Below are 72089 nucleotides of genomic sequence, written 5' to 3' on the forward strand. Positions count from 1 at the left end.
CTATCCCTACAAAATCATTTAGTCTTGTCATGCTCTATCTTCTTAACACAAAGTATTTATCATGCACAACGCCGATGACAAGCCGAGCAATTGGTTCATACTTTTTAACGCGCTTCAGCCTTTTCAACCCTAAAACAATACATGAGTGCAAGCCATGGATATAGCACTGCGGGTGGAATATAGTATGATGATAGGGGTAAATATAGAGAAGACAAAGAAGTAAGAAAGTCTCACATCGACGCGGCTAACCAACGGGCTATGGAGATGCCCATCGATTGATATCAATGCGAGGAGTAGGGATTTCCATGCAACGAATGCACTAAGATCTATAAGTGTATGAAACCTCAAAATGAAAACTAAGTGGGTGTGCATCTAACTCTATAATGAAAAATTCCCACTAGTATATGAAAGTGACAACATAGGAGACTCTCTATATGAAAAACATGGTGCTACTTTGAAGCACAAGTGTGGAATTAGCATGCCCCTTCTCTCTTTGTCTTTTTTTCTTTTCTTTTCTTTTCTTTTCCCTTTTTTCTTTTTCTTTTTCTCTCTCTTTGTCCAGAGTCTCATCCCGACTTGTGGGGGTGAAAGTGCGTTATATCGACTAGAGGGGGGGTGAATAGGCGATTTTTATGGAAGTCTTCAGAACATGGGAGTTTTGAAGACAAACGATAAAATTAAACCTATTACCATGCAGCGGAAGGTAGGCTACACTAGGCAAACCATAGTCAAGTATTCAATGGAGTGAAAGCACAAAGACTAATAGCAACTAGGTAGTAAGGATCGGGTAGGAAGATATTGTGAAGCCAAACAGAACACGCAGTCACTCAGTGAAGACAAATGATAGAGCAAACATAGAATGACTTCACAAGGAGTAAACGTAAGTAAAGTGAAGTAAAGATGAAACCAGTGACTCGTTGAAGACAATGATTTGTTGGACCAGTTCCAGTTGTTGTGACAACTGTACGTCTGGTTGGAGCGGCTAGGTATTTAAACCTTAGGACACACAGTCCCGGACACCCAGTCCTGAACACGCAGCTCGGGACACCCAGTCCTCACCGTATTCTCCTTGAGCTAAGGTCACATAGACCTCGCTCAATCACTCTGGTAAGTCTTCAAGGTAGACTCCCAAACCTTCACAGACTTCGTTCACCGGCAATCCACAATGTCTCTTGGATCCTCAGAACACGACGCCTAACCGGCTGGAGGATGCACAGTCCTCAAGTGTAATAAGTCTTCAGATCACACAGACAAGAAGACTTAAGTGATGCCCAATTCTCTTTGGCTCTGGTGGTTAGGGCTTTTTCCTCGCAGGGAATTCTCTCTCAAAGGCTTCGAGGTGGGTTGCTCTCAAACGACAAAAGCCATACTCTCAATCTGAGCAGCCAACCGTTTATGGTTGTAGGGGGTGGGCTATTTATAGCCACTTGGCAACCCGACCTGATTTGTCCGAACTGACCCTGGGTCACTAAGGAACTGACACGTGTCCCAACGGTTAGATTTCAAACTCACACGGCAACTTTACTTGGGCTACAAGCAAAGCTGACTTGTCTGGCTCTGGACAAGATTCACTCTCATAGTCTTCACTCGAAGACATAGGTTTTTGGTTTAGGCATCACTTCAGTCATTCTGACTGGTTCTCTTGGACCCCACTTAACAGTACGGTGGTTCCTATGACTCAACACAAAAGAAAAAGAACTACGAAGGATCTAAGTCTTCGAGCTCCATAGGCTTCATATCGTGTCTTCTCTTGTCATAGTCTTCAATGTGAATATCTTCATATACCACCTTTGACTTCAATGTCTTCATAAAGTTTTAGGGGTCATCTCTGGTAGTAAAACCGAATCAATGAGGGACTTCTACCTGTGTTATCCTGTAATTCTCACAAACACATTAGTCCCTCAACTAGGTTTGTCGTCAATACTCCAAAACCAACTAGGGGTGGCACTAGATGCACTTACAGGGGGAATCATAGTATCCATCATCCTTTCCTCACCGGGTCAATGCTCTAATAATGAATAATGACGATCATCACACTTCTATTTACTTATAACTCAAAAGAAATAAAAACTACAACTCGATACCTAGAACAAAGTATGACTCTATATGAATGCCTATGGCAGTGTACTAGGATGTGTAATTATCTAGCATAACAATGATATTAAAAAATAGAAAAACCATGGAAATATCATGCTAGCTATCTTACGATCATGCAAAGCAATATGACAATGAATGCTCAAGTCATCAAAACGGAAGCGGTGGAAGTTGCATGGCAATATATCTCGGAATGGCTATGGAAGGGCCATAATAGGTAGGTATGGTGGTTGTTTTGAGGAAGATATAATAAGGCTTATGTGTGATAGAGTGTATCATATCACGGGGTTTGGATGCACCGGCAAAGTTTGCACCGACTCTCAATGTGATAAAGGACAATGCACGGTATCGTAGAGGCTAGCAAATTGCAGAAAGTTAAGAGTGCATATAATACATGGACTCAGATTAGTCATAAATAACTCATATACTTATTGCAAAATTTTATTATCCCTCGAAGCAAAGTACTACTATGCATGCCCCTAGGGGAATGGATTGGTAGGAAAAGGCCATCGCTCGTCCCCGACCGTCACTCATAAGGAAGACAATCAAATAAATCATGCTCCAACTTCATAGCATAACGAGAGACTATATGTGCATGCTTCGGGAATCACAAACCTTAACACCAATATTCTTACTAACCACAACCATTTACTAGTACCTCCCACATATTCCATCTCTATATCGCAAAACTATTGCAAGGAATCAAGCATATCATATTCAGTGATCCACAAGTTTTATGTAGGATTTTATGACTAACCATGCAAATGACCAATTCTTGTTGACTCTCTAAATAGATATAAGTGAAGCATGAGAGTTTAATTATTTCTACAAAATACCACGCTCTAATAAATATAAGTGAAGCAAAAGAGCATTCTACAAATAACGGTTTTCTGTGTGAGGAGAAACAGGCAATCCAAACTTCAAATGATGTAAGTGAAGCACATGAAGCATTCTATAAAGCCATACTCAAAAGATATAACTGAGGTGCAATGAGACTTCTATAAATAAACCATGGACTATCTCATACCAGCATGGTGCATAAAACAAAAATGAAAACTAAACACAAAAGACGCTCCAAGATTTACACATATCACATGAACGAAACCAAAAGAAAAACATACTGATACTTGCTGATGAAAGATCGGATGCCTTCCGAGGCATCCCCAAGCTTAGATGCTTGAGCCTCCTTGAATAGTTACTTGGGGTGCCTTGGGCATCCCCAAGCTTGAACTTTTGTCTCTCCTCCTTCTCCTCATATCGAGACCTCCTCGATCTTTGATCGCTTTATCCACACAAAACTTAACAGAAAACTCGGTGAGATCCGTTAGTATAATAATGCAAATCACTACTCTAAGTACTATTGCAAACCCATTCATATTTTGTTTTTGCATTGTAGCTACTGTATTATAACTTCTCCATGGCTTATACCACCGATAGAATCGGTAGTTTCATCAAAACAAGCAAATCATTGCATCAAAAACAAAATATGTCTTAAACAGGATAGTCTATAGCAATCTGAACATCTACCATACTTCTGTAATTCCAAAAATTCTGAAAAATTAGGACAAAATAAACAATTTTTATAGAAATATTGTATAAAAAGTTTCAGAAACTTTCAACGTTCCAGTAAAAAATGTCAAATTGCGCACTACAACCAAAGTTTCTGTTTTTGCACCACGCATACCAACAAGCAATCTAATCATCCTAAAGACAAATCTTGGCACATTACTTTTATAATACAATGGATTTGTACAAGGGTATAATTATTTTTGTGAGAAACTTCCATGAAAAAAATACATTGTTTCCATGAGCATGAACACAAGTGTTCAAGGTCGACCCTCACTTCTCCAATGCATCACCTTTCAATCGCTTCTCTTTTTGAAAAAGTTTTTAGGTTCCCCTCTATATTTTTTGTTTTTAAACTTTATAAAAGCACTCAATAGAAAAAATGACTCTCTAAAACTTCCGACTTGTCTCCTTGGCAGCGCTTTCTTTAAAGCCATTAATCTAGGCATAAAGTGCTTAACTAATGGATCCACCCAGATCCCAAGGTATATCGAAGCCAATTTTAATTAACAGTGATTTATAATTTAGTAGTGAGCACAAAGCAACATATATCATGCAATGACGAAGTCTAACTCTCTTCCTATGCATCAGCATGTTATACAAGAACAATTTATGCACATCAAGTAAAGGCCAATGCATAGTATAAGCAATTTCTTGCAATTCTATCGTGTTGGAAACATAGAGAGGCGGGGATGTAGTTCCTATCTCATAATAATTGCAAGTAGGAGCAGCAAGCACATGCATATTATATTCATCAAAATCATCATGTGCAACGGTAAAAGGCAACCCATCAATATAATCCTTAATAAGTGCAAACTTCTCCGACATAGTGTAGTTTGGAGAATTCAAAAAGATAATAGGACTATCATGTGTGGGTGCAATAGCAACAATTTCATTCTTAACATAAGGAACTATAGCAAGTTCATCTCCATAAGCATAATTCATATTGGCATCATGGCCACAAGCATAGCAAGCATCAATTTCATCAAAAAAAATGATAGTTCAAATGAATCAACGGGATCATAGCAATTATCATAGCATTCATCCTTCGGTAAGAATGAAGGGGCATTAAACAATGTATGAGTTGAAGAGTTACACTCATTAGAAGGTGGGCATGGGTAGCTAATCTGCTCTTCCTCCTTTTGTTCTTCGTTATCCTCATCATCTTTTTATCCAATGAGCTCACAGTTTCATCAATTTCTTATTCCATAGACTCCTACAAAATATTAGTCTCTTCTTGGATAGCGGGGACTTTCTTAATAAACTCATATAAGCATTAGAAGCATAGTTTTCATAACAATATTTAAGTATGGAAAAATTTTCAGATACGTAAAGAGTAGTATCATACTTTTGAATCAAAGAAGCAATTTCATAAGCACCCTTAAAAGCAACAAATTCTCCAATTTGTTCAACGGCATAGTAATATAAACACCCTTAGCATAAGAAGATAGAATTCCATTATCTCTAAACTCACATTGATAAGGAAGGTGTTTCTTAGTCTTCAGAACAACAAGTAAAATCATGTATTTCACATATATTCCAAGCATAGCATTGCATAGTATTAATTTGATGCTGTAAAAGTTTCCCTTTTTGAGATAAACGGTGTCGCACAAAACAAGCATGCTCATCTAATGATTTTCCCTCAACTAATCTAGTTGGGTTTTCAGCACGAGCACAAATGGATCGAAGATGATCCAAGTAGAAAGCTTCAGTAGTATGATAGATTTTAGGTGGTTCTTCAATCATTGGTTTAGCAGGTACAACTAACTTTTTTGGTATTTTGCGTTTCCTACCCATAGCTAAAGATAGAAAACAAGAGCACAAAATAAAAACTACTTAGTGATAAAGCAAACAAGCACACACGAGAATATTCACCCCACGCTATTGCTCCCCGGCAATGGTGCCAGAAAAAGGTGTTGATAACCCACAAGTATAGGGGATTGTTTGTAGCCTTCTTCGATAAATAAGAGTGTCGAACCCAACGAGGAGCTAAAGGTAGAACAAATATTCCCTCAAGTTCTATCGACTACGAATACAACTCTATGCACGCTTAACATTTGCTTCACCTAGAACAAGAATAAAACTAGAAGTACTTTGTAGGTGTGATGGGTTTGCAAGATAATAAAGAATGTGAAAATAAAAGTTAGGTGATATTTAGATAAAGAAACAATTAGGTTTAGTAAAATGAGTGTGGATTAGTGGTGGTAGGATTTGCAAAATTGTCCCTTAGCAATTGACTATGTTACTAGACCGGTAGCAAGTTCTTATGTGGGAGAGGCCACTTCTAGCATGTCATCCCTTACTTGGAATTCTATGCACTTATGATTGAAACTATTAGCAAGCATCCACAACTACTAATGTTCATTAAGGTAAAAACATCCAAAATAGCATTAAGATATATATTGGCCCCCCTTCAACCCCGTATGTATCAATTTCTATGTTTAGGCTGAAGCTGCTGTCACCCTTGCCCTCCAATGCATAGTCCTAGCTGTCAACATACTATTAACCCTATGGTGTGATCCACACGCGTGCTCATACGATGAGCACCAAAGGATAGCAACATAACCACAAGCAAATTAAACCAACCAGAGCAATTCACCAATTACCGATAGGACAACAAAAGTCTACTCAAACATCATAGGATGGCAACATATCATTGGGTAATAGTATGAAGCATAAAGCACCATGTTCAAGTAGAGGGTATATCGGGTTGCGGGGGAGTGAACCACTGAATATAGATGGGGGAAGGTGATGAAGATGTTGGTGAAGATGACAGAGTTGTTGGAGTAGATCACCGTCACACTATGATTGCCCCGGCGGCGTTCCGGCGCCACCGGGAGAGAGGGGGAAAGAGCCCCCCTCCTTCTGCTTCTTCTTCCTTGGCCTCCCCCCTAGATGGGAGGAGGGTTCCCCCTTTGGTCCATGGCCTCCATGGCGGCGGAGGAGCGAGATCCCCTACAACATTGGATATGTCTCTCTGTTCTCCTCTGTTTCGCGTTCCTGTTTTCTGGCCGAAACCATTTCTTATATTTTCGGAGATCTGTAACTCCGATTGCGCTGAGATTTTAACACGATTTTTTTCCCGGATATAAGCTTCCTTGCGCCCGAAGTAGAGCTCCAACCGACGTATGAGGTGAACACAACCCACCACCGCGCGCCTTGCCCCTGGGGCGCGCCCTGGTGTATCTTTGGGGTTGTGGGCCTCGTTTTCATTGATTCCAAGTCCAAAAAATCACATATATTCCAAAATAATTCTTCGTAAATTTTTATCGTGTTTGGACTTCGTTTGATATGGATATTCTGCGAAACAAAAAACATGCAAAAAAACAGAAACTGACACTGGGCACTAGATCAATAGGTTAGTTCAATAAATCATATAAATAGTTGCCAAAAGTATGTGAAAGTTGCATAATATTGGCATGAAACAATCAAAAATTATAGATACGACGGAGACGTATCAGTGCGCGAAACGTCGGGCACCATAGGACATCACCATAATAACATATCAACGATATAGCATGTCACATTCAACCCATAGGGCAAAAAGAAACTACTTAGACATAATAGAAATGCAACACATCACTGGATAATATTATATAGCATTAAACACCATGTTCGACTAGAGATTACAGTAGGCTAAGAGAGAGTACACCGTTGTACATGGAGGGAGAAAGATGTTGATGGCGGCGGCAAAGTTGATGGAGATGATCGTCATCACGATGGTTCCCCTAGCGGTGCTTCAGCACCACTAGGAGAGGGGGGAGAGAGGCCCCCTCCTCCTTCTTGCTTGGCCTTCCCACTAGATGGGGAAAGGGTTGCCCCTCTGGTCCTTGGCCTCCATAGCTTCCGGAGGGCATGAGCCCCTCCGAGATTGGACCTTTCCTTCTCTGTTTCTCTCTGTTTTCGGTCTTGTTTTCTAGCCGACCATCGTTTCTTTTTAACCAGAGATCCATAGCTCTGATCGGGCTAAAGTTTTGAGAGGATTTTTCCCACTAAATTTGCTACCTTGCGGCGAAAGAAGAGCTCCAACTGACTTAAGGAACCACCACATGACCTCCCGGCATGCCCTACCCCCCAGGGAGGGCCACCTGGCCGTGTGGATCCCTCGGGCATCATATTGTGTTGATTCCTTCGCCCAAAAATCACGTATATTCCAGGAAAAAAATATTAAATCGTCATGGTATTTTGACTCTGCTAGATACCGATTTTCTATAAAACCTAAAATAATAGAAAACAGGAACTGGCACTGGGCACTAGATTAATATGTTAGTCCAGAAAAATAATATAAATTTATGCAAAAAATATGTAAAAATGATATGATAATAGCATGGAACAATCAGAAATTATAAATATGTTGGATGTATCAATGTGCCATAAACATTCAACTTGTTCTAGCCCACTGGCGATTTAGTCTACTAACCTGATGGTGTTCCAAAGGTCTGAGTCGTGTCCTTGTTCTGCTTCCTCTTGTGTGCAAACCCATTAACGTATGTGATCACCATCTTCCCTTGTCCAATCGCGCAAGAGGGAGTCAATGTAGCTGCATAGGAAAAGTTTGGAAGCTTCCGCTGGTGGCGGTTGCTTGTGGTGTGTGATCTTGTTTCTCACATGCCATATCCTCCAAAGCGTCATCGTCGAGGGGAGGCGCCCGTGTTCATCGTTGTTGGACATAAGTTGGACTGCCAATTCACCCCTTTATCGACCACCTCTTCGATAACCGGCTCCGATGTATAGAGAGGGCATCACCGTTTGAAAGGGAACCATAGGCCGTTTGAAAGGGAACCATAGAAACGATGGAACCCACTATTTTTTAGTATTATTAGAATGAATTTGTTATTTCGCATAGAAATAACTGAACGGAGTGGAATAAAAAATCATAGCTAGAAAGGTTACTATAGCCAACGAATTTATTGCAAGTTTCCAAGCAAGAACATGTACCTTCCAAGGAGCAGGGCACCCCCACACTGTCTTCTAGACGGCGTGGTTGACGTATGGTGCCTTGCTCATGGCGCACATAGTTGTGCGGGCTTGCTCGTCGAGAGCGAGACAGTAGGATGACCACACACTAGCGATGTCGCGCAGGTCAGGTGCCTAGGCAAGGGCGTCGTCAAGGCGTGGGGTGGAAGGGGGACACCTCGATCTTTAAGATCTTCATGATGTCCATGGCCATGGACATGGCCATGAAGGGAGACACTTATTTTCGGATGAAGGGACTATGTTTGTAATCATTTGGTTAATGTATTGGCTGAGGCTACGTGAGTCACTTGAATGAAGGCACTCCACGCTAACTGTGTATTGACTTTGATGGAGAAGCCTCTCGTCTACGGTAAGCACAAGGGAACAAGATTCGATGGCAAAGTCAATGTGCGATTCAAACCTTATCTTTTCCTTTTCACTACAGTTTTGACGTCTGGTTTATCCTATGATTTAACCTTTTGATCACTCTAGGCAACACAGTACACCTTGGACGATGACTTATCTGCCTGCTTCATCGGCAACAGCCATGATAACGAGGATGTATTTATTTATTTTTTTGAAAGGAATGTTGTGTGGCTCTTTATTAAGCAGATGGGACTGTTACATCGCTAATTACAGTAGGCATTATAAAATTCGGAGGATCATCATCCCAGCAAAAGCTAGAGTTTGACAAAAGCATGCCTAGCTATAATGTGAGCCACCTTATTAGCATCCCTTGAGCAGTGTTTGAGAGAAACATGATCCAGCCGGTGCGTAATCGCAAAGCACTCAGCCATAATTGCCGTCTATGGGCTCGGAACTTCTGTCATACCTTTCCAGAGCTGGACAAGTTCCAGAGAATCAGATTCGACGGTAACCAGGGAGTAGCCCAACTGTTCAACAAGGACCAACCCTTTTAACAGAGCCATTGCCTCCGCTGAAGCTGGACTCAACACATTGGCAATTCCCTCACCCCCTCCAGCCACAGCTTCTCCCCTATCATTGCGGACAACAGCACCCATTGCACCCGAACCATTGTCAAAGAAGCCATGATAACGAGGATGTTTGTGACCTTTGAAGGATCTGTTTACCAAGTACAGGCACGGTCCGTCAGTGTTCTACTCACTGCAAGACTGTCGTACAAAACCGCCACTCTTCCATACAGTGGCTTCTACGTGCTAGATGAGCAGCTCAGATTAGTTTAGTTAGAAATTAGAACCTTATTTTGTACTCCCTCTGTACAAATATAAGATGTTCTAACTTTTTTGTGAATTAGATGCATATAGACATATTTTAAGTGTGTTTGTCCACTCGTGTATGTAGACTATATTGAAATATCCAAGACATCTTATATTTGTGAACAGAGGGAGAATCTTCTTAGTGGATTTTGTATAGCTAACTTGTGGTGTGAGGCGACAGCGGAACTGCTTAGGTAAGATCATTACGGAGAGGTAGAACCATGATTTTACGCTAGTGCAACTTTTTAACCTTGTGATGCCATTAAGAACAGTAGCGAACAACTGATCACTAAGATTCAGAATACCAAATACAATTGCAAATCAGCACGATGCCGCAAGATAAAACAGGCTTACATTGCCCAAATGTATATATAGTATAGTATGATATGCTTCACAAAAGGGAAATCATACAAACTACTAGCCTATAGTTGTAATACAAAGGAGCGACGCAGTGCAAAGGTCAGATACAATAATCTCCAGTAAGTGTTTTGTCTTGTCTTCCGATGTAAAAGTGTAGAAGATGCTAAAACAGGTGGCACGACGCCTCCTTCAGATACAGACGAGCTTTGCTTGCTACGGCTACAGCGGCACAACCTAGGAGTATTGTTCCACAATCACCTGCACACGTACTTTATTCAAATCCACATGTTTTCCAACCAAGTTGATCACAGTAACTCAATTAGTGGTTCAGTTGATGTAGAAAAATAGCAGATCATTGAGCCCATGGAAGTTGCATGCCATCAATCCTAGCTAATTTCCCATAGAGCACGCTTTTATTAAACAAATATTTATTATGAGCAAACTAGAGGACTAAAATTAATTGCTCGTTTTTTGCCGAATACGGAGAACCCGCTCAGATTAATTTCATAGAGAAATGTTGGTTCAGCGTTTAATCGCTGATGTTTGATCCCATCTTTCCTGAAACATGCACTTTTTACTTCCTAGAGATCATCAAAATATAGAAACTTGGAGAGTTCAGATTGAAGTTCCGGAAACAGTAAAACACCCAAATGGTGTGAGTACTTCTGTAAAAAAATGGCTTTTGAGCCCTACTATCGGTCCTACCTCACAAATAATATGAACAAGTCTTCATCTGTTATTGCTCCAAGCTCCATTCTTCTCTCCAAAGCAGTCAGGCCCCCGCCATCTTTAATTGTTGTTCTTGCACCCCTGTGAAAAAGGGAGCCCAATTAAAACAAAATTACTGAAACAAAATGGACTCAGAATTTATCATTTTCATGGTCTCCAAAGGCAAATGAGAGGATGTTGACAGGACATCATAGTAATAATAAGAAAAAACAAAATAGAATGTGTTCTGCATACTGCTTCCACAATTTGTACTAGTCTGTTGAAATTTATCATATGTGATCTGGAACAGACACCAATTAAAACCACACAAGCAAGTGAAACCACTATACACATCACTGTCGCCTGATCTACTGGAGGCAGAGCGCTATGGTGGCCACTATATTGATGTGATTGACCATATTGTTGACTGGAGATGGCATATGAAGTCTTTCAACTAAAATGATAAAAACTTTCATGGTTGCTTTTTTACAGTGATCGGTGAACCTGGACACAGGATGATAGAAACTTCAATGATTCCAAGTATTCCCTCTGTAAACTAATACAAGACGTTTTAGATCACTATTTTAGTGATCTAAAATGTCTTATACTCCCTCCGTCCCAAAGTAAGTGTCCCAACTTTGTACTAAAGTTGAGACAGTTATTTTGGGACAAAGGGAGTACTAGTTTACGGAGGTAGTATCTTACAAGACACCAGTCACATTTGTTTTAAATATTTGTTAAAATGAAAAAATCTAGCAAACACGTTCTCAAAATCCCCAAAAGAAGTATCATATCTGCGTCTAAATTTCTCAATGCCTAGTTATTATGGTGAATGAAATGAAAAAGACAACCAATCTTTTTTGAGAGAGAAAAGTACGGTCTTCTTGTAAAGAAATCAGTGTACTTCAATGCTGAAACATTATGTATTCAAGTGGAAACATGGAGCTCTTGGCATGAGCAATCATTACATGTCCAAGCACTGAAAATATATTGGAATATAATTAACAGATGACTATACAGCAGGAATGCAACCTTACCTCTTCAGTAGATGCTTGGTAAGGGCATCATTACTCTTTTGGACACAATGGTGCAATGGTGTCCGTCCATGGAAATCCCGCTTATTAATATCCGCGCCCATAAGTAGCAGAAGCTCCACTAGTACAGGATGACCATGTTGACATGCCAAGTGCAATAAGGAGCAGCCTTGCAGACAACCTTCCGGTCTCCCGGAATCCTCTATTTTCTCACAAGAGGCTGGATCAAATAATTTCCTGTCTGTTACTGGTAGAACATGATTAACGTCGTTGTTCAACTCATCGTATGTCATGTTAGGGCTTGCATCAGCCAACACAAGAATGCGATACACTGCTCTCACATCATTTGTCCTTATAGCTTCCAGTATACCAATGGTAATTTGATTGGCGTCTTTGGCAATAAGAAGTTTGTCCACGTACTGCACAGATCATTTATGAGAAAGAATTATGGAATAACGTACAGAAGTTGATCGGTAGAATAGTGAAAACTGCTGGAGGAACAGCAGTATAGTCAATATCATAATTCATACATGAAGCTAAATATTATTAATCCCCAAAAGTCCAAAGTATCTGCAGGGAAATGACAGCATTACTTCATTGGATACAGACTCAACATGAAAGCTTGAAGTTTCTAGTCAGCCATTACATTAATTGTGATGTAATTTGTCGATTTCAACTCAAATATTATAGTCAAACAGCCATTTTGTGGATACTAATTCCAGAAATCTTATGCTAGCACATCAGGCTGCCAGGCTCCTCTAACAATATATTGGATGATTGGCTCACTAAAGCCCAGAAGTTTTACAAACTAAAATAACCGACACTACAGCAGAATAACCACTAGTACAATGTTCATAAACACAGAAAGATTGCCTTTTGGAAACTTCAATCAGCAAATGCCCGACTCGCCATATATTAGCTACTGAGTGTTAGAGTTATATTTATGGTGGCCTTTGGCCTTTTGCATTCTGGCCTTTGGCCTCCTGATAATACCAAGTTGCATATTTCCCTAACATGGTATTAGAGCTCTAGGTATTTTTTCGCACGCGCAACTCGTGCTTCTGATCCATCTCACGCTCGCTGTTGCTCTCGGCGTCGCTCATCCTTCCCTGTGATCCGTCTCGATCCAGTTGCCACTCCCGATCTGCCCCGATTCCTTCTGATCTTGGCTGCTGGACTACTCCCTTCGATCGGCTGCTCCTCTCCCGTGAAGACTTGCTGCGGCCGCGTCATGATTTGGCCGTCCGTCCTGCAGATCTTCGCCCAACCGCCAGATTCCGTGCGCCAGCCGCCGGATCCTGCTAGCCAGCCGCCGGATCCCTGTTTCCCTGCTGACCCACGCGCGCTCCTCTGTGCCGCCCACCCCGTTGCACCGGCCGCCGTGCTGATCTGCCGCTGCTAACTCCGCCGTTGGCGGCCCAACTTCCCGATCTCCTCAACCTGCAGCTGCCCTTCCGGCCGTGCCCGATCTCTGCCCGCTGCCTTGTTCGCTGGCCGCGCCCGACCTCTGCCCTGCTCCGCCCGCTGCATCGTGCGAGTGGACGTGCGGCCTCTGCCCTGCTCTGCCTGCTGCATCGTACGCGTGATCGTGCGTTCTTTTTTGAGCCTGCTTGTGCTGCTCTGTTCGGCTGGGCTCAGTTCACGTGGGCTGAGCTGCTTGGTCTAATTGCCTTCTCCCACAAAATAAAAAAATATGTCGTTGCCATCCGGTGTTCCCTATGTTGATCCCGTCTCGCACACGCGCCGTCTCCCAGTCCTTGGTGCTCGTCCACATGTGACGTTGTCCCCTCCGGCTTTTTCAGCAAGGTGTGGTGGGCTCTCTACGTCGACTCCTCCCATGGCTTCCGCGCGCGGCGGTGACCGCTCTACATCGACTCCTCCCGCGGCTTCCGCGCGTGGCGGTGACCACTCTATGTTAACTCTTCCAGCGGCTTCCACGCGCGGGGGTGATCGCTCTACGCGGACACCTCCCGCGGCTTCCGCGCGCGGCGGTGATCGCTCTACACCGACTCCTCCCGCGGATTCCACACGCAGCGGTGATCGCTCTATGTCGACTCCCCCAGTGGCTTCCACATGTGGCTCTATGTCGACTTGCTACTCTCGGTCGACTCTACACGCCACTTCCACGGGTGGTGGCGACTGCTCACCATCAGCAGGTGTTTCTACCTCGACCTCCTCTGTTGTGTCCTTATCTGCGCGTGAGATTGCGCAGCTGCGACGCCTGCTTGCTGCTTGGGATTCTTCACCGACAGGTTCTGCAGTTCCCATGACCAACTCTTCTGGCATTGAGAAACCACCTTCTACTTATTCATGTTCTTACGGCTGATGGCACTCCCCTCCCTGTAGCTAGTCGATGCACTCTTAGCACTTCTTCATTTCATGTTCCCTCTGTCGCTCATGTTCCTCGACTTACCATGCAGCTCATATCTAGAGGTCAGATTGTTGACTCTAGTTGTAGGGTCACTCTCGACTTTGATCCGTGTTCTGTACAGGATCGTCGCACAGGCGCTCTGCTTGGTGCTGGCCCTCAACGCCCTGATGGTCTCTGGGAGCTTGATTGGCTTCGTCTTCCCTCCACTGCCACCGGCGCCAGTGTCGCAGCCCCTGTTGCTGCATCTACTAGTTCTTTTCAACAGTGGCATCATCGTCTTGGCCATCTGTGTGGTTCTCGTCTCTCGTCTTTGGTTCATCGCGGTGTTCTGGGGTCTGTCTCCGGTAACGCTTTGTTGGATTATCTGGGTTGTAGGCTCGGTAAGCAGATTCAGCTACCCTATCCTCACAGTGAGTCGGTGTCCAAGCGCCCTTTTGATCTCATTAACTCCGATGTTTGGGGTCCGGCTCCCTTCGCTTCGAAAGGGGGTCATCGCTACTATATTATCTTTATAAATGATTTTTCTTGGTACACTTGGATTTATTTCATGTCATCTCGTAGTGAGGTCTTATCTATATACAAAAAATTTGCTGCCATGGTTCATACACAGCTTTTCGCTCCTATTCATGTTTTTCGCGCAGATTCAGCTCGTGAGTATATCTCCCATGCACTGCGAGATTTCCTTGCTGAGCAGGGTACTCTTACTCAGTTCTCTTTCCCTGGTGCTCATACTCAAAATGGTGTGGCTGAGCGCAAGCATCGTCACCTTCTTGAGACGGTGCGTGCAATGATGATCGCCGCCTCTTCCGCCTCACTTCTGGGCTGAGGCTATTACCACTTCCACCTATCTCATCCATATTCAGCCATCTGCTGCTCTACATGGTGGTATTCCTCTCGAGCGTCTTTCTGGTCGTTCTCCTGATTATTCGGCGCTTCATTTGTTTGGTTGGGTTTGCTATGCTTTGCTTGCCCCTCGTGAACGCACCAAACTGACCGCTCGGTCTATTGAGTGTGTCTTTCTTGGATATAGTGATGAGCATAAGGGCTATCGGTGTTGGGATCCTATCGGTCGTCGAATGCTTATTTCCTGGGATGTGGCCTTTGATGAGTCTCGTCCATGGTTTTTGAGTCGCTGATTAGTCGCTGTATAGTCGCCGACTAATCGCCAAGTCGTTTTCCAAAAATCAGGACGACTCGCGACTATACAGCGACTTTCGTCGACTATACGCCGAGCCGCAGGGCTCGCGGCAACTCGCCAAGTCGCGACTCAAAAACCTTGGTCTCGTCCCTTCTACCCGCGTCCATCCTCTCCTACCTTTTCCACGGAGGACATCTCTTTTCTTACTCCTCGCCCATTATTCCTACTCCTCGTCCCGCTGTTGCAGATCGGACGCCATCCTCTTCTATGGGTTCTTCTTCGCCCTCCTCGCATGACTCTCCACCTTCATCATCGACACCTTTCACTTCTCCACCTTCATCACTGATACCTTCCACTTCTCCACCTTCATCACCGATACATTCCCCGTCTCCACCTCCAGTGGTTCCACCTCTTCCCTCCTTTCCTTTTCATTATACTCGTCGTCCACGTGTTGTGGGTGAGTCTATTTCTGGTGCGTCTTCCTCCTCTCAGTCGACTTATGGTCTTCGCTCTTGGCCTTGTCCCCCCCCCCCCTAACCGATATTCTCCTTCTCACTATGGTCTTTCGACCGTCCTTGAGCCGACTTCTTATCGAGATGTTGTCGTTCATCCTGAATGGCAGCTTGCGATGGCAGAGGAGATTGCCGCCCTTGAGCGCACTGGCACGTGGGATCTGGTTTCTCTTCCTCCCCGTGTTCGTCCCATCACTTGTAAGTGGGTCTATAAGATTAAGACTCGCTCTGATGGTTCTCTTTAGCGTTATAAAGCTCATCTTGTGGCTCGTGGTTTTCAGCAGGAGCATGGTCGTGATTACGATTAGATTTTTGCTTCTGTGACCCATATGACCACTGTTCGCACACTTCTCGCCGTGGCCTCTGTTCGCCATTGGTCTGTCTCAGCTTGATGTGAAGAATGCCTTTCTAAATGGTGAGTTGCGTGAGGAAGTTTATATGCAACCACCACCTGGGTATTCAGTTCTTGATGGCATGGTTTGTCGTCTTCGTCGCTCTCTCTATGGCCTTAAGCAAGCCCCCCTGCTTGGTTTGAGCGCTTCGCCTCTGTGGTGACTGCCGCTGGTTTTTCGCCCAGTGTTCATGATCCAGCGTTGTTTGTCCACCCTTCTCCTCGTGGTAGGACTCTTCTTCTATATGTTGATGACATGATCATCACTGGTGATGACTCTGAGTACATTGCCTTTGTCAAGGCACGTCTTAGTGAGCAGTTTCGTATGTCGGATCTTGGTCCTTTTTGCTACTTTCTTGGGATTGAGGTTTCTTCTACCTCTGATGGCTTCTTTATTTCCCAAGAAAAGTATATCCAAGATCTTCTCACTCATGCGGCTCTTAGTGATGAGCGCACCGCTGATACTCCTATGGAGCTCAATGTTCACCTTCGTGCTTCTGATGGTGAGCCCTTGTCTGATCTGACACGTTATCGTCATCTTGTTGGGAGTCTTGTCTATCTCGCTGTCACTCGTCCGGATATCTCCTATCCTGCCCATAGAATAGTCAGTTTGTTTCTGCTCCCACTTTGGTTCACTATAGTCATCTTCTTTGTGTTCTACGATATCTTCGTGGCACGATCTCTCATCGTCTCTTCTTTCCCAGTTCTAGCTCGCTACAGCTCCAAGCCTATTCGGATGCTACATGGGCTAGTGATCCCTCGGATCGCCGTTCACTATCTGCTTACTATGTTTTTCTTGGTGGTTCTCTCATTGCCTGGAAGACAAAGAAACAGACTACAGTTTTCCGTTTGAGTGCAGAGGCTGAGTTGCGAGCTATGGCTTGACGGCAGAGGTGACTTGGTTACGATGGTCGCTTGAGGATTTTGGTGTTTCTGTTACTACACCTACTACCCTCTTGTCAGACAGTACAGGTGCTATCAGTATTGCGCAGGATCCTGTGAAGCATGAGCTTACCAAGCATTATTGGGGTTGATGCTTTCTTTGTGCGCGCTGTTGTTCAGGATCATTATTGCTCTTCAGTATGTGCCTTCCGAATTGCAGTTGGCGGACTTATTCACGAAGGCCCAGAATAGAGTGCAACATGGTTTTTACCTCTCCAAACTCAGTGTTGTGGATCCACCATGAGTTTGAGGGGGGGTGTTAAGAGTTATATTTATGGTGGCCTTTGGCCTTTTGCATTCTGGCCTTTGGCCTCCCACTTGTACATGTATATATGATGGCTTTAGCCTCCTGATAATACCAAGTTGCATATTTTCCTAACACTGAGAACGTGCTACTAGGCTTAGTCGCACAGACAGCACAGAAGAGCTTACCTTTGATTGTATGAACCTTTCCTTTATTGAGAATGCATCAGTAGGTTTAGGCTTTTCCATGAACAGGATAGCGCTATTTGACTCATCCATTCTGCATGGAATTAAATAATATTACACAATAAGTCACTGTCGAGAAATTAATTAGATAGGAGACAAGAGCAAAGTTTGCCCCGTATGTGGTAGTCCATTTGAAATCTCTAAAAAGACAAATATTTAGGAACGGAGGGAGTACTAAATACTCGTAGTGTCATTATGGAAGTTAATTGCGCTGCTACGGGAGTTAATTGCTCATGCATTGCTAAGAAGCTTATTTTTAAGGCCCCTCTTCAAGCCTCTTTACTTGCTTGGCTAGACTCCCTTCAATAAGTGTGGCCATTTTGGGCTTGTAATCTAGTGTACATATGGGCTAATTGCTCATGTAACCCTGTTAATATGTCTCCCTTTATTTATAAAAAATATACATAGGAGTTACTCTACTGTTTTACTGTAGAAAACGTTTTATTTTTACTGCATGAATTGTTTAAACGGTTGTATCATCATAGTACCTAGTCTTTTGCAATTGAAAAATATATCAAAATATACATAAATGTTATCAACCATGATACATCTGTGTACTATATATAATGTATAATAATTGTGGCAATTAAGTTCTTGGCAACGTAAGGTAGTCTCTGAGGGTGAAGACCGCCACCAACTCCGATCTTTATAAGAGTATAAATATATGGTCAATGCGGTATCAAATTGAAAGATTATCTTCTGGCTACTTGGTAGAAGATAAGAATAATAAAGTCAATAAGACTAGACTCAAACCCACAGATGAGGACCCGAAGTAATATCATTGCCCTAGTAAATAAGTATTATTAGCATTAGCATTTACAAAGTAGAAAGCACCTTCGCTTCCACTATCCCCATCTTATCCCTCCTCCACACACACACCCAGATCTGGTTGGTGGCCACACCACGCCTGCTTCGCAAAGCACCAGCATCTCTGGAACTCTACCCCACTGTTGGCCTCGATCAACAAGAACACAACTGATCCCTCAAATCAATGGCTTTTCGCTCACCCAATGAGAGGGAGATGGCATATCAGAGTGTGTAGTGGAGTATTGACGGAGTATCAGCAAGTATCTTTTCTTTGCCAAAAGAAAACTATTCCTATAACTATGTTTTCGAAAAGAATTATTCCAATACTTCTCTATACATATCAGGGTGTATCAGTACTGGATACGTATCAGGAAGCTGACACTGCGACTCCCCAAGATATCAGGGTAACCTAGCTAATTCATTGAGCACCCTGTCACATAATGAATTTCAGTACACACTGAAAATTGATTGGAAATTCAATCCTAAGTTCACTCTATAAATAAACGAATTCCAGACTTCCAGAGAGCTCAAATAATTGTAAACGGTACATGTATAAGTACAAACAATCTGTACAGGTACACATGATCCGTTTAGCCCAAATTTGTTAACAGTCATCTCCCACAGCTTATCGATGTTTAGAAGAGGGAGTAGCTAGGACGAGAAATGTTTAAAACTTGAGTAGAAGAACTAGTTAACACGATACGTATATTGCTTGAACATACCCTTGATCTTCTTTTGGAAGCAAAGCTTCCCAAATGGAATTATTGTAATCATTTCCAAGTGCACGAAACAAATCAATAATTACTGGCTCCCATATTTTCACATCCAATCTCAAGGATCGAACCTACATCAAATAAGAACATCAGCTGCACTGTTGAAATAGTGACCTTGATATGGTATAATGTCTAAATCAAAAGACTATTAAAACCCTATATATCACAAGCCCGCAAAATATCATATACAGCAAAGATTGGCGTATTCACATAGTTATGAACATCTTATACTCATTAACAAATACTCCCTCTGTTCCACATTACTTGAAGTTCTAGTTTTGTCCTAAGTCAAACTATATTAAGTTTGACCGAGTATACAGAAATATATGCTAATATCTACAATATATAATATACATGGTATGAAAACATATTCCTAAGTCGGAGTTGGACTAAGTGGTAAGTACAATTCATTATTACGTCAGTACCAGCAAAGGGAAATATAATAGCTACATGTATTACAACAAGGTATGTGAACCTTTTCTGGCAAAGACATGGCAGTTTCAGAATTCGAAATTGGACTGCAACTGCGGGAAGGTAATGTCGATTGAGAAGACAGATCAATCGAGGAAAAAAGGACAGATCTTCTGGTGAACCAAAAGAATCTAGATCCTTCAGTTCATAAAGATACTTTGACAGGATACCAAGTACTAACATTGCAGAAAAAGGCAGCCCATAGTTCGCATTGAGTTCTGTCAACCATCTTCAATAGTGATCGGCGGCAGTGGACAGTATTACGCTGCTATTTTACAGCTTTACGCTAGTGCTATCACTAAGTTAATAACTCCAATCATTTCAAGTACAAAATCTTTCTGGGGATGACAGGGCCAACCCAATGTATACTGATCAAGTTGTAACGTAAATAAGGTGCCAAAAAAAGTAAATGTGCTAAAAATAAAGATTGGATATTGCACCTTTGAAATATGGACTCCAAGATTCCTGTGAGCCCCTGAGCACTCGATGCAAATAAGAATACCCAAGTTTAGAGATGCCCAATCAGGATCTGGAGAACGACATTCTGCACAACTGTCGTTTCCAGGGATATTCCTGAGATGGTTTATTGCATCACTGTGTGCTTCTGAACTTTTGCTCTCTTCAAGAGATGCAGCAGAATCAAGAGAACTTGCAGAACCATGACTTTCTGCTGCTAGATTCCCATATGGCGGCTGAAATAAGATGAAATCAGGATAAAATCAGTATAGTACTAACTTGAAGATAGCGAACTACATAAAACCACTACACTTGGGACAGCCTTCAAACATAACCACCACTTTTGGAACCAGGAGCCGATGCGATGCCAGCAATGCATGGGAACCCCACAGATGGCTAAAATGAGACCAGGAGTCGATGTGATGTCAGTCATGCACAGGAGCAAGGCTACAACTGTTGAATCACTAAACTGAAAGAGAGAGATTGTGTATGGGAATCGTCCTAATACACACCAGAGAAGGAGATCATGGTGTGGATGCCACGGTCAGAGTTTGGAACGAGAAGGCAAATTCCAACGATGGAGACAGGCTTCAAATTTGGCTGATGTCACTTCCTCTTGGTTTTGTGGTGGAGCTCCTGTGTTATGTGGAGTGGCTCAGCATGGCCGGAATGCCAGTGATGATGGCGCTCACTCAAGAGAGGGCAGAGGCTCAGAAGCGGGATGGAGAAGAGGCTGGGAAGAAGATGAGAGCTAACAAGTTGGCCCCACATCCACCTCAACATAGCGTTTTCGTAAGCTAAGCCACGTCAGCTCTTACATGCAGGCCCAGCATGCCGGATTTGCTCTCGAAACCACTGAACCCGATCATCAGTGTAAGTTTTCACTTCCTGCCCCAGAAGTAGTGCTTTTAGCAAATTTTCCCAAAAGTGGTGGTTATGTTTGAAGGCTGCCCCACATGTGGTGGTTTTATGTAATATATACTCACTTGAAGAGGAACTGTTTTTCGCATGTATGCAATTGCACTAAAATGGAGCCAATCTTAAGGCAGGTCAAGCACTAGTAAAATGATTATGAAAAGCAAATGCTGCAATAAGATATCTGAAGTTTGCTACCAAACAGTTAAGCAGGTTTTTTAGATAGATTTTGATACAGCTAACCAAGTGTTTCTGTAGAATGCAACAAAAGAGAAGACCGGAGCAAACCTGATGCGAAAATGGTGAATTCAGCAGTGATGCAATAACTCCTGTTATTTTTTCGATCCAGTCCTTTTGGTCAGCCTCTGTCTCCGCCTGCCATCAACAAAGCGAAAATTGGATCTCAGGAAACATATGGCATCACTTCTCGAAAAATGAATATCATAAGTTCATAACAATGTGTTTTTCTTCTGACATCTCAAAACACTGTTTTTCTTCAAACCCTAAAATTTGTGCTATATACAGAACGCTCAACGTTTAAGGGGTAACAGTTACAATTACCTGTAAAGTGTATGCCTTCATGGGAGTGATTACTCTGAAGCAAAATCTTAAATCATTTTCTTCAGCATCCATCTTAATTGTTGAAGTTCTGAGATTAATTGTACGACATGAAAGAGAATCATCCCCCTGAGATGAAGCTTTTGGATTTAAGAATCTGAAGCGACTAAATACACCAGTCGGTTCAGCAGTTTGCTGTGATGCCACTCCTTGCTTCCAAAGAACAAAACAAGGTAAGTATACAATAAATAACAAATAACAGCTGCTTATGGTGAATTATATAACACATTTACGGCATAACTTCTCAAACGCCGCACTTAAACAATCTATCATATCCCCACTCTAATCACCAATTGCGCAGAAACTTTGTAGAGCACAAATTACACTGTAGTGACATAGCCCTTAGAAAATTAATCCACTTTTTTTTAGCCAAAAGACAGTGGGGAAGATCCCCGCTGTAACTCATTTTTAAAATTAATCCACTTGATGGGGAAAATGTGCATCAGTCTGATACCTTCCACACAGAGAATGATTAATCACCAACCTTCCACACAGAGAATGATTAATCACCAAACATAAACAATACTAGATCATATTCTAATTGAAAGAGGAAAATGGCACAGTAAGTAAGAGTCATAAAAACCATGATCAAGGATTAGATACTAGAAAACATAATGTTTATCACAAATATAGCTGATTTACAACGAAAAAATCAATTATAACTATGAATAAGACGAAACATATATTTCTACAAAACATAAGTTTACCAACTCACGCAAGCAAAAGGTGAGAGCTCAGGATACTTAGTGTGCCAAGTTTTAAATAGACAGCCATGATCAAATTGCTAACCATACCGATTGTTTATTTCCCTTGTTCCCGTAGTAGTACAGAGTCCCATGGCTGTCAAGAACAAAATACCTCCTCTTCCATTCTCCTCGTAGATTTTCAGAACGCTTAAAGAGATAACCTTGTTTAATTATTTCAACCTGGTAAAAGAAAAATATTCAGGAAAAGCAACAGACTCCAGAAAATAATTACGAATGGAAAATATAATGAACATGTAGCTGATTTAATTATAATAAGAGGATAAAAGAAGAGTAGAGTACTAGATTTTGAGCCAAACAGTCATTATGTGGGGAACAGGTGCCTAAACAAATCAAGCACCAGTAGAAAAAAAAAAGTTCATCGGCACTAGGCATGTGTATTATCTCTGGGCTAAATGTTCTCTCCAAACCATTATGTGGGGAAGCAATGCAGCATCCATATAATTTCTAGTATTTTAGCCTATTATTTATGATTCTTTACTCGACAATGGATAATTAACTACCTGGCCATTGGCAGTTGACTGCATTAAGGCTTCAATCTTTTTATAGGATTGAAGACCAACAACATGTATGCCATCACCACTCGTAGATGTGTTTACATTACTAGCCATTCTCAAGTTTGCTATTTCTTCTTGAGTTCTGAACTCTTGAATTCTCTTTGCAAGTTTATCTTGCTCATTCATAGCCATTTCTTTTGATTGCTGCGCATATGTTAGAACCTGCATTAAGACATTGCAGTTAGCAAATTCATCGATAAGTTATGGTCAACGCATTCCTGGTTATCATAATTATCAGTTAAAACCAATATGCCAAAGGAGTGATTATTAAACCTGGTGAATGAACGGTTCCATTTGGCTCAGTAGCTCGAATCCCTAGAACAAAGAAAAAAAAATCAAGGTCTCAACCAACAATACAACAAAGATCGCTTAAACTGTCGAGAGTATCCATGCCTGCTTAAAATATCTTAGATGGGCATCCATCACCGCGCTTATTGATTCCAAGAACTCGTACTTCTTCTTTGCTTCAATGTTTGCAAGGGCATGAACCTGAATTCCTTACATTGCAGGAGAATCATTGGCATGGTTACATAATATACATAACAATGCTATATGAAGAAAAAATGGTGATACATACTAAGTTAAAGCGGGATCTCTCGAAAGCTGACTTGCCATTGTGTAGATCCTGTAAAACGGGATTAGGAAGGTAGCGTGCACACTAAATTACATCCACTACGGAAAAGTTGTCACAGTTTACCTCCTCAAGTCCGGTCACTACTTCTGCTCTAGTCCCTTTCCGCACTGACACAAATTTTTCACGGGCCTGAGAAGCAAGATAGCAATAGGAAGAAATATTAAAAAATATATTCAAACCACATGGTATTCAGAAAAAGGTCAGATAATTCATTTATTCATGGTGCACCACAGGGCAACATGAAGAAATAAACAACAAAAATAGATAATGACATACTCCCTCCGATCTGAATTAATGGACGCATCCTCTATACAACATTGTATAGAGGTTGCGTCAATTAATTCGGATCGGAGGTATTAGTAGAAGTTAAGACATTACCTGATCATAGCTCATTGTAGCCCTATCCAAACGCTGTCGACAATCCTATATATTGGGCCAAATGTTAGCGCAATAGTAACAAACCAATGTGTTAAAATTCTCCACATCGAAATCAAGACAGTAGGCCAAGTGTAGTTAAGAGAACATCAATTATAAGTGTGGAATTAATTTTAAGACCATCTCAGTTTACTTAATTAAGTTTGAGCCCAACAAGCATAAAACTTGTTAAGACATGTGTGTGTGGGGGGGGGGGGGGGGGGGGGGGGGGGTCACCTTTGCATCATGCAGATCCTCGTTAATGAATTGCGTCAAACGTTCACTAAGCATATGCTCGACCTGTTTGAAGGGACAGACTGATTAGAATGTTATAGTCACTTGTAATGATATTTTACTAGGAAAAAAGAACAGAGCGCCATACATCATGACCAAATGAAATGTAACAACTTTCCAGGAATCCATACATAAAGATTTTGTGATACGCAAATGAAGACCTCGTTACATAACACATAAATATCCTCTTTCAACACATGATTCAGGTTCTGGATATATGCTGGTGCAGTCAAGCTAAGTAAATCAAAATGTTTTCCTTTCTTAACAGTTTTTTCCAGCTCAAAGACCACTTTGGCATTTCCTTCCAATCAGTTCTGTTCCTTGCAATATAAATAAGGATGTACAAGCCTTCACAAATTGGGGTATGCATGGCTCATAATTGCATTTTTGTGGTTTTGCAAATTCCCACCTTTATGTTAAAAGTGTAACATTTGACCACCTCTACTTTCAATCTGCCCCACATGTAGTGAAACTTACCACTAATCCAATTTGTAGGTGGTAAAATATACTGAGTATGCTACAGTCTAAACATTGAAGCTACAGTTGTCAAATTGCCATGGTTCCAAACTGCAGGTTTGAATCTGAAAACAGAAGAAGGAAAGCACAGGTACTGCTGATGCAAATGCTATAAATTGAAATGGTACAGATCATGCCATTACTCGCAAGGGATAAATTCAAGGCGTGCAACCTCAAAACTCAAAGGACAGTCCCAGTTCTAGAAGCTCCCACACCAGGTGGGGTCTGGGGATGGATTATACGAGGCAAGCCTTACCCCTGCACAGTGCAATGCAGAGAGGCTGCGTCGAACCCAGGACCTCTTGGCACACTACTGCGCCAGGCCTGTCCTTCAAACTCAAAACTTAGCAATGTTCAAAAAGAAAACTCAAAACTTAGCAAGAAAGATATTATTTTCTACTAAATTATTCTCACAGGTGAAGTAAACTACCAAGAAAGGTTGAGGCCAATGGTACATGATAGGTAGTACCTGGGAACGAAGGAGCTCCTTGTACGTTCCAAGCTCCCTAAAAGCAGTAGTGAACTTGGACATTACAGGCCCTGCAACATAATAAGGAATTTGAAAGTTCAGGTTTCTCCCAAATTTAAACGGCTACATGGAATCATATTTTACTGAAGAAACTTGTATAATCTAGTTCCAGTAAGATGGCATGGTGCAAATCATGTCGACTGTTGCAAAGAACTGTGGTCTATTAAGTAAATGTGGGAACATGAAGAACCAAGATTTAACAAAAATTACGGGGCACAAGATATTCAAATGAGAAGGATAATGGCTTCAGTAAGTATAGATGAGAAACCAGGACAAAAGTAAGCAAAAGAAACATCAGAGATTTTTGTGAAATAACCTCCAATGGCAACGCTAACAGGGTCATCTCGACCAGCACCAAAAGCTTCTAGGGCGTCAGCAAATAATAGATCTCCTGCATATCCTTCATCAAGAGATCCCCTGAAACTAAGGATATTAGCCAAACTATAACAAGCTTGAACATCAACCATAAGGTTTATTATTGTTTTAGTCCATAAAATTACAAAAGTACATAGTTACATGCAATATAATAGTAAAAATGGTTAGAAGCAGTAAGGAAAGGAGCATGTAAAATTATCCTTCACAGGCATCCATAGAATATATGCTATAGACATCCAAATTAATATTGGACCATAACACAATAATACAGGACCAAATTAATAATTTGCTTTCATCTAAAAACGTTTACAACTAGCTTTAGCATTCCAGTGAGGTTGTATGCCTTACGGAGGATTCATATGTTATGGATGCAGGGACTGGTTTAAGAATTAAGTACAGATAGGATATTATAGGGTTAGAAAAGAGATGACTTCAATTAAAAATTTACAGATGCATATAAGCTTTCTTGGGAGATGGAGTTTGAGTCTTAAGGATCTAGTCAGCCATCATATATATAAAGGACTAGCGTATGACCTTTTGGGGCATGCAATGAAACAGTCTCGAAAGGTTACTTGCTAGCCCTTTATATATAAGAAGACTAATATGATCCATGAAACTCTAACTCTGTCTCTAATTTCCTAACAAAGCACCTCTCTATCTTTATATTCCTAACTGAATGTATCGCCTTCCTATTTTTATTTTCTTCTTTCCTAATATAATCCCTGCCTTGATTGTGTATGCCGGCCGTAGGGCCTTGATCCACGCACATAACATGGTTTGTTATGTGAACCTTGGTTAACATTAGGATTAATATCATGCAGAGGTGGCATGGCTTCAACATTGAACGAAATAACTCGTTTTGTGGTTCCTTTTACAGGGAGTAGTGATTTCAATAGTTTCTCTATTACACAACATAAATCAGCACCACATCTAATCTAAGGCCACAGAAACTAAATATTTACTTGCCTTCAAATAGACTTAGGTAGTGAAAAGAGTTAATGTATTACATGAAATAAATAATATATGAGAAACCCATATAGTACTATGTATCTATAGCATCCGCAACGATGTGCATGCTGCCAGGTTGCTTTACGTTTCCACAACAAATCTTTACAGCTAAGGAACAGGAGTTAGGAGAAAAATATACATGAATTTTTTGCATCCTTTATGAAGGTTTGAACACCGCTGTTTCAGTTCATCGGTAAGTTGTTCCAAAGAATTGACCTGTGGATCAATTGAAATAAGTCAGAAACAACTTAAATGCATGTATAAGTTCAATTACAGTTTAAACTGGAAAGAAAGGTCTGTTGGCCAAAAAAGAGAGAGAAGTTGAAGGGAAATTTCATGCTCCATCTTGTGAAATTATTGAGACCAGTGTCCAAACAGTCATGTGTCAAGATCACTACTATTTCAGCGAAATGATCATTATGCCCGAATACCAGCCATCTAGAGAATAATCTTTGGATTTCTTTCATTGCTAAATTACAACAGAATTCAATCTTGAGTAAGGTTAGTCACGGAATACATATAAAATCCAAAAAACTGCAACCGAGGATCTTCTCATTTACAGATGAAGCCTATATGTCAGTTCAATATGTCAAAATTTCAATTTGCCATGCTGGTCCAACAAGGTGTTCCAATAATTCACAGAGCACCAATGTCGCTGCAAGGGCACAGTGCACATTTTTCCCTCCTCCTTTACCCCAAGGCTCATTTTGGAGCCCCTGGGACGAAGGGGGTTGACGTGGAACAGATGGTAATTTCGTGTGGGCAGGCAGCTAGTCCCTGTATGAGTTAGCAGCCATGTCAATGCCTATTTGTCCCACCACGTCAATATGCGCCATTGATGACCCAATTTTATGTGTAACAGGACTAGTGTATTATACTGAAAGTATGGGATCAAAATGGGGCCTAGGCCATACATGACAAGGACCAAATACTGCCTACACAAACTGAAAACTGTAATGAGCACCAAACGACTTTTTGCGGTTTTAAACGATTAAATGACACCAAAACAGCATACACTATATTATAAGACGACTGTGCTTTGTATTGTTGCAAAAGTAAGTGAGTTGCGCATTATTGTCTTATAGTGGTATTTTTATGCCTTTAGGTGCAGTGGCTTTTTGTTTATCAAATAGTAGTAGTTATATAGTGCACATTTTATCAACATTTCCAATGTAACTTTTAAGCAACAGAATAACATTTACTCTTTATAAAACAGTAACAGTGCTATATTTTGGATATGCTCAAATAATTTACTTGTTTTAGCACTAACAGCAAATAACATAATTTAAAAGGTGAAATAAATCATTGTAATTAAAAAGGTGGCTCAATAACATTTCAGACGCATAATTGCAAATCAACAAGAGGCATTGGCGACAAAACTAGCAAATTTCACGGACTGAATGGCCGGATTCAGAATTTGGCCAGCAAGCTTCCCAATTCACTGAATCCACAAGTGACAAGTTCGTCCTTACGTGGTCTAACCATTGTGTTCCAAGTGTGCGGCAAGCAGCAAAAATGATCTAAACACAAGAAGGCACCACTGCAACCGGAAAAGCCTCAGCCGTCAGCCCTCCAACTAATCACTATCTGGCACCAAAAAAGCCAAAAGGTAACAGGAATGCAGAGACCTACCCGGTAAGCAGACACAATGTGAGCCACTCATGCGGCCAGATTAGCACCAACCTACTCGATTCGCCCAATACAATCCAACACGGAATTTTATCGAGAAAAACTCCAACCACTCAAAGAGCTCTCGCATTTCCAATCAAAACCGACCGACAACCAGGAAAGCACACGATCAAGTCGAGATCTCGCGACACAAAACGGTGCCGAATCCCCAAATTCGCCTCGGCTCTGTCATTACAACCATCAAAACCCTAAATACAGCTCAAAACCCACCATGCGCCTGATGCGAGCCCGCCAAGAACGCCAAGCAAAAACGCAGAACAAACCGGAGATCTCTTCAATCCACGGGATCCCAAATATGCTAACCCGGAGGGACCCCGATGATCGTGTACGCCTCGCGGGCAGGGAGAGAAGGGAAGCACCTGCTTGCGGAACATGGGGGAGTCCTCGAGCTTGGTGAAGGCCGCCATGTCTGTCCTCGAGTGGGGGCGAGGCTGCTCTCTGGAAGCTCCGGGAGATCTGGGCGTGGGCGGGAGGTGGAAGAGGAGTGCGGTCGGGCAGTTGCTGTCTCTCTGTCGCGTGGAGCTGTTCTCTTTCGTGGGTCGGTGAAGGAGGCCACTCAGGGCTCCGTCCGTTCCGTCGCCACCGGGTTTGCATGCGTTCGGCTGATTTTTGGGCCTAACTAGCAACTGGTTGATGGGCTTTCAGGTTGGTTAGTGGGCTGGGCCGAATTTGTTGGTAGTGCATCAGATTAGAATGCTCGCCGAGCCTTCGGGCGAAATCACTAATTAAGGAGTACTTGTTGCAAAAAACACTCCACTTCTCCAGATCACGACAAGTGGCGCATATGCAAGGCGCCACTTGTCGCAACCTGATAGTTTTCTTTTTTTCATAGATATATTTATTCAAAATGTTTTATCTTTTAAACCGTGCGTCCAAATCTCAAACCGTTTTCATCATTGGATTTCTCGCGTCGAGATCTTCAAAACTAGATCCCATGTTCATAGATTTTGATGAACTTTTTTTTCATGAAGACAAACGAACGAAAAAACTAGGCGAAAAAACCGAACCAGAAGCATGGTTTTTTTTCCTTTTCGAAAGAGGCATGCACGTGCCTCTCGCGAAATCACACCCGTGCCTCTCATGGAAGCAAAACTGTGACTCTCGTGGAAGGAAAAAAAATAGAAAACGTGTTTTTTTTCGTTTTCAAGAGACACAGCCGTGACTCTTGCGAAAGCACATCCGTGCCTCTCGCAGAAGCAAAACTGTGACTCGCGAAAAAAACAGAAAACGCGTATTTTTTCCCTTTCTGAGAGGCACGGCCATGACTCTTGCGAAAGCACAACCGTGGCTCTCATGGAAGCAGAACCGTGACTCTCGCGAAAGGAAAAAAACATAAAATGTGTTTTTTTCCTTCTGAGAGGCACGGACGTGACTCTCGCGAAAGCAAAATCGTGACTCTCGCGGAAGCAAAAACGTGACTCTCGCGAAAAAAAATAGAAAACGCATTTTTTTCATTTTCGAAAGGCACGGCCGTGACTCTCGCTAAAGCACAACCGTGTCTCTCGCGAAAGAAAAAAAAAGAAAACGCATATTTTTCGCGCAAAAAAATTGATCGAAATGCTAAGGAAGACCGGGAGAAAACCAAAATGTCAAAAAAAAACAAAAAAAGTTTAAAAAGCCGAAAACGCGTGCGAAAAAAAACAAAAATCGAAGGGAGCGTCTAGACCACGACACGTGGCGAATGACTGTGAACGCGCCAAATGGCGCTGATCGTTGCGAGACTCCCGAAGGAGCGCTCGTTAACTAGCTGCTTCCGCCTTCGGGACCCGCAAAGGATATATCACGACGACTATTTGTCGGGAGTAAAGCTATCTACAGCCAGATCCTACATGAGATCAACATTCATCGTCAGGAGTTTGAAGAAGTTTGGATTATTCATGAATGCAGAATGTCCAATATGAAGGCTCATAATTTTGTAAAGTCGTTGTGTCTTTAGCTCATGGTCGATATAATTGGTCGCTGCAGCCGAATGACACTACAATTGTACCATATTATCATGCAATAAAGAGACCAAGATTTTCCTTAAAAAAGACTATTTGTCGGGAGCAACTAGTTGACGAGTGATTCATTAGAAACCTTGCAACGATCGCTTGCAGGTAGGCTGAAAGCACGCCACTTGGAGGCCACCGCAACGTGTCGCGCTCCGGGTTTTCTATCGGTCTTTCTTAGCTTTTGGACAAAAAATTGAGAAAAAAAAGTTCCACACGAAAAAACGTGTTCTTTTTGCATCCGCGAGAGGCACAGTTTTGCTTTCGCGAGAGACATGGTCGCGCCTCTCGAAAAGAAAAAAAAAGTGTTTTCTGGGTTTTTTTTCCGCGAGAGGCATGGCCGTGCCTCTCGAAAACGAAAAAAATGTGTTTTCTATTTTTTTCTTCCGCAAGAGGCACGGTTGTGCTTTGGAAAGAGGCACGGCCGTGCCATTCGGAAACGGAAAAAAACGCGTTTTTCATATTTTTTTTCTTTCCGCGAGATGCATGGTTTTGTTCGCGCGAGAGGCACGGTTGTGCTCGGAAACGAAAAAATGTGTTTTTTCCCTTCCGCAAGAGGCACGATTTTGCTCGCGCAAAAGGCACGGTCTTGCGAAAAGGGGGAAAAGCATGTTCCCGGTTTGGTTTTTTTGTCTTGTTTTTTGTCCGGTTTTTTTGAGAAAAAAAATATTTCTCAAAACCTATCAACATTGAATCAAGTTGAAGATATCGACGCGGGAAATCCAACGGTGAAAACAGTTCGAGATTTGAACGCACGATTTAAGCGATAAAAACGCTTTGAATAAATGGATCTATGAAAAAAAGCTCTCATATTGCAAGAAATGATGCACATACAGCGCGCCACATATCGCAACCTAGGAAGGTGAGAGTGATCTTTACAAGGAGTACTCCTCAATTAGTAATTTCGCTATTTGTCGCATTAAGCAAGCCCGATGAATTTTCGCGCGTAGAGCGGGAACAGTATAGGATCGGTCCATACAATGCGCAGATACTCCAAAAAAGGGGAAGCAAGAAGAAATGAGGGCTTTGAGGGATCGAACCATGGTCTATCGGATGCCGACCAGCGCTACTAACCTAGTTGGGTGCCTCCTTCTTTAGGCGAACCGACGTGTTTTTTTTATTATTTTTCTGGGTTTTTTTTTTCATTTTTATTGGTTTTCTTCCTTCCTTATCCGGTTTTCACCGGTTTTATTGTTTTTCCTTTGTTTTTCTCCATTTTTTTCTTTGATTTCTTTTTTCTTCTCCATTTTTTTGTCTGGTTTTCTATTTTCTTATTCATTTTTTTCCTTTGTTTCTTCTTATTTTTGTTTTCGTTTTCACTCTACATTTTCGTACATGTCAAAAACATTTTTTGTAACAAGTGATCAACATTTTTTGTGTACAATTTCAGCATTCTCTGACCGTTGTTTCAACATTTTAAAAACTTGTTCAACATTTTCATAGTTATTCAAAAAAATACTTGATCAACATTTTTAATACCTATTAAAAAACAAATACTTTCTCAACATTTTTCATATACTTGTTCAATATTTTTAATACCTATTCAATATTTTTTAAATATTTGTTCAACATTTTGATACTTATTCAATATTTACAAATACTTGTTCAGCATTTTTCAAATTCTTATTCAACATTTTAAAATATATGTTCAACTTTTTTTAATACCTATTCAACATTTTTCAAATACTTGTTCAAGATTTTTAATACTTACTCAATATTTTTCAAATTCTTGTTCAACATTTTTCATATTCTTGTTCGACATTTTTTAATACTTATTCAACATTTTTTCAAATGTGTTTTTGAAGAGTGTTTTCGTAATATATATATTTACAATATTTTAAAATTGTTGACGCTCAAAAATGGCATGATCGCAAAGAGTAACTTGAGGCTATAATGAGATGATGTCAAATTCATGATTGCATGTCATCATTGGATGACTCTCTTCAAGCCGATGGGAGTAAATATATAGATGGTCCAAAACGGAGCTCGAATGCAAAAGTTATGACAATCTTAGAGATATTCGTATTGACACCAGATTATAAAATGGCATGAAACCTAACCAAGATGGCCTCTGATGGAAAAAGTTACAACTGCAAAGTTCTTCGTCTCGTCGAAACGGACGATTTTGATATAAAAATCGTCCTCATCCAAGATCGTATGCAAAAGTTATAGACAAAACAATGGGCTGCAACAGTATTTGGCCGGATCATCTGGGCCGGGATCCGGACCATCCGGCCTTCGGCCGGATGAATGACCCAAACATCCGGGTAAATCAACGGAACCATAAATTTCGGGCCCCGTGAAGCCAGATCATCCGGATGGCACCCAGATTATCCGGGTAAAGCCCGAATAATCCGGACATGAATCCGGACATCCGGATAAGTTTTTCTGCTCCAGACTTTAGAAAACGACCTGAAACACCCTCAAGATGGCCTCAGACCGAAACGTGTTCAACATGAAAGTTGTGCGCCTCGTCAAGGAGGTTGGTTTGGATATAAAAAAGTCCAAATCCAAGGTCGTATGTGGATTCTAGAGGCAAAACAGTAAGCTGTTGTCAAAAAACTGTGCTAGGCCGGATCATCCGGACCTAGAGCCGGACATCCGGGCCGGAAGTCGTGAGAAGTCCAAATTTGGCTAGATTTTGATGATTTGGACGACAAGGCAAGTCATTTTCTTGTACGGGAAGTCCATCCGCCTCTTATATAGACGAGAGGTGACGGTCGATTGAACAACAACACAAAATCGCAAAACACATCTATTGTTTACCCTAATTTTACATCCCTCCTTTGTTATTTCTTTCTCGTTCTTCGTTCGTTCTTCGTGTTGAAGGGCAGCGATCCTCGAGGCTCTAGGGGCGTGTGAACCAACCTAGGGCAGCCCATAGCCGCCGCGCGTCCAGACGGGGTCCCTCCCGGGCGCGTGGGGTTTCGGGTCCTGAAAAGCACCCGCCGGATTGCCTGCGTACCGCGCTTCCAGACGGGCTCCTTCGACATGAGCTGCGGTGCATCACCCTCGGCGTTGGAGGTACACGGTGACGTGTTCGTGTGCAAACACACTTTTTGGCGACTCCGTTGGGGACGAAGCTTTGAACGGTCTCCAGTCCGTTCTTGCTACGAAGAGATCGTCATCTAGGGTTTGCAATCTACAAAGGTAATATGAATACCCAATTCACATATGTAGATGCAAATAATGCATATATTGTTGCTAGATCATCTAATGAGCATAATGTATCGGCTAGCCCTAGCTTTATCAATCATGGGTCTAATTATGTGCAAGGGCCGATGCAACAAAATCTCCATGATTGTACTTCATATAATTTTAGCAACATGCAACATATGTATCCCAACTCCCATGCATCGGCAATGTAACGCCCTCGATGCGGCTATATCTCCTACGTGTCGAGGCACGACTTAGAGGCATAACCGCATTGAAAGCAATGTCGCAAGTGAGGCAATCATCACAACATCCATATAATACATAATAAGGGGATAAGTAACATAGTTGGCTCACACTCGCCACGTCACACAAAGTACATAAATAACATTACATCATTCAAACACTCATGGCCCGACTACGACGCCAAAATAAAAGATAACCCAACATGCGACACGGTCCCGATCACCCCGACTGGGCACCACTACTGATCATCAGGAAAAGAAACATAGTATCGTTGAGAGTCCTCGTCGAACTCCCACTTGAGCTCAAGCGCGCCATCTGGAGCGGAATCATCAGGCCCTGCATCTGGTGTAATAGTAATCTGTGAGCCACAGGGACTCAGCAATCTCGCACCCTCGCGATCAAGACTATTTAAGCTTATAGGAAAGGCAAGGTAAATATATGTGGAGCTGCAGCAAGCGACTAGCATATATGGTGGCTAACCTGTTCGCAAAAGAGAGCGAGAAGAGAAGGCAAAGCGCGAGCGAGAAACTAGAGAGCAACCTGCGCAAGCATTACTCCAACACCGTGTCCACTTCCCGGACTCCGCCGAGAAGAGACCATCACGGTAACACACACAGTTGATACATTTTAATTAAGTTAAGGTTTAAGTTATCTACAACCGGACATTAACAAATTCCCATCTGCCCATAACCGCGGGCACGGCTTTCGAAAGTTCAATCCCTGCAGGGGGTCCCAACTTAGCCCATGACAAGCTCTCACGGTCAACGAATGAATAGACCTTCTCCTGAGACGTTCCGATCAGACTCGGTACCTCGGTTCTTCAAGACACTTCGACAAGTTAAAACAAATCCAGCAACACCGCCTGAATGTGCCGAAAAATCCCGATAGGAGCTGCACATATCTCGTTCTCAGGGCACACTCAGATGAACACTACGTACAGCTAAAACCAAACCTCGAGTTTCCCCGAGGGGGCACTGCAAGTGGCTCTGTTTGGACCAACACTCAGAGGAGCACTGGCTCGGGGGGGTTTAAAATAAGATGACCCTCGGGCTCCGGAAACCCAAGGGAAAAAGAGGCTAGGTGGCAAATGGTAAAACCAAGGTTGGGCATTGCTGGAAAAGCTTTATTCAAGGCGAACTATCAAGGGGTTCCCATTATAACCCAACCGCGTAAGGAACGCAAAATCCGGGAACGTAACACCGATATGACGGAAACTAGGGCAGCAAGAGTGGAACAAAACACTAGGTGAGAGGCCGAGCCTTCCACCTTTACCAAGTATATAGATGCATTAAGATAACATGGCAATATAATGATATCCCAACAAGTAAATAATGTTCCAACAAGGAACGGCCTCCAATCTTCACCTGCAACTAGCAACGCTATAAGAGGGGCTGAGCAAAGCGGTAACATAGCCAATCAATGGTTTGCTAGGACATGGTGGGTTAGAGGTTTGACATGGCAATTTGGGAGGCTTGAAAGCAAGTGGTAGGCATCGTAGCATGGCATAGCAAAAGAGCGAGCATCTAGCAAAACAAAGATAGTAGTGATTTCAAGGGTATGATCATCTTGCCTGCACAGTTGTCTGAGTTGACTGGATCCTCGAAAGCAAACTCAACGGGCTCCTCGTTAGCGAACTCGTCTCCCGGATCTATACAAACAAGACAAACAAGCAACAAGGACACAATCAACCACGTGCAAGGCTCAAACAAAATGATTCAAGGATGGTATGCTATGCGGGATGCGATGCGGGATGCATATGCAAGATTTGTCAAGAGATGAATGAACCTGGACTCAACTTGGAAATCCAAGTGTGCCACTGGAAATATGAGATGAAACGCTTGAAAACGATATAAAGAACGCCGGAATCGGAGTTACGGTTTGGAAATGACAAGCAATTCAAATATGGCCACGATCTGCGATTTACAACAAGTAGTCAACTAAATGCAACGAGATAAACATGCTACAGCACCCAAACATGGCATCAAAATACATGGCAGGAACACATTCATGATGCTTAACAAAAGTCTAGCACTGAGCTACGGCCAATTCATCCATTAACAGGTTCAAACAAGCATGGCAAAAATGCATTTGGTAAACAGATTTCAGACTTGGTGAAATTAACACTTGTCTGGAATTTCAGATCAGATAGCACTCTTTGGAGCAACAAACTATATGCTACAGGACCTGAACATGGCAAAGTATAGCATGGCATGGAGCTACTCAAAGAGCTTAACAAAAGTACCTTAGTGACCTTGAGCCAAAAGGGATCAGAAAATACATTTGCAAGCATGTGAACATGGCAAAACATAATCAGTTCTCAGACTTAGTGAAAACTGGAGCATGCTGAAAACAGATATCAAGTAGGCATGTTTACGAGCTCGATGCACTCACTACAGAGCATGTCATGACAATCTAAGCATACACCCATCAAGAATACACAAAATACAAGTTATACATGGCAAGAACAATAACATAGCATGCACGGATCAACTACAACATCCTCAGAAAAATCGCTAACAAGTAGACAATCTGCCCAGATTCACAAAATAGTAAAAGTAGAGCTCGATTGACTCAAGCTAGGGTGCTCCATAATTGCAAACAAAGACATGTATGGATAGAGCACTACAAGATTAACAAATCATCCTTACTGATCATCCTCAAAAGAGGCACGGATCACTAGGAAACAACATGAATATATGGCATCATGAGATAAACAGACCAAGGGCTTAGTGGAAATGCTAAGTCCCTGAAATCAGCATTAACAAGTGCACCACTTTGCAAGCTTGTGCTAGTCACCACACACATCACAAAAATACATGGGTTGCACCTCTGGATAGATGGCAAAAATGTAAAAAATCACATGTAGAGATCATGGGCATAACATGCACACAATAATCATGGCAAAAATGACAAATATCTAAATGGAGCAGCAGATCTGACAATTATCTCAAGTAGCACTCTTCTAACAGCATTTCGGGCATCAAGATGAACTCAAATGAAAATGATGCAATGGAATGAAATGATGTACTATCTGAGACGAACATTTTGATATGCTATATGCCAAAACGGAGCTACGGATGCGGAGTTATAGCATGATGAAAAACGCAAATTATTAGGGTTTGGGACGAAAAAGTCAACCCCGATTCTCAGATCTGGATCCGGCGCGCGGATCGAGGAGATCGCCGGAAATGTCGGGGTTCGCCGGAGTTGTCGGAGCTTGCCGGCGCGAGGAAGGCGAGGCGGTGGCCGGAGGAGGCGGATCCGGCCGTGGGGACGTGTGGTGGCGCGGCGACCGCCGGAGGGAGGTGCGGCGCCGCGGGCTTGAGGCGGCGGTGATCGAGGTCGCCGGAGACAGCGCCGGGCGACGGAGTGGCGGCCGGGCGCGGGGAAGACGCGTCGGGCGGCGGCGGTTGACAGCCGGGCGGCGGGGTGCGGCGTATGGGCCTCGGGGGCCCCTCCTGGTCCTCCCGGGCCGGCGACGGACGGGGAAGTGGGGCGGCTGCGCGGCCAACAGGCAGGCAACACGTGGCGGCGGCGGGGCTAGCCGGACATGTCCGTCGGTGCGGGAGGAAGTGTCCGGCGCGTGAGGAGAGAGAGATCTAGGGTTTGCCCAGAAATTTCGGGGAGTGGTCTTTAAATAGGCATAGGAGGAGCTAGGAGAGTCCAAATGAGGTGCGGTTTTCGGCCAGGCGATCGTGATCGAACGCGCTAGATGATGGAGAGGGTTTTGGTGGGTTTTAGGCCAAATTGGAGGAGTGTTGGGCTGCAACACACACGAGGCCTTTTCGGTCCCTCGGTTAACCGTTGGAGTATGAAACGAAGTCCAAATGGTACGAAACTTGACAGGCGGTCTACCGGTGGTAAACCAAGGCCGCTTGGCAAGTCTCGGTCCAATCCGGAAATGTTTAATCCCCACACACGAAAGAAAGATAGAAATGACCACCGAAGGAGAACGAAGCACCGGAATGCAAAACGGACAATGGGGAAAATGCTCGAATGCATGAGATGAACACGTATGCAAATGCAATGCACATGATGAAATGATATGAGATGCATGACAACAACAACACACAGAGACAAAAAGCCGAACCCGAGGGAATAAAATAACTTAACGCCAGAAACGGCAAGAGTTGGAGTACATATTGGGTAAATCATATCCGGGGTGTTACAGGCAACCCCACAAATTTATATGCCGATGAATAGCATGATGAGTTCAGTTAATCAAGTTGAGACACCCTATGTAGGAACTTCCAACGGTATGCAACAAAGTGTTTCAAGTTTTTATTCATCGGCAAATAACTTGCAGTACGTTAATCCAAACGTGCCGGTGGATAGGGGAATTGGCCATGTTACTACTAGTTATTTGGCCAATTACCCTCAAACATCATATGCTACACCTAATGCTACTAATTTTTTGGCACCATACGCAATTGTTGATGTCCATAATTTGGCTCCGCACCTTCATATTCATGGCCGAGTGAATGGAGATTCTATAGGAGCATATATGCCTAATATTGCAGGAGATGAGGTGGCTCTGGTTGCATTAAAAATTTTAGCCCAAAATAAGAAGATTAGTGCTATTTGCCTTGAACAATATGAAAAGGGGTTGTTTCCTGATTATGCTGCAATAAAGACTAGAGTTTTGCAAGAAGATGAAACTACATGCATTGATAGAATTGGCGAAAAAACATATGGTTATACAGCAATGCATACACCTCCACCTAGGACCGCAGCATATTATACACCCCCTACACAATTACAAAATTTCAGCAACACTAACACTTCATTGCCGAAAGATTCTAAAAGCATTGGGGGGCAAACTAATCTAGAGCGGGCTGAAATTGAGAGGGGAGTTAAAGCTTTGCGTGATAGGGTGCAAGTACTTCGCCAAGAGAGAATTGATAGGGAATTAGCTCAAATAAAAGAAGTGTTGCCAATTGATATAACCGGTGAAAAGAATGATGATTCAGAAACTAAAAATGCTTCGGTTGAAAAAGCCGAATCAAGTAGTAAAGATTTTGAATCCATCAAATCCAAAGAGGCAAACATTGTTGAGAAAGGGCATGGGAAGTATAGCAAGACAACCATACTTGATTTTTCTGAAGTTAATGGAACCTACTTCCTGCCCTATGAGTTTCGTGCCATAGAAATTGACAAGCTTCAAGGACAAGAGCAAGTAGCCGAACAAAGTTCGGTTGACGAATATCTTCAAATTTATGATGCACGAAATCAAGAAGAAAATTGTGACATGGTGTTGGGAAGTCATCCAGAAGCAAAGCACAATATTATTCATCATATGAAATCATCATGCTCTCCCAACATATTTGAAGAGGTATGTCTAGCAAGTAATTTATCTATTTCCAGATTTGGTCACAACTTTATTGTTGATGCATCTATTAGAAAAATTCTAATAAGTAATTTTCAAAGACCAATGAAGAAGGGCAATTTACTTGTTAGCAATAAAATTGTTACTAAGCATATCGACCAATATATTGTACCATTCAAAGAGACTGATAGTGACTTATTACTACAGCCAAACCTTTTCCCATTGCTTTATTTAAAGTTCATATCTAATTGGGTAGCTTTGCTTGCTTCATGCTTGGCTTACGCATGGTCTCAATTGAGACGCGTATATTTTAACTACTTTGATTTCAGAAATTTAAAGCCAAGGTTAAAATCTTTTGGGAAAACCGATGCTAGTATAGTGTCTTATTTAAGGACATCGGAAAAAGTATGCGAAAGAGAATTCATAGCCGAATGGGAAGATGCCAAATCTGAACCATTTTTTTGCTTAACTCCAAAGCCGTTCTCACAACAAGATCGGCTAGAAAAAAAAGGTATACCTTCGATTCAAACATGTGTGATCAAATCTTTGATTTGTTGTTGAAAAATAATTACATTAGAATTCTTGATCACCATGTCAAGCCATTTATCCAAGGATGAATGTATTGTAAGTTGCATGATTCGTCTAAGCATAATTTGGATGACTGCCACATGTTTCGTCAAATAGTTTAATCGGCCATTGATAAAGGACGATTGAAATTTGTTGAGACACCAAGAGATGACCAGTCTATTCCGATTGGTCCCGATGGCAGAAAGTTTTTGCATCGGCTGCTTCAAGTGTTGGAAATATGCCCTAGAGGCAATAATAAAAGTATTATTATTATATTTCTTTGTTCATGATAATTGTCTTTATTCATGCTATAACTGTATTATCCGGAAATCGTAATACACGTGTGAATAATAGACACCAACATGTCCCTAGTAAGCCTCTAGTTGACTAGCTCGTTGATCAACAGATAGTCATGGTTTCCTGACTATGGACATTGGATGTCATTGATAATGGGATCACATCATTAGGAGAATGATGTGATGGACAAGACCCAATCCTAAACATAGCACAAGATCGTATAATTCGTTTGCTAGAGTTTTCCAATGTCAAGTATCTTTTCCTTAGACCATGAGATCGTGTAACTCCCGGATACCGTAGGAGTGCTTTGGGTGTGCCAAACGTCACAACGTAACTGGGTGACTATAAAGGTATACTACGGGTATCTCTGGAAGTGTCTGTTGGGTTGACATGGATCAAGACGGGGATTTGTCACTCCGTGTGACGGAGAGGTATCACTGGGCCCACTCAGTAATGCATCATCATAATGAGCTCAAAGTGACCAAGTGTTTGATCACGGGATCATGCATTACGGTACGAGTAAAGTGACTTGCTGGTAACGAGATTAAACGAGGTATTGGGATACCGACGATCGGATCTCGAGCAAGTAACATACCGATTGACAAAGGGAATTGTATACAGGGTTGTTTGAATCCTCGACATCGTGGTTCATCCGATGAGATCATCGAGGAGCATGTGGGAGCCAACATGGGTATCCATATCCCGCTGTTGGTTATTGACCGGAGAGCAATCTCGGTCATGTCTACATGTCTCCCGAACCCGTAGGGTCTACACACTTAAGGTTCGGTGACGCTAGGGTTGTAGGGATATGTATATGCAGTAACCCGAATGTTGTTCGGAGTCCCGGATGAGATCCCAGACGTCACAAGGAGTTCCGGAATGGTCCGGAGGTAAATAATTATATATAGGAAGTACTATTTCGGCCATCGGGACAAGTTTCGGGGTTATCGGTATTGTACCGGGACCACCGGAAGGGCCCCGGGGGCCCACCGGGTGGGGCCACCTGTCCCGGGGGGCCACATGGGCTGTAGGGGGTGCGCCTTGGCCTACATGGGCCAAGGGCACCAGCCCCAAGAGGCCCATGCGCCTAGGGTTTCAAGGAGGAGAGTCCTAGGAGGGGAAGGCACCTCCTAGGTGCCTTGGGGAGGAGGGATTCCTTCCCCTTGGCCGCACCCCCTAGGAGATTGGATCTCCTAGGGCCGGCTCCCCCCCCTTGGCCCTCCTATATATAGTGGGGGAAGGAGGGCTTTCAGAACACGCCTTTGGTTGCCTCCTTCTCCCTCTCCAACACCTCCTCCTCCATAGCGCTTGGCGAAGCCCTGACGGAGTACTGCAGCTCCATCATCACCACGCCGTCGTGCTGCTGCTGGTGCCATCTCCCTCAACCTCTCCTCCCCCTTGCTGGATCAAGAAGAAGGAGACGTGGCTGTTCCGTACGTGTGTTGAACGCGGAGGTGCCGTCCGTTCGGTGCTAGGATCTCCGGTGATTTGGATCACGTCGTGTTCGACTACCTCATCCCCGTTCTTTGAACGCTTCCGCTCGCGATCTACAAAGGTATGTAGATGCATCCGATCACTCGTTGCTAGATGAACTCATAGATGGATCTTGGTGAAACCGTAGGAAAATTTTTGTTTTCTGCAACGTTCCTCAACAGTGGCATCATGAGCTAGGTCTATGCGTAGTTCTTCTTGCGCGAGTAGAACACAATTTGTTGTGGGCGTAGATGTTGTCAACTTTCTTGCTACTAGTCTTATCTTGCTTCAACGGTATTGTGGGATGAAGCGGCCCGGACCAACCTTACACGTACGCTTACGTGAGACCGGTTCCACCGACTAACATGCACAAGTTGCATAAGGTGGCTGGCGGGTGTCTGTCTCTCCTACTTTAGTTGGAGCGGATTCGATGAAAAGGGTCCTTGTGAAGGGTAAATAGAAGTTGACAAATCACGTTGTGGCTTTCACGTAGGTAAGAAAACGTTCTTTCTAGAACCCTACTTCAGCCACGTAAAACTTGCAACAACAATTAGAGGACGATCTAACTTGTTTTTGCAGCAAGTGCTTTGTGATATGATATGGCCAAAGTTGTGATGAATGATGAATGATCTATATGTGATGTATGAGATGTTCATGCTATTGTAATAGGAATCACAACTTACATATCGATGAGTATGACGGTGACAAGATGATCATGGAGCCCCAAGATGGAGATCAAAGGAGCTATGTGATATTGGCCATATCATGTCACTATTATTATTTGATTGCATGTGATGTTTATCATGTTTTGCATCTTGTTTGCTTAGAACGACGGTAGTAAATAAGATGATCCCTCATAATAATTTCAAGAAAGTGTTCTCCCTAACTGTGCACCGTTGCTAAAGTTCGTCGTTTCGAAGCACCACGTGATGATCGGGTGTGATAGATCCTTACGTTCACATACAACGGGTGTAAGACAGATTTACACATGCAATACGCTTAGGTTGACTTGACGAGCCTAGCATGTGCATAGACATGGCCTCGGAACACAGAAGACCGAAAGGTCGAGCATGAGTCGTATAGAAGATACGATCAACATGAAGATGTTCACCGACGTTGACTAGTCCGTCTCACGTGATGATCGGACACGGCCTAGCCAACTCGGATCATGTTATACTTAGATGACTAGAAGAGGGATGTCTATCTAAGTGGGAGTTCATTATAATTTGATTAGATGAACTTAATTATCATGAACTTAGTCTAAAATATTTGCAATATGTCTTGTAGATCAAATGGCCAACGTAGTCCTCAACTTCAACGCGTTCCTAGAGAAAACCAAGCTGAAAGACAATGGCAGCAACTACACGGACTGGGTCCGGAACCTGAGGATCATCCTCATAGCTGCCAAGAAAGATTATGTCCTACAAGCACCGCTAGGTGATGCACCTGTTCTCCCTGCAGAACAAGACGTTATGAACGCTTGGCAGGCACGTACCGATGACCACTCCCTCATTCAGTGTGGCATGCTTTACAGCTTAGAGCCGGGGCTCCAAAAGCGTTTTGAGAGACATGGAGCATATGAGATGTTCGAAGAGCTGAAAATGGTTTTTCAAGCTCATGCCCGGGTCGAGAGATATGAAGTCTCCGACAAATTCTTCAGCTGTAAGATGGAGGAAAATAGTTCTGTCAGTGAGCACATACTCACTATGTCTGGGTTACATAACCGCTTGACTCAGCTGGGAGTTAATCTCCCGGATGACGCGGTCATTGATAGAATCCTTCAGTCGCTTCCACCGAGCTACAAGAGCTTTGTGATGAACTTCAATATGCAGGGGATGGAAAAGACCATTCCTGAAGTATTTGCGATGCTGAAATCAGCAGAGGTAGAAGTCAAGAAGGAACATCAAGTGTTGATGGTCGATAAAACCACTAAGTTCAAGAAGGGCAAGGGTAAAAAGAACTTCAAGAAGGACGGCAAGGGAGTTGCCGCGCCCGACAAGCAAGCTGCCGGGAAGAAGCCAAAGAATGGACCCAAGCCCGAGACTGAGTGCTTTTATTGCAAGGAAAGTGGTCACTGGAAGCGGAACTGCCCCAAATACTTAGCGGACAAGAAGGCCGGCAAAACGAAAGGTATATGTGATATACATGTAATTGATGTGTACCTTACCAGTACTCGTAGTAGCTCCTGGGTATTTGATACCGGTGCGGTTGCTCACATTTGTAACTCACAGCAGGAGCTGCGGAATAAACGGAGAATGGCGAAGGACGAGGTGACGATGCGCGTCGGGAATGGTTCCAAGGTCGATGTGATCGCCGTCGGCACGCTACCTCTACATTTACCTACGGGATTAGTTTTGAACCTCAATAATTGTTATTTAGTGCCAAGTTTGAGCATGAACATTGTATCAGGATCTCGTTTAATTCAAGATGGCTACTCATTTAAATCCGAGAATAATGGTTGTTCTATTTATATGAGAGATATGTTTTATGGTCATGCTCCGATGGTGAATGGTTTATTCTTTATGAATCTCGAGCGTAATGCTACACATATTCATAGTGTAAGTACCAAAAGATGTAAGATTGATAATGATAGTCCCACATACTTGTGGCACTGCCGCCTTGGTCACATAGGTGTCAAACGCATGAAGAAGCTCCATGCTGATGGACTTTTAGAGTCTCTTGATTGTGAATCATTTGACACGTGCGAACCATGCCTCATGGGTAAAATGACCAAGACTCCGTTCTCAGGAACAATGGAGCGAGCAACCAACTTATTGGAAATCATACATACTGATGTGTGCGGTCCAATGAGTGTTGAGGCTCGCGGTGGCTATCATTATGTTCTCACCCTCACTGATGACTTGAGTAGATATGGGTATGTCTACTTAATGAAACACAAGTCTGAGACCTTTGAAAAGTTCAAGGAATTTCAGAGTGAAGTTGAGAATCAACGTGACAGGAAAATCAAGTTTCTACGATCAGATCGTGGAGGAGAATACTTGAGTCATGAGTTTGGTAGACACTTAAGAAAATGTGGAATAGTTTCACAACTCACGCCGCCTGGAACACCTCAGCGTAATGGTGTGTCCGAACGTCGTAATCGCACTCTATTAGATATGGTGCGATCTATGATGTCTCTTGCCGATTTACCACTATCTTTTTGGGGCTATGCTTTAGAGACTGCCGCATTCACTTTAAATAGGGCACCGTCGAAATCCGTTGAGACGACACCGTTTGAATTATGGTTTGGGAAGAAACCTAAGCTGCCGTTTCTAAAAGTTTGGGGATGCGATGCTTATGTCAGGAAACTTCAACCTGAAAAGCTCGAACCCAAATCGGAAAAATGCGTCTTCATAGGATACCCTAAAGAAACTATTGGGTATATCTTCTACCTCAGATCTGAAGGCAAGATCTTTGTTGCCAAGAATGGATCCTTTCTAGAGAAAGAGTTTCTCTCGAAAGAAGTAAGTGGGAGGAAAGTAGAACTTGATGAAGTATTACCTCTTGAACCGGAAAATGGCGCAACTCAAGAAAATGTTCCTGAGGCGCCTGCACCGACTAGAGAGGAAGTTATTGATGATGACCAAGATACTTCTGATCAAGCTCCTACTGAAATTCGAAGGTCCACAAGGACACGTTCCGCACCAGAGTGGTACGACAACCCTGTCTTGGAAATCATGTTGTTAGACAACGGTGAACCTTCGAACTATGAAGAAGCGATGGCGGGCCCGGATTCCGACAAATGGCCAGAAGCCATGAAATCCGAGATAGGATCCATGTATGAAAATGAAGTATGGACTTTGACTGACTTGCCCGTTGAACGGCGAGCCATAGAAAATAAATGGATATTTAAGAAGAAGACAGACGCGGATGGTAATGTGACCATCTATAAAGCTCGTCTTGTCGCTAAGGGTTATCGACAAGTTCAAGGGGTTGACTACGATGAGACTTTCTCACCGGTAGCGAAGCTGAAGTCCGTCCGAATCATGTTAGCAATTGCCGCATTTTATGATTATGAGATATGGCAGATGGACGTCAAAACGGCATTCCTTAATGGTTTCCTTAAGGAAGAATTGTATATGATGCAACCGGAAGGTTTTGTCGATCCTAAGAATGCTGACAAGGTGTGCAAGCTCCAACGCTCGATTTATGGGCTGGTGCAAGCATCTCGGAGTTGGAACATTCGCTTTGATGAGATGATCAAAGCGTTTGGGTTTACGCAGACTTATGGAGAAGCATGCGTTTACAAGAAAGTGAGTGGGAGCTCTGTAGCATTTCTCATATTATATGTAGATGACATACTTTTGATGGGAAATGATATAGAACTCTTGGACAGCATTAAGGCCTACTTGAATAAAAGTTTTTCAATGAAGAACCTTGGAGAAGCTGCTTATATATTAGGCATCAAGATCTACAGAGATAGATCAAGACGCCTCATAGGTCTTTCACAAAGCACATACCTTGATAAGATATTGAAGAAATTCAATATGGATCATTCTAAGAAGGGGTTCTTGCCTGTGTTACAAGGTGTGAAATTGAGCTCAGCTCAATGTCCGACCACGGCAGAAGATATAGAGGAAATGAGTGTCATCCCCTATGCCTCAGCCATAGGTTCTATTATGTATGCCATGCTGTGTACCAGACCTGATGTAAACCTTGCCGTAAGTTTGGTAGGAAGGTACCAAAGTAATCCCGGCAAGGAACACTGGACAGCGGTCAAGAATATCCTGAAGTAACTGAAAAGGACTAAGGAAATGTTTCTCATTTATGGAGGTGACAAAGAGCTCGTCGTAAAGGGTTACGTCGACGCTAGCTTCGACACAGATCTGGATGACTCAAAGTCACAAACCGGATACGTGTATATTTTGAATGGTGGGGCAGTAAGCTGGTGCAGTTGCAAGCAGAGCGTCGTGGCGGGATCTACATGTGAGGCGGAGTACATGGCAGCCTCGGAGGCAGCACATGAAGCAATTTGGGTGAAGGAGTTCATCACCGACCTAGGAGTCATACCCAATGCGTCGGGACTGATCAAGCTCTTCTGTGACAACACTGGAGCTATTGCTCTCGCAAAGGAGCCCAGGTTTCACAAGAAGACAAGGCACATCAAGCGTCGCTTCAACTCCATTCGTGAAAATGTTCAAGATGGAGACATAGAGATTTGTAAAGTACATACGGACCTGAATGTAGCAGATCCGTTGACTAAACCTCTCCCTAGAGCAAAACATGATCAACACCAGAATTCCATGGGTGTTCGATTCATCACAATGTAACTAGATTATTGACTCTAGTGCAAGTGGGAGACTGTTGGAAATATGCCCTAGAGGCAATAATAAAAGTATTATTATTATATTTCTTTGTTCATGATAATTGTCTTTATTCATGCTATAACTGTATTATCCGGAAATCGTAATACACGTGTGAATAATAGACACCAACATGTCTCTAGTAAGCCTCTAGTTGACTAGCTCATTGATCAACAGATACTCATCGTTTGCTGACTATGGACATTGGATGTCATTGATAATGGGATCACATCATTAGGAGAATGATGTGATGAACAAGACCCAATCCTAAACATAGCACAAGATCGTATAGTTCGTTTGCTAGAGTTTTCCAATGTCAAGTATCTTTTCCTTAGACCATGAGATCGTGTAACTCCCGGATACCGTAGGAGTGCTTTGGGTGTGCCAAACGTCACAACGTAACTGGGTGACTATAAAGGTATACTACGGGTATCTCCGGAAGTGTCTGTTGGGTTGACATGGATCTAGACGGGGATTTGTCACTCCGTGTGACGGAGAGGTATCACTGGGCCCACTAAGTAATGCATCATCATAATGAGCTCAAAGTGACCAAGTGTTTGATCACGGGATCATGCATTACGGTACGAGTAAAGTGACTTGCTGGTAACGAGATTAAATGAGGTATTGGGATACCGACGATCGGATCTCGAGCAAGTAACATACCGATTGACAAATGGAATTGTATACGGGGTTGTTTGAATCCTCGACATCGTGGTTCATCCGATGAGATCATCGAGGAGCATGTGGGAGCCAACATGGGTATCCAGATCCCGCTGTTGGTTATTGACCGGAGAGCGATCTCGGTCATGTCTACATGTCTCCCGAACCCGTAGGGTCTACACACTTAAGGTTCGGTGACGCTAGGGTTGTAGGGATATGTATATGCAGTAACCCGAATGTTGTTCGGAGTCCCGGATGAGATCCCGGACGTCACGAGGAGTTCCGAAATGGTCCGGAGGTAAATAATTATATATAGGAAGTACTATTTCGTCCATCGGGACAAGTTTCGGGGTTATCGGTATTGTACCGGGACCACCGAAAGGGTCCCGGGGGCCCACTGGGTGGGGCCACCTGTCCCGGGGGGGCACATGGGCTGTAGGGGGTGCGCCTTGGCCTACATGGGCCAAGGGCACCAGCCCCAAGAGGCCCATGCGCCTAGGGTTTCAAGGAGGAAGAGTCCTAGGAGGGGAAGGCACCTCCTTGGTGCCTTGGGGAGGAGGGATTCCTCCCCCTTGGCCGCACCCCCTAGGAGATTGGATCTCCTAGGGCCGGCGCCCCCCCCTTGGCCCTCCTATATATAGTGGGGGAAGGAGGGCTTTCAGAACACGCCTTTGGTTTCCTCCTTCTCCCTCTCCAACACCTCCTCCTCCATAGCGCTTGGCGAAGCCCTGACGGAGTACTGCAGCTCCATCATCACCACGCCGTCGTGCTGCTGCTGGTGCCATCTCCCTCAACCTCTCCCTCCCCCTTGCTGGATCAAGAAGAAGGAGACGTGGCTGTTCCGTACGTGTGTTGAACGCGGAGGTGCCGTCCGTTCGGTGCTAGGATCTCCGGTGATTTGGATCACGTCGTGTTCGACTACCTCTTCCCCGTTCTTTGAACGCTTCCGCTTGCGATCTACAAAGGTATGTAGATGCATCCAATCACTCATTGCTAGATGAACTCATAGATGGATCTTGGTGAAACCGTAGGAAAATTTTTGTTTTCTGCAACGTTCCTCAACATCAAGCCGATCTATTTAAAGAGAAGGTAAAAACTGCAGGTGATGGGATTGAGTTTTCAAGTAAAGAATTTCTTGAAAAGCATAATGAACATAATCTTGAGGGCAAATATTCCATCGAAGCTACAATGGAGACGCCAAGGACTGGGGGGCAGCAAGCAAATCCAATGATCAATGAAAGCAAACCAAAAGAAAACAAAGGCCGAAATAAGCGCAAGTGTAAGAGATCAAAAATCACCTTCGCTGAACTATTGGATAAATATCAAAAGAAGAGTGAAGAGAAGAATGCTTATCGGCCAAATCATGCAAAAAAACCAAGATCACCCCCAAGGCGCAAATATGAGGATCGGTATTGGCAAAGTGATAATTTTAATGCAGCATATTCATATCCTTATTTTTGGCCGCTAATGCCAATGCCGTGGATGTCTCCCTATGTTCATATAGATCCATATTCATCATGGGACAGGTATGATACAAGGGCACATTCTCCATCTTATTTTAGACCATCTCACCAATATTATGCATCTCCGAGAAGATCAACATTTGAACAATCACATGATAAAGACCGTTTCAATCATAACGAATCGGGCCGGAGCTCAAGGAAGAAGAAAGAGGCGGTAAAGCAAGTTTACCGCGTGAAAAGAGATGGTCGTAAGTGTGTTACTTCAGATTTGATCTCAAATAACAAAGAGCCAATTAAAGTGTTGACATTGGATACAAAAGGCAAAGAAGTGAAGCAATCAATTGATAAAAATCAGAGTGCCAAATCTGAAGAAAAGAGGTTGAGGGTGCACAAGGCCCAAAACGAGTTGCCATTGGTTGAAATAAAATCACAGCCGACATGCTCACTCGGCTTATCATATTGGCAAAAGAAGAAATTACAAAATCTTAGTGCACAAGAGATGAGAAAGAAGAACATGGCATGGGTGTTGGGGAATGGAGTAATTTCAAAAAAGTTCCTACGCACACGCAAGATCATGGTGATGCATAGCAACGAGAGGGGAGAGTGTGATCTACGTACCCTCGTAGACCGACAGCGGAAGCATTATGACAACGCGGTTGATGTAGTCGTACGTCTTTACGGCCCGATCGATCAAGCACCGAAACTACGGCACCTCCGAGTTTTAGCACACGTTCAACTCGATGACGATCCCCGGACTCCGATCCAGCAAAGTGTCGGGTAAGAGTTCCGTCAGCACGACGGTGTGGTGACAAACTTGATGTTCTACCGTCGCAGGGCTTCGCCTAAGCACCGCTACAATATTATCGAGGATTATGGTGGAAGGGGGCACCGCACACGGCTAAGAAAACGATCACGTGGATCAACTTGTGTGTCTAGGGGTGCCCCCTGCCCCCGTATATAAAGGAGCAAGGGGAGGAGGCCGGCCGGCCCTATGGCGCGCCAAGGAGGAGGAGTCCTCCTCCTAGTAGGAGTAGGACTCCCCTCTTTCCTACTCCTACTAGGAGGGGAAAGGAAGGGGAGAGGGAGAAGGAAAGGGGGCGCCGCCCCCTCTCCTAGTCCAATTCGGACCAGAGGGGGAGGGGGCGCGCGGCCCACCCTGGCCGCCCCTCTCTCTCCACTAAGGCCCATATGGCCCATTACTTCTCCCCGGGGGGTTCCGGTAACCCTCCGGCACTCCGGTTTTCTCCGAAATCACCCGGAACACTTCCGGTGTCCGAATATAGTCGTCCAATATATCAATCTTTATGTCTCGACCATTTCGAGACTCCTCGTCATGTCCGTTATCACATCCGGGACTCCAAACTAACTTTGGTACATCAAAACTCATAAACTCATAATATAACTGTCATCGAAACCTTAAGCATGCGGACCCTACGGGTTCGAGAACAATGTAGACATGACCGAGACATGTCTCCAGTCAATAACCAATAGCGGAACCTGGATGCTCATATTGGCTCCTACATATTCTACGAAGATCTTTATCGGTCAGACCGCAATAACAACATATGTTGTTCCCTTTGTCATCGGTATGTTACTTGCCCGAGATTCGATCGTCGGTATCTTAATACCTAGTTCAATCTCGTTACCGGCAAGTCTCTTTACTCGTTCCGTAATACATCATCTCACAACTAACTCATTAGTTGCAACGCTTGCAAGGCTTATGTGATGTGCATTACCGAGATGGCCCAGAGATACCTCTCCGACAATCGGAGTGACAAATCCTAATCTCGAAATACGCCAACCCAACATTTACCTTTGGAGACACCTGTAGAGCTCCTTTATAATCACCCAATTACGTTGTGACATTTGGTAGCACACAAAGTGTTCCTTTGGCAAACAGGAGTTGCCTAATCTCATAGTCATAGGAACATGTATAAGTCATGAAGAAAGCAATAGCAACACACTAAACGATCGGGTGCTAAGCTAATGGAATGGGTCATGTCAATCACATCATTCTCCTAATAATGTGGTCCCGTTAATCAAATGACAACACATGTCTATGGTTAGGAAACATAACCATCTTTGATTAACAAGCTAGTCAAGTAGAGGCATACTAGTGACGTTTAGTTTGTCTATGTATTCACACAAGTATTATGTTTCCGGATAATACAATTCTAGCATGAATAATAAACATTAATCATGATATAAGGAAATAAAATAATAACATTATTATTGCCTCTAGGGCATATTTCCTTCAGTCTCCCACTTGCACTAGAGTCAATAATCTAGATTACACAGTAATGATTCTAACACCCATGGAGCTTTGGTGTTGATCATGTTTTGCTCGTGGAAGAGGCTTAGTCAAAGGGTCTGCAACATTCAGATCCGTATATCTTGCAAATCTCTATGTCTCCCACCTGGACTAGATCCCGGATGGAATTGAAGCGTCTCTTGATATGCTTGGTTCTCTTGTGAAATCTGGATTCCTTTGCCAAGGCAATTGCACCAGTATTGTCACAAAAGATTTTCATTGGACCCGATGCACTAGGTATGACACCTAGATCGGATATGAACTCCTTCATCCAAACTCCTTCGTTTGCTGCTTCCGAAGCAGCTATGTACTCCGCTTCACATGTAGATCCCGCCACAACGCTTTGTTTACAACTGCACCAACTGACAGCTCCACCGTTTAATGTAAACACATATCCGGTTTGCGATTTAGAATCATTCGGATCAGTGTCAAAGCTTGCATCAACGTAGCCATTTACGATGAGCTCTTTGTCACCTCCATATATGAGAAACATATCCTTAGTCCTTTTCAGGTATTTCAGGATGTTCTTGACCGCTGTCTAGTGATCCATTCCTGGATTACTTTGGTACCTCCCTGCTAGACTTATAGCAAGACACACATCAGGTCTGGTACACAGCATTGCATACATGATAGAGCCTATGGCTGAAGCATAGGGAACATCTTTCATTTTCTCTCTATCTTCTGCATTGGTCGGGCATTGAGTCTTACTCAATTTCACACCTTGTAACATGGGCAAGAATCCTTTCTTTGCTTGATCCATTTTGAACTTCTTCAAAATTTTGTCAAGGTATGTGCTTTGTGAAAGTCCAATTAAGCGTCTTGATCTATCTCTATAGATCTTAATGCCCAATATGTAAGCAGCTTCACCGAGGTCTTTCATTGAAAAACTCTTATTCAAGTATCCCTTTATGCTATCCAGAAATTATATATCATTTCCGATTAGTAATATGCCATCTACATATAATATCAGAAATGCTACAGAGCTCCCACTCACTTTCTTGTAAATACAGGCTTCTCTAAAAGTCTGTACAAAACCAAATGCTTTGATCACACTATCAAAGCGTTTATTCCAACTCCGAGAGGCTTGCACCAGTCCATAAATGGATCGCTGGAGCTTGCACACTTTGGTAGCTCCCTTTGGATCGACAAAACCTTCCGGTTGCATCATATACAACTCTTCTTCCAGAAATCCATTCGGGAATGCAGTTTTGACATCCATCTGCCAAATTTCATAATCATAAAATGCGGCAATTGCTAACATGATTTGGACAGACTTAAGCATCACTACAGGTGAGAAGGTCTCATCGTAGTCAATCCCTTGAACTTGTCGAAAACCTTTTGCGACAAGTCGAGCTTTGTAGATAGTAACATTACCGTCAGCGTCAGTCTTCTTCTTGAAGATCCATTTATTCTCAATTGCTTGCCAATCTTTGGGCAAGTCAACCAAAGTCCACACTTTGTTCTCATACATGGATCCCATCTCAGATTTCATGGCTTCAAGCCATTTTGCGGAATCTGGGCTCACCATCGCTTCTCCATAGTTCGTAGGTTCATCATGATATAGTAGCATGACTTCCAGAACAGGATTACCGTACCACTCTGGTGCGGATCTTACTCTGGTTGATCTACGAGGTTCTGTAGTATCTTGTTCTGAAGTTTCATGATCATCATCATTAGCTTCCTCACTAATTGGTGTAAATGTCACAGAAACTGGTTTCTGTGATGTACTACTTTCCAATAAGGGAGCAGGTACAGTTACCTCGTCAAGTTCTACTTTCCTCCCACTCACTTCTTTCGAGAGAAACTCTTTCTCTAGAAAGTTTCCGAATTTAGCAACAAAAGTCTTGCCTTCGGATCTGTGATAGAAGGTGTATCCAATAGTTTCCTTTGGATATCCTATGAAGACACATTTCTCCGATTTGGGTTCGAGCTTATCAGGTTGAAGCTTTTTCACATAAGCATCGCAGCCCCAAACTTTCAGAAATGACAACTTTGGTTTCTTGCCAAACCACAGTTCATAAGGCGTCGTCTCAACGGATTTTGATGGTGCCCTATTTAACATGAACGCGGCCGTCTCTAGAGCATAACCCCAAAACGATAGCGGTAAATCAGTAAGAGACATCATAGATCGCACCATATCAGGTAAAGTACGATTACGATGTTCGGGCACACCATTACACTGTGGTGTTCCGGGTGGTGTGAGTTGCGAAACTATTCCGCATTGTTTGAAATGTACACCAAACTCGTAACTCAAATATTCTCCTCCGCGATCAGATCGTAGGAATTTTATTTTCTTGTTACGATGATTTTCAACTTCACTCTGAAATTCTTTGAACTTTTCAAATGTTTCAGACTTATGTTTCATTAAGTAGATATACCCATATCTGCTTAAGTCATCTGTGAAGGTGAGAGAATAACGATATCCGCCACGAGCCTCAACATTCATCGGACCACATACATCTGTATGATTTCCAACAAATCTGTTGCTCTCTCCATGGTACCGGAGAACGGTGTTTTTGTCATCTTACCCATAAGTCACGGTTCGCAAGTACCAAGTGATTCATAATCAAGTGGTTCCAAAAGTCCATCAGTATGGAGTTTCTTCATGCGCTTTATACCGATATGACCTAAACGGCAGTGCCACAAATAAGTTGCACTATCATTATCAACTCTGCATCTTTTGGTTTCAACATTATGAATATGTGTGTCACTACTATCGAGATTTAATAAGAATAGACCATTCTTCATGGGTGCATGACCATAAAAGATTTTATTCATAAAAATAGAACAACCATTATTCTCTGATTTAAATGAATAACTGTCTCGCATCAAACATGATCCAGATATAATGTTCATGCTTAACGCTGGCACCAAATAACAATTATTTAGGTCTAATATTAATCCTGAAGGTAGATGTAGAGGTAGCGTGCCGACCGCGATCACATCGACTTTGGAACCATTTCCCACGCGCATTGTCACCTCGTCCTTAGCCAATCTTCGCTTAATCCGTAGTCCCTGTTTCGAGTTGCAAATGTTAGCAACAGAACCAGTATCAAATACCCAGGTGCTACTGCGAGCATTAGTAAGGTACACATCAATAACATGTATATCACATATACCTTTGTTCACCTTGCCATCCTTCTTATCCGCCAAATACTTGGGGCAGTTCCGCTTCCAGTGACCAGTCTACTTGTAGTAGAAGCACTCAGTTTCAGGCTTAGGTCCAGATTTGGGTTTCTTCTCTTGAGTAGCAACTTGCTTGCTGTTCTTTTTGAAGTTCCCCTTCTTCTTCCCTTTGCCCTTTTTCTTGAAACTAGTGGTCTTGTTGACCATCAACACTTGATGCTCCTTCTTGATTTCTACCTCCGCAGCTTTCAGCATTGCGAAGAGCTCGGGAATAGTCTTATTCATACCTTGCATATTATAGTTCATCACGAAGCTCTTGTAGCTAGGTGGCAGTGATTGGAGAATTTTGTCAATGACGCAATCATCTGGAAGATTAACTCACAATTGAATCAAGTGATTATTATACCTAGACATTTTGAGTATATGCTCACTGACAGAACTGTTCTCCTCCGTCTTGAAGCTATAGAACTTATTGGAGACTTCATATCTCTCAATCCAGGCATTTGCTTGAAATATTAACTTCAACTCCTAGAACATCTCATATGCTCCATGATGTTCAAAACGTCGTTGAAGTCCCGATTCTAAGCCGTAAAGCATGGCACACTGAACTGTCGAGTAGTCATCAGCTTTGCTCTGCCAGACGTTCATAACATCTGGTGTTGCTCCAGCAGCAGGCCTGGCATCCAGCGGTGCTTCTAGGATGTAATTCTTCTATGCAGCAATGAGGATAATCCTCAAGTTATGGACCCAGTCCGTGTAATTGCTACCATCATCTTTCAACTTTGCTTTCTCAAGGAACGCATTAAAATTCAATGGAACAACAGCACGGGCCATCTATCTACAATCAAACATAAACAAGCAAGATACTATCAGGTACTAAGTTCATGATAAATTTAAGTTCAATTAATCATATTACTAAAGAACTCCCACTTAGATAGACATCCCTCTAATCCTCTAAGTGATTACGTGATCCAAATCAACTAAACCATGTCCGATCATCTCGTGAGATGGAATAGTTTCATTGGTGAACATCACTATGTTAATCATATCTACTATATGATTCACGCTCGACCTTTCAGTCTCCGTGTTCCGAGGCCATATTTGTATATGCTTGGCTCGTCAAGTATAACCTGAGTATTCCGCGTGTGCAACTGTTTTGCACCCGTTGTATTTGAACGTAGAGCCTATCACACCCGATCATCACGTGGTGTCTCGGCACGAAGAACTTTCACAACGGTGCATACTCAGGGAGAACACTTCTTGATAATTAGTGAGAGATCATCTTAAAATGCTACCGTCAATCAAAGCAAGATAAGATGCATAAAAGATAAACATCACATGCAATCAATATAAGTGATATGATATGGCCATCATCATCTTGTGCTTGTGATCTCCATCTTTGAAGCACCGTCATGATCACCATCGTCACCGGCGCGACACCTTGATCACCATCGTAGCATCGTTGTCGTCTCGCCAATCTTATGCTTCCATGACTATCGCTACCGCTTAGTGATAAAGTAAAGCATTACAACGCAGTTGCATTGCATACAATAAAGCGACAACCATATGGCTCCTGCCAGTTGCCGATAACTCGGTTACAAAACATGATCATCTCATACAATAAAATTTAGCATCATGTCTTGACCATATCACATCAAAACATGCCCTGCAAAAACAAGTTAGACGTCCTCTACTTTGTTGTTGCAAGTTTTACGTGGCTGCTACGGGCTTAAGCAAGAACCAATCTTACCTACGCATCAAAACCACAACGATAGTTTGTCAAGTTGGTGCTGTTTTAACCTTCGCAAGGACCGGGCGTAGCCACACTCGGTTCAACTAAAGTTGGAGAAACTGACACCCGCTAGCCACCTTTGTGCAAAGCACGTCGGGAGAACCGGTCTCGCCTAAGCGTACGCGTAATGTCGGTCCGGGCCGCTTCGTTAAACAATACTGCCGAACCAAAGTATGACATGCTGGTAAGTAGTATGACTTATATCGCCCACAACTCACTTGTGTTCTACTCGTGCATATAACATCAACACATAAAACCTAGGCTCTGATACCACTGTTGGGGAACGCAGTAATTTCAAAAAAATTCCTACGCACACGCAAGATCATGGTGATGCATAGCAACAAGAGGGGAGAGTGTGATCTACGTACCCTCGTAGACTGACAGCGGAAGCGTTATGACAATGCGGTTGATGTAGTCATATGTCTTTACGGCCCGATCGATCAAGCACCGAAACTACAACACCTCCGAGTTTTAGCACACGTTCAGCTTGATGACGATCCCCGGACTCCGATCCAGCAAAGTGTTGGGGAAGAGTTCTGTCAGCGCAACGGCGTGGTGACGATCTTGATGTTCTACCGTCGCAGGGCTTCGCCTAAGCACCGGTACAATATTATCGAGGATTATGGTGGAAGGTGGCACCGCACACGGCTAAGAAAACGATCACGTGGATCAACTTGTGTGTCTAGGGGTCCCCCCTGCCCCCGTATATAAAGGAGCAAGGGGAGGAGGCCGGCGGGCCCTATGGCGCGTGATGCGGAGCATCCCACGTTCATCCCCATGTACACTCCAACTACTCTCCAAACCCCAAGTGGACATATGATGAGACCTCGAACATACGCCATTGGACACAAGGTGAACTCGCTCCTCTCCAAACCATCACTTTCTACATGTGAGATATGGCTACTACCTCCAACGTGTGTTCTATGCATGATCAGGTACTTGGAGGAAAGCCACGAAGTCACCACATCCAACGGAACAGCTAGCGAGGATGCCAAGTACAAGGACCAAGAGAAGAAGCTGCACAAAGCTACAGCCACCGGACGACCGGCCCAGCCCGGACGTCCGGCCCCTGAGGACCCGAGCCGAATCTATGGACGACCGGAGCCACCGGACGTCCGACGACTCCCAGTGCCCGGACAACCGCCAGGCACCAGACGTCCGACACTCTCCAGCGCCCGGACGACCGACGCCGACCGGACGTCCGACACCACCTGTCCAGAGCCAAAACACCGGACATCCGACATGCACCGGACGACCGGACTCTCGCGAGCCACCGGACGTCCGGTACCTGTCGGACGTCCGCCGCCTGTACGCCCGCCCGTGTGTTGGGCCGAAGCCACTTACCCTTTCATTCGCCTAGACTATATATACTCCTCCACCTCCTCCTAGTTAGGGTTAGCGTTGTGATAGCTCATTTGAGAGATAGAGCTACGCTCATCCATTACGGATCTACTCCACGAGAGAGACCGCGGCCCCTCTACGGAGAAGATCCTCTTGGATTCAAGACCCCCTCTTGGGTGGCCCCATCAAGACCTCCTCATGGAGAAGAACCGGTTACCGTGTATCGTCCGTTGTTGACTTTGGATCTTGTATCTCCCTTTGTGTTCATGGATCTAGCACATGTGTGATCATTCTTGTTGGTTTGAGTGTTCTCTTGTGTTTCCCTCGTGATTTTCCCCTCGTTTCCCTCCTCGTGTTCTTCGCGTTCTCCGCAGGATCCGCTTCTTTCGTGAAAGATCGGGCCACTAGGGTTCCACCCTACATCATCTTGGATCAGAGCTTAGGTTTATCACGAATTTGGAGCCTCCCCGTTGTGTATTCTAGCCTAATTTTGTTGTGTTCTTCCCCAAATTCAAAAATCCCCACCAAAAATAGCCCCAATTTTTTTGTGATTTGTTGGTTTGATGATGTTTTGTTGATTTTGATCCATGGATTTGCTTGGTTTCAAGTGGATCTAGCATTTCCCCAATTTTCTCCACTTTCCATCCACGAACTCTCATCAATTTTGACCCAAAAATCCCCAAATTCCGCCCAAAATCGCGTCCTGGATCTGAAATCTCTCGTTGACCCCGACCACCGGACGACCGTCACTTTACCGGACGTCCGGAGCCCCTGGAACGACCGGACATCCGTCATCCACCGGACGACCGGAACCCCTAACCCGGATGGAATTTAGCGGATTTCCGAGCTCACCGGACATCCGGCCACCGGACATCCGTCCATTAGCGGACGTCCGCTACCTGTAAAAACTAACTTCGGCTAATTTTTGTTTCGGCCATAATTAATTCATCCAAACTCCTATTTTGACATTCTTTAGCTCGTTTTGAAGCTCTTGACATCCTTCTTCCCACAAAAATACCACCAACATCTTTTGACTACATCAAATTTTGACAATTTTGGCATCTTTGCCTAGGACTTCCACCACATCATCCGCTACACCACCACCGACTTCCGCAACCTAACCAATTTTGTTCCCCATCGCATTAGTGGTTGCTTGAGGAGTGATTTGAGTCTCCTAAGGTGTCTAGGCTACTTAGGGACGGTTGCTTCTTCATCAACCACCACCATCACTTCCGCATAGGCTTGACCACTATACACTTCCGCCACCTCAACTTAACCCAATTTTGTTTGTGTTGTGAGTTGTGTCTCCTAAGGTGTTTCGGCTACTTAGGGACCGTGCTTTCAACTCCGACACTGTGTATAGTCCACCACCATAACCTCCACTTCCGCATTGCCTAGTGCAACACCACCGCATTCCGCTACCACCATTTGACGTTTGAGATTTTGAGTTCGCGGTTTTTCCGTTTCCTAAGGTGTTTCGGCTACTTAGGGACGAGTCTCCATCATCTTGGTATCTCCATGAAGATCACCGCCACTCATCATCACCATGGACGGTAACCTCCATATCATCTTGGTATCGTGGTATCCCTCCATTGTATATTCCCTTGCCATTGCATTGATAACCCCTAGCCCATTTTGCGTTACTTGCCTATCGAGACTAGCCATTTGAGTATTGCCGGCAACATTACTTGTGCACATTAGTGATCTACACCATACATTGCATACATACCATATCATATTGGTATCATATCATCTCGTGTGCCTCAAGTTTGTTCCCGCATATATACAATTGCTACCTTGGTTTGTGCATTTCGCAAAGTGGCCTTACAAAAAAAAGAATAAAGCTTTTAAGCAAAGAAAAAGAGTGAGCAAAGAGCTTGTAAGCAAGTGCCATAGCATCATACCACATTGCATATAAGATCATCTTGGATCATACCACCGGAACATCATACATATATAGCATACGTGGGATAGAAGTTGTTACATTTTGCAATTTATAGGTTGTGCACAAGTGTCGTATCCGCCTATTGAGCAATCGTGCTAGCGTCTCTCTTGAGTTGTGCAACACGAGCATTTTCCGTGGACTCCACATTTTGTGCTCATCCTTGGTTGCACGACCCCATTTATCTATCCGTGTGTGTGTTTCCGTGTGTCACATATTGTTATTGGTCTACTTGTTACACTTGCGAATTTGTGAATCTCTTTCAACATTATTGACTCTTGCTAACATTTTACATCAAATTTTTGTGCCACTATCCTCACCGAGCTCCACCATAAGCCTTACTTGTGTAGGTGTGATAAACCGACAAGAATTGGTACCAATTGTGCTATTTCCTTGTCCACATTGGAGTGATCATTGATCCACTTTCAACTTCGGTCAAGGTACATTTGGTATTCGTTCTTCTCTTTCTCCACTCATATTGGCTCGAATCTTGTGATGGATAGGCAAGGTATTTCATCTCCGGTCTTCCACAACAACGACGGCGTGAACAACTACATCACCAAAGCGTCAATTTTCGATCTACAACGACAAATGCAAGGCGCACAATCAAGATTGCGAGAGCGCATCGAGAACCTCTCCATCGACATTCGTCACTCTGAAGCGAGGAAAAGGGACTACATCGACAACAAGCTTTCCGCACAAAAGGAGGAGCAAGATGCAAGGATGGAGGAGATTAGAGCCTTGATCAAGTCTTCTTCCCCTTCGTCATCCTCAAGGCGGCGACATTCAAGCCACAAGTCTTCGGAGCGCCCAAGCGATGCAAGCGCAAGTCGTCCACGTCCACATCTCCATGGCGACCACAATCACGTTCGTGATCCACATCGTCATGAAGGGCAAGTCACCTCCAAGCATCATGTGCACGACGACGACGAACGACATCTACTACGAGCTCAAGCACGACAACGACATCATCATCATGAAGATGCTCCACAAGCGCAAGTGCACAAGTACCAACAAGCACTACCTCACGCCAAGTCAAAGCTTCATGAGCACAAAAGAAGACCGCGAGACGACCACCACAAAGACGGCGCTACGGCTACATCAACCACTTCGGCATAGTCGCCAAGTGTTCTCAAGGCATCTTCGCCTTTGGACGTACGGCATCTTCGTCTACTTCCCACGAGTACGCCTACATTGACTTCATCAAGTCCAAGGCGACCACATACAAGTGAGGGCGACACTTCCATCTTTGGAAGCCCCTCAAGGAAGATGGCCGAGCATGGGAACTTCCCTTCAGTCATGGAGACGAGCTACGAGGTGCCACATCTTTTGGGCCTCCAACAACAAGACGACGACAAGAAGGTCGAGCAAGGGACATCCCCTTCGACCACGGCGACGAGCATGAACCTCTTCAACAACATGAAGACGGCGCTCATATTGGACTCATACTCCGAGTCAAGCTACGAGACCGCTCATGAGACCTTCTCTTTGGTCTTCGAGGAGAGTGATGATGTGCCATCTTCGGCCTTCATCCACGGCTACGACCACGACATGATTGAGCATGGAGACATTTGCACCAACATCTCTCCGACAACGACATGTGATGAGATGCCCCAATTGCCATGTGAGGAGAGCCACCACCACATGAGTGACATGAGTGACTCCAGCACACGTGACATTGAGAGCATTTCCTATGAGAGGATGAGTGTGACCACCACTAGCCCCACACATGAGAGCATGCCACACATCCTATGTGAGGTTGAGCGCCATTTGAGTGACTCCACCAACCATATGAGTGAGAGCATCCGAGAGGGAGTGAGTGAGCCACAACACTTAGTGAGCGAGGTAGTTGACATGGCATGTGAGGCCACTTTGATTTCTAACGACTTAACCTATACTCCTAGTGTGTTTTCTTCTTTGGTGCTAGGTCTCCTAATTGACGACATGCCTACCCTCGATGAGTCCATACCTCCAATGGAGACAATGATGGCCATGGTGGATGATGGTGCACCTCCCACATGGTTCCATCAAGATGAAGATGACAACGAGACGATCTTCAACACCTCACCTACAACACATGAGCGATGCTCCAAAGGTAACATAGGTGATGGTACTTCTCTTGTCCCACTAGTGGACTATCTTGACATTGTTTGCTCCCATGATGTTGACCTACCTCTTACCATGCTTCACGCTAGTGAGACTTCTTCATGCCTTGACTTACCTATTTATGATGAATATGATGATGAGCATGTTGAGTTGCCTAGTTGTGATGCTATGCTTCATAGGATATCTTGTGAAAATTCTATTGGTCACATTATGTTTGACAATCCTTTGAACTTGTCATATGCTATGAGTGAGATCTCCCATATTGCATCATTTCAATCTCAACATAGTAACTATGCATGCCCTGTTACAATAAATCCCATTTGCACTTATGGCATAGATGACGAGATGATGGTCATTGGCTTTTGCTTCTCTTGTGATGATATTGCCATGCTTCCTTTACATGATTTGCGCAATTCATCTACTATACCATGCCATGATCACATTGTTCCAAATATGCACTGTTTTGGATGTTGTCAATATTCCCCATGCGATGTTGCTACTCATGCTCATGAGGAGACCCCCATAGTTTCCTCATGCGTATTAGGAGATTTTGATGCATTCCATACATTACATGATTCCCATAATTGCTTGCACCATATGCATTCCATGAACAACAATGCTCTACATATTTCTTGTGATGCATTACACAATTTGAGTCTCCATTATGCTATACATAATAACAAACCTCTCATGATGGATGACATGTTTCTATATCACGCATATCATTTATTCGAGCATTGGCTATTTTGTGCTAACCAACACAAGCACGTGCGCATCATGATGGATGATGTGTACATATACCACGCACACACAATTTTCCCTTTGTCTTTGTTTTGTGTAGGTACTCACGTATACTCGTCAACTTCTCAATCCCATGAGTTGACGAAACGAGCTCTTGAGAGCAATGATGACTTGGGATCCCGTGGACTTTCATTCCCACCATTCCTTTTGCACAAGGACTACGCGCATCTCTTTTACTTGTCTCTCACACGGCTATGGGCTATTTACCACTTGTCACCTTATGCTCATTTTCCCGTGTTCACTTTGCATGTTATTTTTACTCCTATGCCTTTGCCATGCAATTGTGACCCTTGCTTGTATCTACCCATGATTCACCATTATGTTACTCCTATGTGTATTTGCATGCTTGCTGGAGATCCTTGTTGCTATTGCCATGTTTATCATGTGCCCCATGCTATTGATGCTATTTTCCTCATATCTTGCCTTCATGCTTGTGATATGTCTTGTGCATTATTCATGACCACTATTTGCACACATGACATACTTGACATGATTCCTTCTAGTACGTTGGATCTTTGCACTACTAGCTTGCTTGCCTTGATTCACATGATTGCTTGCTTTGTCGCATCACCCATGTTCCATTCTTACTTGCTTTCTTGGGTTGATGACATATATGTTCATGCCTCTCACATGATACATCTTGTGATTCATGCTTGCTTGCTTGTGCCTATTCTATTTGGTTGTTCTCACATCATATGCCTCCGTACTATGAAATGCTCCCTTGTCCTTCATTATGATGAGCATGATGCATCCACTTGTTGGGTATTTTACCGCACGAATGATAGGTTTTCTGCTAACCTCATTTGTTTTTCTGAGTGTTTGTCATGTTCTTTCATGTTGAAGGATTCACAAGGCGATACCGTCATGACACAATTTGGTCATGTGAAGGCATACACGATGTGCAACACCAACGTTTGTGACAATCTCCTAAAGGTGAACTCCTTCCCTTTGAGCCATCCTCAAATACACATATTGGATGGGTCATTCTTTCATTGTTGTCTCCTTCTTCTTGTCTACATGTTGCACCTATTGGATGGAGGACCGACATTGAAGATTGGCTCTATGGACCTTCGCATTGAGGAGCGCTCGGACTTATTGGATGCACATTCGAACCTCCACTCATGCCACGACATCGAGCATTGGTACACCAACACCTCCATATTTGTTGATTGTGCTCACGCTTGTCTTGCTCATTGGACATATCATACACATGAAAAATTTGCATCTTATGCATGGATTGACTCACATCATGATTGCCTTGCTGCATCTTGTATTCCCATGCCATCCATGATATATGAGCTTGTGCATTTCATTAGCAAATTTTTTGTGATATACCTTGATGGCATATTCATACATCATGATCTTATTGCCTACCATCAATTGCATGATCACATCACATTGAGCATCCTTTACCATATTCATGCTATTGATAAACCGTCACACTATGACATCATTTTGCACCGTGGTTGCATTAATCACATCCACAATACATTTGTGTGCACAATGATTACATTTCCTCCCATGAATGCTTTTCATCTCATTCTAGATCATCTCGATAAGCTTCATGTGTCACGACCAATCTTGCCGCACGGACTCATTCTTACATGATGGACACTTTGTGTGCGCTAACCATTGTATTTCCGAGTGTTGCTTGTGTTTGCTCTTTTTGTATGTCTATCACTCCGGCGACACCTTGGACTACTTGGATTGCGCCATGTCTTCAACTTCGTCCAACTACAAGTTCGTCTATGACAACCGTTTCCATGGTGATGAGGATCATGATCCGAGGTCGGATCTTTCCCAAGGGGGGGGAGATGATGCGGAGCATCCCACGTTCATCCCCATGTACACTCCAAACCCCAAGTGGACATATGACGAGACCTCGAACATACGCCATTGGACACAAGGTGAACTCGCTCCTCTCCGAACCATCACTTTCTACATGTGAGATATGGCTACTACCTCCAACGTGTGTTCTATGCATGATCAGGTACTTGGAGGAAAGCCACAAAGTCACCACATCAAACGGAACAGCTAGCGAGGATGCCAAGTACAAGGACCAAGAGAAGAATTTGCGTGAAGCTACAGCCACCAGACGACCGGCCCAGCCCGGACGTCCGGCCCCTGAGGACCCGAGCCGAATCTACGGACGACCGGAGCCACCGGACGTCCGACGACTCCCAGCTCTCGGACGACCGCCAGGCACCGGACGTCCGACACTCTCCAGTGCCCGGACGACCGATGCCGACCGGACGTCCGACACCACCTGTCCAGAGCCAAAACACCAGACATCCGACATGCACCGGACGACCGGACCATCGCGAGCCACCGGACGTCCGGTACTTGTCGGACGTCCGCCGCCTGTACGCCCGCCCGTGTGTTGGGCCGAAGCCACTTACCCTTTCATTCGCCTAGACTATATATACTCCTCCACCTCCTCCTAGTTAGGGTTAGCATTGTGATAGCTCATTTGAGAGATAGAGCTACGCTCATCCATTACGGATCTACTCCACGAGAGAGACCGCGGCCCCTCTACGGAGAAGATCCCCTTGGATTCAAGACCCACTCTTGGGTGGCCCCATCAAGACCTCCTCACGGAGAAGAACCGGTTACCGTGTATCGTCCGTTGTTGACTTTGGATCTTGTATCTCCCTTTGTGTTCATGGATCTAGCGCATGTGTGATCATTCTTGTTGGTTTGAGTGTTCTCTTGTGTTCCCCTCGTGATTTTCCCCTCATTTCCCTCCTCGTGTTCTTCGCATTATCCGCGGGATCCGCTCCTTTCATGAAAGATCGGGCCACTAGGGTTCCACCCTACATCAGCGCGCCAAGGAGGAGGAGTCCTCCTCCTAGTAGGAGTAGGACTCCCCTCTTTCCTACTCCTACTAGGAGGGGGAAAGGAAGGGGGAGAGAGAGAAGGAAAGGGGGGCACCGCCCCCCTCTCCTATCCAATTCGAGGGGGGGGGCACGCGGCCCACCCTGGCCGCCCCTCTCTCTCCACTAAGGCCCATATGGCCCATTACTTCTCCCGGGGGGTTCCGGTAACCCTCCGGCACTCCGGTTTTCTCCAAAATCACCCGGAACACTTCCGGTGTCCGAATATAGTCGTCCAATATATCAATCTTTATGTCTCGACCATTTCGAGACTCCTCGTCATGTCCGTGATCACATCCGGGACTCCGAACTAACTTCGGTACATCAAAACTCATAAACTCGTAATATAACTGTCATCGAAACCTTAAGCGTGCGGACCCTACGGGTTCGAGAACAATGTAGACATGACCGAGACATGTCTCCGGTCAATAACCAATAGCGGAACCTGGATGCTCATATTGTCTCCTACATATTCTACGAAGATCTTTATCGGTCAGACCGCAATAACAACATACGTTGTTCCCCTTGTCATCGGTATGTTACTTGCCCGAGATTCGATCGTCGGTATCTTAATACCTAGTTCAATCTCGTTACCGGCAAGTCTCTTTACTCGTTCCGTAATACATCATCTCACAATTAACTCATTAGTTTCAATGCTTGCAAGGCTTATGTGATGTGCATTACCGAGATGGCCCATAGATACCTCTCCGACAATCGGAGTGACAAATCCTAATCTCGAAATATGCCAACCCAACATTTACCTTTGGAGACACCTGTAGAGCTCCTTTATAATCACCCAGTTACGTTGTGACGTTTGGTAGCAGACAAAGTGTTCCTCTGGCAAACGGGAGTTGCATAATCTCATAGTCATAGGAACATGTATAAGTCATGAAGAAAGCAATAGCAACACACTAAACGATCGGGTGCTAAGCTAATGGAATGGGTCATGTCAATCACATCATTCTCCTAATAATGTGATCCCGTTAATCAAATGACAACACATGTCTATGGTTAGGAAACATAACCATATTTGATTAACAAGCTAGTCAAGTAGAGGCATACTAGTGACGTTTAGTTTGTCCATGTATTCACACAAGTATTATGTTTCCGGATAATACAATTCTAGCATGAATAATAAACATTTATCATGATATAAGGAAATAAAATAATAACATTATTATTGCCTCTAGGGCATATTTCCTTCAATGGGTTCCCAAGAAGATCAATCAAGACAAAAATGATGTGCATGCTTCTATTGCAACAAGTACTATTAAGCCGAAGGTGCGCATCACAACATCAAAATCTTCGGTTAGCACATCATCCATTTTCTTCAACCATGCCGTTGATGCCTTTGCCATGGAATTCATCCCTAGGTATGATTAATTACCCTCCATGGATTTATTTTGATCCATGGATGCAACATAATTTTCTATATCATGAGAGGGTATTACCAAATTACTATACATATGGTTAGTTACATTGTTGCTAATACAAAGGGGCCGAAATATTTTATTCCTATTTTATTTGTTTATTTCGGCTATACATAATTTGGTGGGTGAATTCTACATGGACCTCTTGTTAATAGCCGATATTTATCTATCGCCCTAAGAATATGTCAAAGCATGGCCGGTGTAGTATCCTAACACCGTCCTTAGTTCAATTGGAGACCAAAACAAGCCTCGTGCCTCTTAAAATATTTTTTCACAATAATCAAAGCCCAATATAAAATTTTATTCGGTTTGGAGCTTTGGGTTGCCATAGGTGCTATACATATTGAGGCTTTGGGTGATTCGTTATGAGTAGTACAACAAATATTCAAGAATTACCAATGTTTTGACGAATCACTTATAGTTTATCTTGAGGTATGTCTAGATGCAAAATTTGCCTTGGGTTGCTTTAAAATTGTTCATATTTCTAGACATGACAATTCGGAAAAGTTCGCACAACAAGCATCTGGCTACTATGTTAATCATGGTGTGTTGCATTTCTATCAATAGCCGATGCTTAGTCTCGTCAACATAGGTAAGGCCGAACCGAAGTCCACCGCTTCGGCCACTAATATTTTTTTATGCATGTAAAAGTGAGGATTGGAGAAAGTTTATTGTTGATTATCTGCAAAGTCCTAACAAAAGGTGAACAATATGGTTCAGAGGATGGCCTTGAGATACATATCTATGGAACTTTATCATCGAATTGTTAATGAAGTTGAAAAGGTTTCACCCAAGTTTGCATCAAGGATTCAAACAAATAATGGCCAATATATATTTATCGCCCTAAGCACATGCAAACTGGCCGATGGAGTGTTGACATCGTCCTTAGAACCAACAGGTACAAGTTATTTTTCGGCATGCTACCTTTGCCGAAAAACAGGGGGGCATGTGTTGACGCTCAAAAATGGCATGATCGCAAAGAGTAACTTGAGGCTATAATGAGATGATGTCAAATTCATGATTTCATGTCACCATTGGATGACTCTCTTCAAGCCGATGGAAATAAATATATAGATGGTCCAAAACGAAGCTCGGATGCAAAAGTTATGACAATCTTAGAGATATTCGTATTGACACCAGATTATAAAATGGCATGAAACCTAACCAAGATGGCCTTTGATGGAAAAAGTTACAACTGCAAAGTTCTTCGTCTCGTTGAAACGGACGGTTTTGATATAAAAATCGTCCTCATCCGAGAACGTATGCAAAAGTTACAGGCAAAACAGTGGGCTGCAGCAGTATTTGGTCGGATCATCCGGGCCGGGATCCAGACCAGGCCGGATGAATGACCCGAACATCCGGACTATCATCCGGGTAAATCAACATAACCATAAATTTCGGGCCCCATGAAGCTAGATCATCCGGATGGCACCCAGATCATCCGGGTAAAGCCCGGATAATCCGGACATGAATCCGGATGTCCGGATAAGTTTTTCTGCTGCAGACTTTAGAAAACGACCCGAAACACTCCCAAGATGGCCTCAGATCGAAAAGTGTTCAGCATAAAAGTTGTGCGTCTCGTCGAGGCGGTTGATTTGGATATAAAAAAACGTCCAAATCCAAGTTCGTATGTGGATTCTAGAGCCAAAATAGTAAGTTGCTGTCAGAAAACTGTGCTAGGCCGGATTATCCGGACCTAGAGCCGAACATCCGGGCCGGAAATCGTGAGAAGTCCGAATTTGGCCAGATTTTGATGATTTGAACGACAAGGCAAGTCATTTTATTGTATGGGAAGTCCATCCGCCTCTTATATAGACGAGAGGTGACGGCCGATTGAACAACAACACACAATCGCAAAACACATCTACTTTTTACCCTAGTTTTACATCCCTTCTTTGTTATTTCTCTCTCGTTCTTTGTTCGTTCGTCGTGTTGAAGGACAGCGATTCTCGAGGCTCTAGGGGCGGGCGAACCGACCTAGGGCAGCCCATAGCCGCCGCGCGTCCAGACGGGGTCCCTCCCGGACGCGTGGGGTTTCGGGTCCTGAAAAGCACCCGCCGGATTGCTTGTGTACCGCGCTTCCGGACGGGTCTCCTTCGACGTGAGCTACGGTACATCATCCTCGGCATTGGAGGTACACGGTGACGTGTTCGTGTACGAACAAAAATATAAACAAAAAAAATAGAGAAACAGGCTGGTGTTGCCCGCGCGGGTGGGCCGGCCCAGGCGCTCGCGCGCTTCCGCGAGTCGGACGGCTCGACTCGCTGAACGCGAGGTATAGCACCCCTGGGGATATATCGGGCGTATATATGCAAAATCATTGGTTAAGGTTGCCCCTTGCAAAGGTAAGTTCCTACATTTTTCAGACTACGACTGACACTACATGTGCGTTATTTGTTGCAAGCGGGCAGTTTTTCTTTTTCGTAGATTCATTAATTCAAAACGTTTTATCTCTTGAATTGTGCATCCAAATCCTGTTTTCACCAATTGATTTCTCACGTCGAGTTCTTCAAAACTTGATTGTCTTAGTAGGTTGCGACGAAGTTGTTTCAATTAAAAACATATATAAAAAGTGAAAACAAAAAACAAAATTTAAAGAAAAATAGAACAAAAAAGAATACAGAGAAAAAATCGAAGCCCGGAAGCACGTTTCTTGTTTTTCATTTAATTATGTTTTACTTTTTTTGAGATGCACAGTTGTACTTCTCGGGGAAGCAAATCATTGCTTCCATGAGAAGCAATTTAGTGCTTGTCATGAAAACACTTTTTTACAAGCACTTGCGGAAGTAAATCTATACTCCTCGTGAAGCTTCTTTTTTATACTTTTCGAGAAGCACAACACTTCTCGCGGAAGTAAAACCTGAGATTATGTGGGTCTTGTGGAAGAAAAACTATGCTCACACAAGAAGCAAATATGTGTTTCTGGTGAAAGCACATTTTTCACGAGAAGTACATATGTGTTTCTCGCGGAAGCAATGCTATGCTTATCATGGAAGCACATATTCTTTCCTTTTGAAGAACCACAACTCTGGTTCGTAAAAAATATCTCTAAACTTAGGGCAAATTAGGTGAAGCCAAAAAGTAAAAAAAATCATCTATATCTCAAAAACGCGTACAAAAAATCGAAATCCAAAGGTAGGGCCAGCACCAGACACATGGCGGGCGGCTACGCGCACCACCTGGCATTCTCCTAGGGCACAAAAGTGACCTTTGTGGGAACCCCACAAGAGATAATTCTTAGTTAGTTGCTCTCGCAGATATGTGGTGAACCCCGTGCATGTCGGATACCCCGCAATCGTATGAGCGACAATGGGTTGGCCCAAGTTATCAATGTTCGACATGCTCTATGTCTCGGTTCTGGGACAGTTCTAGAGCCTTCCAAGTTCTCTCTTTTTATTTTTTATTTTGTGTTTTCCTAGAGTATTTTGGGTTTTGGGTTTTTCTTTTTCTTCCTTTTAATATTTTTTCAAACTAGGAACATCTTTTCAAATTCATGTCCATTTTGAAAATTGTTAATATTTTTTAAATCACAAACATTTTGAATTCATTTTAGAAAAATCATGACTGTTTTATGAAATTCTAAAGATTTCTAAATTCGTGGAAAGTTTTTACAAATTTGCAAGCATGTTTTGAAATCATGGAAATGTTTTGAATTTTCAAACATTTCGACAAATTTGTGTTAAATCAGAATATTTTTTAAATTCATGAACATTTTAACAAATCCATGGACACTTTCTGAATTTGTGAAAAAACCGTGAACAATTTTACAAATATGGGTACGATTTTCAAATTTGCTAACATTGTTTTAATGCGTGTACATTTTAAAAACTTGTGAGCTATTTTTCAAATTTATGAATATTTGCTAAAAAATTACAGTATTTTGGAATTCAAGAATATTTTTAAACCCTGGGCACTTTTTTATGAAGCAAAAAAACTAAAACTAAACAAGAAACTAAGAACTAAACAATAACTACAAAAAGAAGCATGCCGCCCATAATGGGTCTGCCCCAAGCACGCGCATGGGGAGCGGTGGGTACGCGATTGATCGCTTTCCCCCGACCTATCTGTGGACAAGGAGCTCCTTGGTATATATCAAAGATTTTTCGAAATTCTGAACATTTTAAACATTTTCTAAAATTGAAAGGTTTTGGAAAACACGGTCATTTTTTCAAGTTTTGAACTTTTTGGAAAACATGAACATTTTGAAAAATCGTCTGCTTTTTGAAAACATGAATATTTTTTCAAATCTGTGAACTTTATTGAAAAACTTAAACATTCTTTGCAATTATCAATATTTTCTATAAAGTCATGAACTATGTTGTCTGAATTTGTGAATTGTGGGAAAAGAACTCAAAAGGAGGAAAAATAAAAATAAAAGGTAAAAAAGGAAACAAAAAAACTAGTAAATAAAACAAAACCGGTTCAGGAACCATCTAGAAGGTTCCCAAAACTCATTGGCTCATACTCCCTCCGTTTCTTTTTACTTCGCATATAAGATTTAGTGAAAATCAAACTGCACAAAGTTTGATCAAATTTATATTAAAAATATGAACATCTACAATACTAAAATTATATAGTATGAACATACGTTTCATGATGCATCTGATAATATTGATTTCATATTGTGAATGTTTATATTTTTTAATATAAAGTTAGTCAAACTCTACAAAGCTTGACTTTGACCAAACCTTATATGCGGACTAAAAAAACCGAAGGGACTAAAAAAACCTTATACTATGTAATGACCTTTATTTCGACCAACCCAAGAAATCCCCTAAAATGTTTGAAAATACTCACAATTTTGAAAAATTATCCATGAATTCAAAAAACAATTTTGGAAATTACATGAATTTTAAAAACTATTCACAAGTTTAAAAAATGTTTGTGAATTCAAAAAAGTTCACAGATTTAAAACATGATCATGAATTTATGATTGTTCATGGATTCAAAACAAGTTTGTGACTTTGGCAATGCTTGGGAATTTGAAATTTGTTCATGAATTTATAAAAAAGAATTCAAAAAATGTTTATGAATTTCAAAAATGATCATGAACAAAAAAAGGTCACAAATTTGGGGAAATATTTGCGATTTTTTTAAAACAAATACAAATTAGAAAAACATGTATTTGAAAATTGTTCGTCAATCTGAAAATGTTCAAGAATTCAAACACGCGACGCTTACATTTTTCTCCCTAACTCAAACCCACTACTGATAAAAAAATTCTACTCGTTAAAAAATACAAATTAAAGAAACATGGATTTGAAAATTATTC

At 43.1% G+C, this 72089-nt stretch overlaps 1 protein-coding gene across 2 annotated transcripts; it reads right to left on the minus strand.

The window, feature by feature from the left end:
• Window positions 1-10121: 10121 nt before the first annotated feature.
• Window positions 10122-29184, minus strand: LOC123127697 (ADP-ribosylation factor GTPase-activating protein AGD2). Of its 2 annotated transcripts, XM_044547485.1 has the most exons (20): window positions 28979-29184; window positions 27070-27146; window positions 25864-25964; window positions 25488-25558; window positions 24446-24508; window positions 24173-24217; window positions 23858-23923; window positions 23738-23785; window positions 23554-23649; window positions 23434-23475; window positions 23107-23322; window positions 22634-22765; window positions 21783-21992; window positions 21510-21596; window positions 20291-20542; window positions 19329-19450; window positions 17743-17833; window positions 11960-12375; window positions 10920-11024; window positions 10122-10472 (listed from the first exon to the last, which is right to left on the minus strand). In XM_044547485.1, the coding sequence occupies exons 1-20, from the start codon at window positions 29024-29026 to the stop codon at window positions 10469-10471; spliced, it is 2292 nt and encodes a 763-aa protein (XP_044403420.1). In that variant the 5' UTR covers window positions 29027-29184; the 3' UTR covers window positions 10122-10468. The 2 variants fall into 2 exon arrangements, with proteins under 2 accessions (XP_044403420.1, XP_044403421.1); XM_044547486.1 differs by lacking the exon at window positions 10122-10472 and having other exon boundaries at window positions 10916-11024.
• Window positions 29185-72089: the final 42905 nt, after the last annotated feature.

Source organism: Triticum aestivum, chromosome 6A, assembly GCF_018294505.1.
Source record: "Triticum aestivum cultivar Chinese Spring chromosome 6A, IWGSC CS RefSeq v2.1, whole genome shotgun sequence".
Lineage (NCBI taxonomy): Eukaryota > Viridiplantae > Streptophyta > Magnoliopsida > Poales > Poaceae > Triticum > Triticum aestivum.

What these genes read in the sequence shown, in the direction of transcription:
- LOC123127697 (XM_044547485.1), bottom strand. Translation starts at nt 29,026, where the DNA reads ATGGCGGCCTTCACCAAGCTCGAGGACTCCCCCATGTTCCGCAAGCAG. An exon ending in TGGAACCGTTCATTCACCAG is followed by an intron (nt 23,323 to 23,433) that starts GTTTAATAATCA and finishes GTCTTAATGCAG; the next exon opens with GTTCTAACATATGCGCAGCA. An exon ending in CTTCCAAAAGAAGATCAAGG is followed by an intron (nt 17,834 to 19,328) that starts GTATGTTCAAGC and finishes AATTCCATGCAG; the next exon opens with AATGGATGAGTCAAATAGCG.